The sequence below is a fragment of the Nomascus leucogenys genome, chromosome 19 (assembly GCF_006542625.1).
Source record: "Nomascus leucogenys isolate Asia chromosome 19, Asia_NLE_v1, whole genome shotgun sequence".
NCBI lineage: Eukaryota > Metazoa > Chordata > Mammalia > Primates > Hylobatidae > Nomascus > Nomascus leucogenys.
The window spans coordinates 62,197,042-62,269,130 of record NC_044399.1 but is presented as its reverse complement, the minus strand read 5'-3'; the positions used below and the strand labels follow the sequence as shown (position 1 = coordinate 62,269,130).

Below are 72,089 nucleotides of genomic sequence, written 5' to 3'. Positions count from 1 at the left end.
GTTGTTGTTTTCTTTTTGAGATGGAGTATTGCTCTGTTGCCCAGGCTGGAGTGCAATGGTGCGATCTCGGCTCACTGCAACCTCCACCTCCTGGGTTCAAGTGATTCTCCTGCCTCAGCCTCCCGAGTAGGTGAGACCACAGGCGCATGCCACCACACCCGGCTAATTTTTTGTATTTTTAGTAGAGACAGGGTTTCGCTGTGTTAGCCAGGCTTGTCTCGATCTCCTGACCTCATGACCCACCCGCCTCTGCTTCCCAAAGTGCTGGGATTACAAGCATGAGATGTGTAGGTATTTCTACCAATTCTTATTTAAAAACTTATTATTAGTACAGGTCATCGCCAACTTTGCCCACGCTTTATGCAAGGCATTAATAATTGTATGGTCACCAGACTGGTTCAAAACACCCTACTTTATAGTTCTATCAGTTTTTTCTTGCTTCTCTGTTTTCCAAAATTTGTAAACATAGTATATATAGGCATGGTAATTTATCCCAGCAGTTTTAAACATTAAGAGAGTTTTCAAATCCATCTTTTATAGTTCCTAATGTTCTAGAAATTATTATGACTGTTGTGTTACAGTGGATTTTTTTGAGGTAAAACAGAGCTTTGACTACTTTGGGTTGTTGGGAAAGCCATGGGGAAAAAGACTGGGTCAAGCTTCACATTTAATAATTGGGTAAAAGGCACTGGAAACAACATCATCCTCATCATCTAGAAGTATGTACTTTGGCAGCTTCTAGGCTTTGAGCATCTTTGTTTCATGTGCTCAGCCCTTTGGCAAACCCAAACAGCAGCAACGAGGACGCAGCATGATACGTCTCCACATCTGTAGGGCTGGTCCCCCACCCTGTTTCCATCTTCAGAATTCTGTTAGCAACATGTGCTTCATTGTCACTCTATACAAATTTTAGAACCAGTTTGTCAAAAATAAATACATAAATAAATGTTCAGCATAATCTTGGAATTAGATTAAATCAAAGAAAGCATTTTTTGGAGAGATAGTTTGCATATGCACGGCAGTGGTATCCTATCTCCATGCATTTAGGTCTTAAATTCTAATAAAGTTTTATGATGTCTTTTCCACAGAAATCATGCATATTTTTGTTATATTGATTCCAAGGCACTATACCCTTTATTGCCTTTGCAAATGGGTTTTTATAACATTTTTTTATGGTAACATGTTCTTCACAGGAATCCAGTTATTCTAAGATTCAGCAGCCTTACGAAATTCCCATTAATTTCAGTAATTTCTGTATATTCTCTTGGGCTTTCTTTGTAAACAACCATATTATTTTGTGTTTATGAATAGTGCAATTTATATTTCTTTGTTTTCAATCTTTTGTGTTTTTGAATTGCCTCACATATATTTTTATCTCTTTGTTATTCATTTCTATTCTAATTGCACTGTAATCATAGAAACTGTCCTTACAATAACAACTAGTATAAAACTTTGTGACTTTTGCTTTATGGAATATTGGATAACCAGTTTTGTTTTTTGAGACAGAGTCTCACTCTGTCGCCCAGGCTGGAGTGCAGTGGCATGATCTCGGCTCGCTGCAACCTCTGCCCTCTGAGTTCAAGCGATTCTCCTGCCTCAGCCTCCCAAGTAGCTGGAATTACAGGCACCTGCCACTGCGCCTGGCTAATTTTTTGTATTTTTAGTAGAGACGGGGTTTCACCATCTTGGCCAGGCTTGTCTTGAACTCCTGACCTCGTGATCCACCCACCTCGGCCTCCCAAAGTGCAGGGATTACAGACGTGAGCCATGGCACCCAGCCTCAAGCCGGGGTTTTTAACCAGCTTAGTGCCCAGAACAGAGTAGAAGCTGAAGAATATTTGGGTTTGTTTGTTTCTTTGTTTGTTCGTTTGTTTGTTTTTTGAGATACAGTATCGCTCTGTCACCCAAGCTGGAGTGCATTGGTGCAATAATGGCTCACTGCAGCCTCAACTTCTTAGGCTCAAGTGATCCTCCCACTTCAGCCTCTCAAGTAGCTGGGACCACAGGCATGCACCATTATGCTTGGCTGATTTTTTGTTTTCTTTGTTTTTTGTAGAGATGGGGTTTCACCATGTTTCGCAGGCCGGTCTCAAACTCCTGGTCTCAAGTGATCCACCTGCCCCAGCCTCCCAAAGTGCTGAGATTACAGGCATTGGCCACCACTCCCAGCCAGGAATATTTGTTGAGAAATTGAGTAAATACAGGATTCAGGGTTGACATTGACATCGACATCTTCTGCAGGTTACAAAAGAAGGATCTGAGGCTCAGAGAGATCAATTGCCTTTGGTCACACAGGAGAGAGAATTGGACAAAGAACCAAAGATGGCTAGACTTCCAGACAGAGATCGTTTCATCACCATAACTTCTCTGACCAGAATTTTTCCTGTACATTTAATTAAATGCAGTAATTTAGATTAGTACATGTAGATACTTTCAATTTCTTCTAAAGTTAAAGAAAATATTTTATATTCAGAGAATTCTTGATAATAGAAAGTAAATATTTAAATTTTCGCTTAAAAGAAACGTGGTCACTTTGAAAAGGAATTTGGTTACTGTAAGCTAGATACATTTCTGTTAAAAAATAATTTTAAAAAAATAATGCTCAAAGAGCAGTGGTCATGGCATTTATTCCAGAGAGAAGTTTATCCTGTTCTGCCTTTAATAACAAAAGTATATGGATCAAGATTATTCTATAGGGACATAGATTAAAAGATAGCATAAAATTTTATTTTAAAAATGGAGATAGGCCGGGTGCGGTGGCTCACGCCTGTAATCCTAGCACTTTGGGAGGCCAAGGCAGGTGGATCACCTGAGGTCGGGAGTTCGAGACCAGACTGACCAACATGGAGAAACCCCGTCTCTACTAAAAATACAAAATTAGCCGGGCATGGTGCCACATGCCTGTAATCCCAGCTACTCAGAAGGCTGAGGCAGGAGAATCGCTTGAACCCAGAAGGTGGATGTTGCGGTGAGCCACTACGGTGCCATTGCACTCCAGTCTGGGCAACAAGAGTGAAACTCCATCTCAAAAAAAAAAAAAAGATAACTTTTTGATACATGTATTAAATGTAAGCGAATAGCAAACAACATAAAAAATAAACTTTTGGGGGGATATTATGGGATACAAACAAGTACCGAGAACAGTATGAGGAATGAAATTCTCATCCTGGCTTGGTGTGGGCAGAACCTCACAGTCTGAGAACAGCCCCAGTATGTGGTGGTGTTAGGGTCCCTCTGTGTAAAAACTGTTCTCATTTACTGAGAATTGAAGTCTCAGTAAAAAAAGAAAATACTACCAACCTCAACACAAAATGATTGGTTCATCATTAGATATACCCTGTGACTATAAAACATGTACAATTCTGTTATCATTCTATAAGATTTATCATTTGTTAAATTTAAAACTAGAATAGTTTCAAACTTGAAGTGAAATACGCCCCTTAGAGAACTAAATTTCAAAATGTAACCCCATATCTATCTATATCTCTATCATCTATATCTGTGTTAGGCGATTTTTTGTATTGCAAAAACAAAAGCATCCTTCTAGGCCTTCTAAATTTTAAGGGATCAGACAAATATTGACACAATGGTGATAGAAAAAGGTAGATGTTAATATTATTTGGAAAACAGTTTCATTTATAGTATTATGAACAAATTCCTAGAATTGGACTAGAGAAGTATGAAGTCACCAAGGGACTGATTGTACACGCAGTGCTTTTCACTGAGGAAGCCGTCGCATAATTTCTGTTGTATATTTTTACTACACTGATAAATTTTGGTTTGAGTTTCGATGTGTTCATTAAATATAGGTTAATGTTACTGTGTTTTGCCAGGTTATATAAATTGTTTCCATTTTACATTTGTTTTGTTTCTCACATTCATTGTTCTAATAGGAATTTATTTTAGGTAAACACAAGCATTTCATTAGAGAAATTTTGACATATCTCAGGTTTTTTTTTTTTTTGAAATGGAGTTTCACTCTTGTCCCCTAGGCTAGAGTGCAATGGTGTGATCTCGGCTCACTGCAACTTCCACCTCCCAGGTTCAAGCCATTCTCCTGCCTCAGCCTCCCGAATAGCTGGGATTACAGGCATGAGCCACTGTGCTCAGCTGACATGTCCCAGGTTTATCTGATCTACCAAATATACACATAAAATCAGAGGAAAGAAAATGTGCAATTGATGTCAAACATCAGCGATACCAATAAGAGTCACAGTGACATATTTTACCTCCAATTTGTGAGCAAAGGTGCCAGTAAATTCTGATAGGCAGCAATACTTTGCCTAAATTCCTATGAAAAATCGTTAAGTTATTTTAAAAGCTGGGAAGTGGCATGGTTGGGGGGATGTGTAATACAAAACTGTAACTCATGAAAATTAGCTATAAATCTAGGCTATGACAGGAGCAGCAAGAGTAGATGTAGCTTTTCTTAAAACTGTACTTGAAAATTATTTCATCATCATTTATAAATCCTTTAAAATAATATTTAATTAGCATATACCCTAAAAAAGGGCAGAAGTACAGTCAAAATAATTTTTATATAAGGTAACATGTGTTAATACATATGGTTTATTCTTGCTCATTTTGTTTCAGGCTGTCTCAGAATTGTGAAATAGGTAAGTGAATGATAGAAATATTCTCATAGTTAAAACTTAGAATGATTATCCCTTTAAAAGGTAGAATATTACCTGAATTTTAGTTTCAAAGGAAAAGGTAATATATCCATATCCGCCTGAATTTTACTTTGAAGAGTAGGGACCAATATGTCTCCACACATATTTTATTAATCATGGGCGTTTTGTCAGACTGATGGGATTCATCTGGTAAATTCACTATGTGTGTGTGTGTGTGTGTGTGTCACTGATTTACCACATGTAATGATTAAATGATACATTTAATTACATTATTTATTTACGGTATTTAAAGAGAAAGTACTACTAAGGTAATTATTGACTTTCCTAATATCAGACCACTTATGCTCAGAGCAGGACACAGAACTTACAGAACAATGCCTATTTTGTAACCCAGTATTTCCTTCTCAAATTTTGAATAACAATTTGAATAATTTAAATGATATTTTAAATCATGTCATTTTAGTGTAACCCTTTAATAATCAAAAAGGTAATGAAAGGCTGGGCAGGGTGGCTTACACCTGTAAACCCAGCACTTTGGGAGGCCAAGGCGGGCAGATCACCTGAGGTTACCAGTTTGAGACCAGCCTGGCCAATATGGCAAAACCCCGTCTTTACTAAAAATAACAAAAATTAGGTAGCCGTGATGGTGGGTCCCTGTAATCCCAGCTACTCGGGAGGCTGAAGCAGGAGAATCGCTTGAACCCAGAAGGTGGAGGTTGCAGTGAGCTGAGATCGTGCCATTGCTCTCCAACCCGGTGACAGAGCGAGACTGTGTCTAAAAAATAAATAAATAAATAAAAGTGATGATATAAATATTTTGTATTATTTAAAATAGATCTTTAAAATTTCCCCTTCACATTAAATGCAAACATAAACATTTTTGTAAAAATGAAAACATTGCAAATAATTCAAAGACCATTTTATCCTCTATTCCATGTGTTGTTCTTCTTACCAAAAGTAACTGTTTCCAGCATGGTTTCACCTAAGTTCATGCTCTTAACCACCTTATTATCCTGAATTTATGCTTTATAAAACATGATATGGTATGATGTATGCATTACTTCAGTTGTCTAATTTAAAATTATAGAGAGCAAGGAGTGGTGTCTCACATTTGTAATCCCAGCACTTTTGGAGGCCAAGGTGGGCAGATCTCTTGAGCTCAGGAATTGGAGATCAGCCTGGACACCATGGCGAAACCCTGTCTCTATAAAACAATCTAAAAATTAGCCGGGCTTGATGGCACCCACCTGTAGTCCCAGCTACTTGGGAGGCTGAGGTGGGAGTATCACTGGAACCTGAAAGGTTGAGGCTGCAGAGAGCTGTGTTAGCACCAATGCACTCCAGCCTGGGTGCCAGTGTGGGACCCTGTCTCAAAAAAATGAAATAATATGAAGTAGGTCTTCCTAGTGTTATCATTTTAAAGATAATAAAATCAACATATAGAGATCATACTAAAAACACAAGATTATGTAATCCCAGCTACTCGGGAGGCTGAGGCAGGAGAATGACTTGAACCCGGGAGGCAGAGGTTGCAGTGAGCCCAGATCACACCATTGCACTCCAGCCTGGGTGACAGAGCCAGACTCCATCAAAAAGAAAAAACAAAACAAACAAACAAAAAACCCCACAAGATTATTTATTGAATCACATTGAAGAGTTCAAGGAAAACTGCTAAGTTACTGATTTTGTCACTAGTTTTCGTTTTTCTTTATTTTTTAATTTTTGAGACAGAGTCTTACTCTTTCATCCAGGCTGGAGTGCAGTGGCGTGATCTCAGCTCACTGTAACCTCTGCCTCCCAGGTTCAAGTGATTCTCCTGCCTCAGCCTCCAGAGTAGCTGTAATTACAGGTGGACATCATCATGCCTGGCTAATTTTTGTATTGTTAGTAGAAACGGGGTTTCACCATGTTGGTCAGGCGAGTCTCGAACTCCTGAGCTCATTATCCACCCCCGCCCTCCACAGCCTCCTAAAGTGCTGGGATTACAGTCACCGGGCCTAGCCTGTCAATAGTTTTCTATAATTTTTGGCATACTATCTACCTTGACTTATATTAGGGTAAAAAATGAGTGATAACTCAAAAGTGTAGAGAGATGAAGTAGCAGGCCCCATGCTTTGACATTAAGAAGAATGGGGTTAAGTGTGAGGCTTCTGTGAATTATCTGAACTATCTAGATACCAATGATAATGACCTAGAGGCACGTTGTCCAATAGCCACACATGGCTACTACATTAAATTTAAATTAATTACAATAATATAAAAATTTGGCTAGTCACACTAGCCACCTTTCAAGTTCTCAAAAGCCACATGTGGGTAGTGGTTAGCATATTTCGTAGCATAGATAGAGAACATTTCCAGCATCAGAAAAATTGTTGGAGAATGCTTGTCTGGACACTTAAACACACACAGAAATATCAAATTGGGTTAAGATGCTATCAAAAGCTACTGCTCGGACTTGCCCTTAGACAAATACACATTATCAATGCCCTGCTGATAAGAGAACTGAGAATAAAATGTGTGTTCCGGGTGGACTCTAATTAAACAGTTGAATGCCTGACTACAAACATTTGAATGTATTTGGTGATTTGGACCTGGAATGTATCCTTAGTTTGGTTAAACACGGAAATATTCTTCTCTTTCTGACCTACTTATTAAAATGTTTGAATGATAGCATTACATATATTATGCAAAATCTATCTTTCTCAAATATTGCAAGATATACATAGTATAGGAAGAAACTACTATATGATTTTATTAGCATTTTTACTGCTTAATAAATGCATTTTGTATTACAAAATTAATAAGTACCCATAGTATAATTAGGGTATTCCTCCAAAATATTATAAATAATAACATTAAACAACTTCGGAAACAGAAAGAAAGGGTCAGCAGTGTGTGTTATGGCATGAACATTTGTTTCCCCCAGAATTTATATGCTGAAGATCTAACTCTCAGTGTGATGGGATTTGGAAATAGGGCCTTTGAAGGTAATTAGGTTTACATGAGGTCATGAAAGTGGGGTCCTTATGCTGGAATTAATGCCCTTATAAGAAGAGGCCAGAAAGCTTGCTCAAGAACTAAATCAGCCATTGTCTTGGTCACAGACTTCCCCGCTTCCAGGGCTGTGAAAAATAAATGTCTGTTCTTGAAAGCACCGTTCATAGTATTTTGTTATAACAGCTTAAGCAGACTAATACAGCATGTAAATATTATATAATGACAACAGAATAAACAATGTGGCTAAAAAACAGATAACAAAAGAATCTGGGGCCATTACATCCTAAAGTCTGTTACAACTAAATAAAAAAATTTAAAAATTAAAAATGCACTTTCACTATGTCAAAAGCAGGTAGAAAAAATATAATAATTATTTAAGAGTGTTTGTGTCCAAGCACATAGTATAAAATATCTACACAATATATCATTAAATCTTCCTAATGAAGTCGTTTTATGCTCATGTGTCATAAATAAATGAATAAATTATAAACAGTTCAAGCTTAGGGAAAATTATCAGCATTCCAGTTAATAATTAGTGGGTCCAGAATCAGGAAAATAAACCTAAATGCGGTATAAGTGACTAAAGTATATTTAATAGAAAAATACATTAAAATACTGAAGACAAAGAATGTTGCTCCATAAGCTTGTAACGCAGCAATAATCAATTTATATAAATTATTCCCAATATTAATGAACGTGGAGAAATCAGTGAATAACACATTGAAAAATGAATGCCTAGGAGATGAAGTAAAACTTCGGTCTTTTCGTAATATGTAATAAATTCCTACTTTAAACTGATGAAGAAAATGAAGACAATTCCAAATATGACAAACGAAAAGAGACATACAAAGAGATATACGAGACATTTTTTTATTTCACAAAACGGTACATGTTAACTCTACTTTGGAAAACACGGATCATCACTAAGTGATTTTGCGAAACAAACAACAAAATCATTAACACAGAAATTATACCAAAAATGCAAAGGAGTCTTCCCACCTCCGCACAAAACAACAAAAGCACAAAAGTTGTTAGGCTGAGACACTTCAAAGTGAATTATTTTATTACCTCAAGAAAAAGATCATATAAAAGCTATTTATCAGTTCCAGGAAAGTTTCCAAAATGTTTAATCAAGTCAGCATAAAAATGATACCAAAATCTAGGAGAAAACGCATAATAAAATAAAATGCTGCAAAACACAGTTCATCCTCAGTTATATCAGTAAAATATCCTAAGTAAAATACTTGCCAATAGAATGCAAAAACAGAGACAGAGTAAGCAAGGACACCGAGCAGGAGTCCATGAGGTTCACAGTAAGAAAACAAGTGGCGGAGCAGCCGGAGAGAAAGCAGCCCCGGGATTCGGCCACGTGACGTGCGGTGGACCCTGCTGCAGGGACCCGCCAAGCTGCCCACCCCTCAGCCCCTCAGCCCCTCAGCCCCTCAGCCCCTCAGCCCCTCAGCCGCCTCAGCCCCTCAGCCCCTCAGCCCCTCAGCCGCCTCAGCCCCTCAGCCCTCAGCCGCCTCAGCCCCTCAGCCGCCTCAGCCCCTCAGCCGCCTCAGCCCCTCAGCCCCTCAGCCCTCAGCCCCTCAGCCGCCTCAGCCCCTCAGCCCCTCAGCCCCTCAGCCCCTCAGCCCCTCAGCCGCCTCAGCCCCTCAGCCGCCTCAGCCCCTCAGCCCCTCAGCCGCCTCAGCCCCTCAGCCCCTCCCCTCAGCCCCTCAGCCCCTCAGCCCTCAGCCCTCAGCCCCTCAGCCCCTCAGCCCTCAGCCCTCAGCCCCTCAGCCCCTCAGCCCCTCAGCCCTCAGCCCCTCAGCCCCTCAGCCCCTCAGCCCCTCAGCCCCTCAGCCCTCAGCCCCTCAGCCGCCTCAGCCCCTCAGCCCCTCAGCCCCTCAGCCCCTCAGCCCCTCAGCCCCTCAGCCGCCTCAGCCCCTCAGCCTCTCAGCCGCCCGCGCCGCCGCTAGCTCACCTGCCCGGCTGCCTTAGGGGTTGGCGCTGCCCAGCTGGCTCCAGCGCAGCCTCCTGCCGGTCTTCCCATTGGCGACTCCCGCCGCTGGCTCCTGGCCTCCGGCTACTACCCGCGCGCCGTGGGCAGGGCCAGTCCGGGGGAGCGGACCTCAAGAGGCGCGGCGGGATGGCGGGCGGTGTCCAAAAGCCTCTGAAAGTCGCAGCCGGGCGCGACGGGGAGGCCCGGATCTGTCCCATCCAAGGCCTCCAGGCGCCATCACCCAGGAAGAGTCCCGGGCGGGGGCACCGCTCCCTCCACGCTGTCGCGGGCTTTGGCCAGGCGGTGATCCGTGCCCAACGCCACCAAAGGGAAGCTTGTGCCCGAGAGTGGGGAAAAATGCATCCTTCACGGGGATCTGAAAACTCCAGGTCCTCCTGCCAGGAGCCCACGGCCTCGGATGGGGCCCAGACGCGCCGGCGCTGGGGAAGCGCCCCCTGCACCTGAGCCCAAAATTGTCCCCAACAAACCCCACACCCGCAGGGCTGAAGTTTGGGCTCCGGGGTGCGGTGTCGATGAAATGGGCACCGCGTGCTTTCCATGCAAAAGACACTAAGTCTGGAGTTTATGAAATTATTGAAGGAAAGCCGCACCAGTGCCAAGAGATCATGGCCCAGAGCTGGCACAACTGATCAGACCAATGCTGAGCGAAAGGCCTGAAGAAGACCATCTGGAGAAGCATCCCCAAAGCACCAGATCGCCTTCCTTTCCGAGGCCACAAAGGCGAGAACCTCCAGAAATAGCATGAAACACGGTGACTTGGTGACACCCAAGCCTGCTGCCACCGTGGTTTCCAGCAAGGCAGAATCAAGGCATGAAGTAATTCACCCCAACCATGCTCCTCTGAGGGCTGAGCAAGACATAGATAGTGGGTGAAGGCAAGTGTTTGTCCCAGGAAAGGCCCAGAGTGGTTGCCCCCTTGAGGTCACCCGCCAGTCTGAAGGCCCAGGGGACTTGAGCAATACCAAGAACTGGCCACGGTCAGTAGGATAAATATTGACATCTTAGCTGCAGAAGGGAGGGATGCAGCGAGCGAGGGCAGAGGCTGCAGTGAGCTGAGATCGCACCACTGCACTCCAGCCTGGGCCCAAGAGCGAGACTCCGTCTCAAAAAAAGAAAATGAAAGAAAAAGAAAAGAGGAAGAAAGCAAATTTATTGTCTTCAGTGGTTTGAAATAACAAAAGCTGATTGCCAAATACAGTATGTGAAATAACTCCTGCTTAAATTGTTTAAGAAAGAAATGACATAGGACAAACACAATAAATTAGTCTTGTGTGACATTTTTTGAGTACCTTAAAATTCTTCTATTTAAAAAAGGAAATTTAAAAAAGGAAAAGGAGTTTTGATTCATCTTGGCCAGCATTTAAAACACGGGCATGGCACACATGGTCCTGAAGCCTCTTCCCAGTGAGGGTCTTCAATGGCATTTACCGCAGTTGTCAGCTGATGCTGTGTCTCTCCTGGGCCTGGGTAACTTCAGGGACCTCCACTGACAGCTTCTCCTCTCCTCAGGCTGCCAGAAAAGTAACGGCCAACCAGGGAAATAGAAATTATCGTTTTAAACAATCTTGACAAATTGTAGAAGTTTTATTGGTACTACTCACATCTCTAGGTTTTTGAGCATTTTTTTTCCATGGAGATTAGATTATAAACATTGCGTCTATGCTTCTACATGTGTTCATGACCCAACTGGCCTCTTTGATACTTGAGTAGTAACACTATTCGGAGGAAGTGAAACTGTTAAAATATATTATAAATACATATATTCTTATCTATAATTTATTAACATACACGTTCAACAATCTGAAATCTTTAAATTTTGGCAAACTTCAATGCTGACCAGTATAACATTCAATGAAATAGCTTCTTTAATTTTTAATTACTTTCTATTTAGGGCTTGTTTGTTAATTTTTATGTTTTCATGCTGTTTTAGTATGTGAACATATTGTATATATACATATTTTTTGAGACATAGCTTTACTCTTGTTGCCCAGGCTGGAGTGCAATGGCGCGATCTTGGCTCACTGCAACCTCTGCCTCCCGAGTTCAAGCAATTCTCCTGCCTCAGCCTCCCAAGTAGCTGGGATTACAGGCATCCGCCACCATGCCCAGCTAATTTTGTATTTTTAGTAGAGATGGGGTTTCTCCATGTTGGTCAGGCTAGTCTCGAACTCCTGACCTCAGGTGATCCACCCGCCTCGGCCTCCCAAAGTGCTGGGATTACAGGCATGAGCCAACGTGCCCAGCCTCCGCCACCTATCTTTATCCAGATGCATGTAACTGTTATCCTCTGCCTGTCCACTAATGTATATTAGGATTGTTGGAGAAAATAACTTGTTTCTTTAGCATCACAGGTCCACAAATTGAAAGTGTGCCCCCAGGAGCTGCACTAAATGATTTGTACCCATCTGCACCCGATTTAGAACATTTAGAAGGTAAGATTCTAAACTTCAAGTTTGTGATGTTTAGGGGCCATTTTGGACTTTGAGCTGATGAGATGATACGATTTAGATAATAATACTTTGGATTTGAGCTGATGATGAGATGAAATCTTTGGGAGGGAGTAAATGTATTTTGCCTTTAGGGAGAATATGAACATTTGAAATTTAGAGGGAACTGTATGGTAGGTGATATGAAGATTTCTTCTAAGATTTTCTCCCACAGTAAACAATTACCATGCTGTAGGGAAGGCTGCATGCCATAAAATGGTGGGCCATCTCTAGGATTTGAGAACAACTCTCCATTGACAGGCAAAAAGAAACCAGAGTCTTCAGTCCTCTGACTATAGGAACTGAATTCTGACAAAAACCAATGAGCTTGGAAAATGGCCTGAAATAAAATAATAGCCCTGCATCCAACTTGGAAAGGAAAAAGTCCAATTTTCTCTGTTTGCAGATGATACAATCTTCTGCTTGGAGAAACCTAAAGACTCCACCTCACCATCTCACGGGGAAACAGACCATCACAGTGCGACAATAGCCTGCAGGAGGGGTGCACAGAACCCTGGCAGCTCATCCTGGGGACGGTGCTCTAGTCTGGGAAAAGGCTTCTCAGGGAAAGGGGCCTGTTTTGTTTTTATTTCTTCATTGTAGGAAGAACGCACGGTTTAAGTATTCAACTTGATGAACTTTTACCCATGGGTGCACTCAGGCTCAGCCCCCAGACCAAGCTGGACAAGACCAAGTTCATGCCCAGCCCCTAGAGGGCTCTTTTGTCCCCTCCCATCCAATACTTCCCCCCAGAAGTAACCACTCTTCTCAACCCTTTTGCTGTAGATTAATTCTGCTTCTTTTTGCCTTCTATAGAGGCTTGCGGAAGGTGCTCTTTTGAGTCCGGCTTCTTCACTCAACAATGACATCTGTGAGATCCTCTCATATTGTTATATGTGGTCATAGGTCATTCTTTTTCATTGCTGTATAATATTTCGTTGCATGAATACACTGTCATTTGTTGATGTGTTCTGTTTATGGATACTTAGGTTGTGCTAGACAGTGATAGTTTTGGCTCAGTAGAAGTTACCTTGCTATCCAGAGGCAGAGGGGATAGGGAGGAACAATTGAGAAGGCAGGAACAACATGCACAAAGGCATTTGGCAGGAGGGAGCCTGCCTGGGGCCCTGAAGGCTGGTGTGGCTTCCTGGCACCCCACTTCTAGGCCGCTGTGTTCTGAGCACCTGCTGCCCTGGCCTGGTGTGTGGCCCTCCACACCCATTCCCACCTCCTCCTCCTGTGCCTTCCTGACCTGCAGGGGCTGGGAAGCTGAAGGGGAGTGATGTAGCCACAGAAGAAACATGTGGAACCACAGCAGCTGGAGGTGGTGAGAAACGGCATCCCCCTAGACCCTTTGTAGGAAGCAGGGCCCTGCCAACACTTTGATTGCAGATTTCTCACCTCTAGAACTGTGAGAAAATTAATTTCTATTGTTTTAAGCCACCAAGTTTTTGGTCATTTGTCACAGATGCACAGGAAACGCATGTGTCTCATGCATTAATAAGCAGCATGGTATTCTGGATCTACTGGAACCGTCTTGCAATGAGTTCAGACAAGAATTACTAAAGGCAATTGGTGAAATTACACATCTTTCCAGCCTGCTGGCCAAGGTGAGGAGAGACAGCTTTTTACTGGTATTTGCCCGTCCTTGTTCACATTTCTGCCCTTAACCTCTAAATTCACAGAGCACAGAGAAGCATTTGCTCATCTATTTCACTCATGAAGCCAGCATTCCAGCTTGAAGGCCTGTTAGATTGCAGACAGATTGGCACTGGGATTCAAAAAGGAAACACCCAAATTTCTGGTGGTAGATGGTTCAAAGTGTAGTTGAGATGTAGAGAATCAAAGCAGAGAGTACAATGCAGTGATAAAGAATATCAGCCAGGCACAGTGGCTCACACCTGTAATCCCAGGACTTTGGGAGGCCGAGGTAGGCAGATCACCTGAGGTCAGGAGTTCGAGACCAGCCTGGCCAACATGGCAAAATCCTATCTCTACTAAAAATACAAAAATTATCTGGGAGTGGTGGCAGGTGCCTGTAATCCCAGCTACTTGGGAGGCTGAGGCAGGAGAATTGGTTGAACCTGGGAGGCACAGGTTGCAGTGAGCTGAGAAGATCATGCCACTGCACTTCAGCCTGGGTGACACAATGAGATTCCATCAAGAAAAGAGAGAGAAAGGGAGAAAGGGAGAAAGGCAGAAAGGAAGGAAGGAAGGAAGGAAGGAAGGAAGGAAGGAAGGAAGGAAGGAAGGAAGGAAGAAGACAAGACAGAAGGAAGGAAGGAAGGAAGGAAGGAAGGAAGGAAGGAAGGAAGGAAGGAAGGAAAGAATATCATAGAGTTATGCCCAGACTCTAGTCTAGTGCAAAGCAGAACACCTAGTGTCATATGGTAGTGAGTAGTACAGGAGGACTTCCTGGAAGAAGTGACAACTGAGCTGAATTCTGAAGACTGAGTGGGAGGTTGCCAGGTCTATTGGCATGCTTTTAGCTGCTAGTAACAGACAATTAAAATCACTCCCAATTTTCCCTCCAAAACATTGCCACTATTTTGGAGTTTTCTTCCAGATATATGTGTGTGTATGTGTATCTCGTAAGTTTAAAAAGTTTTAGAATAGACCAGGTGCGGTGGCTCACGCCTGTAATCCCAGCAATTTGGGAGGCCATGGAGGTTGGATCACCTCAGGTCAGGAGTTCGAGACCAGCCTGACCAACATAGTGAAACCCCGGGTCTACTAAAAATGCAAAAATTTGCCAGGCGTGATGGCAGGTGCCTGTAATCTCAGCTACTTGGGAGGCTGAGGCAGGAGAACTGCTGGAACCTGGGAGGTGGAGGTTGCAGTGAGCCGAGATCACTCCATTGCACTCCAGCCCAGGCAACAATAGCGAGACTCCATCTCAAATAACAACAAAAAAATTTAGAATAATCTTGTACATATTATTAACTTTCATTTTGCATTTAACTTTTTAAAAATGATTAAACTTGTCTCAGCATATTCTCATCATTAAATATTATTTAAAACGTTATTTTAAGGTTAGATAGTATTTTATCATATAAATAATTCATATTTACTAGTCCCCTGTTGTTGAACATATATGTATTATTGAACATTTATGTTCTTTACAGTCTTTCAATATTGTAAATACTTTTTTTCATCTCTCTCTTATTACTGATTTAGGAAAAATTCCTAGATATTGAATTACTGAGTCAGAGCATAAACATTTTTTTTTTTTTTTTAATTGAGACGGAGTCTCACTCTGTCGCCCAGGCTGGAGTGCAGTGGCGCAATCTCGGCTCACTGCAAGCTCCGCCTCCCGGGTTCACGCCATTCTCCTGCCTCAGCCTCGCATAAACATTTTAAAGACTTCTAACATATCCAGCCAGATTGCCCTTCAGAAATATTACACCAATTTGTTCCAGCAGTCACAAGAACACTCACTTCCCTGAGCTCTTGCCAGCACTTGATATTACATTGTTATTGCATTTCAATCTGTTAATCATTTCTTTTTCTTTCTTTTTACCCTTTTTGCTTGGAAATATCTTTCCTAGCCCAAGATTCAATAAACAATAACTTTTCTCATTTAAAAAAAAATTAATCGGTCTAGAATTTTGGTTTTTGATATAAGAATCGTGATGATTGTATGATATTCTGCCCACCAACCAGAGCAGTGCTGGAAAGGCGCAGAGATGGCCTCCTGTTTCCTGTTTCCTCCAAGTTCTGGGTCTGTGATTTAGGGATCTGCTGCTGAGAGAGGTTCAAAACATCTTCCCACCTTATTTCATGGACTGTCATTGTTTCAAGAAGCAAATTATACCATCAGCTCCAGGAAGGTTTTTCTCCACTGCTTTATCTGTCTTAAGATCAGTCCATTGCAACCTGATTCTGCATTCTGCCATCTGATGGGCTTCGTGGTGGGTCATGTGAGGAGTTTCTATCTTTGTCTGTGTTCTAAATTTGCAGGTATTTTATTTAAAGTATGGAAGCAATTTTATTAGAAGTTACTAGCCAAGCTTTGTATTACGTTTTAATATCTTGTAGAATAAGATTACTTTCCGTTTTTTTGCTTTAAGATTCCTCATTACTCTTTTGCATAATGTTTAATTTTCCATGTGGCCCTTTTTGAAGTTCTTCCCCAGTCCCTCATCTGTCTCTCTGGTATTTTGATTGGCATTTGCATTATACATATTAATGAAAAGTAATTTGGTATTTTTAAAATGTCTTATTTTTTCCTGATCATAAAATTATATGTTCTTTACAGAAGATTTAGAAAATACGGAAAAGTATAAAAAAGAAAAGTATTACCTTTAATCTCCCCACTTAAAGGAAAAAAACTGCAAACATTTTGCTGTATGTCCTTTCAGACTTTTTCTTAGTTTATACATGTTTGAGCATGCATAAAACTTGCATTGATATGATTATGATATTTCATCTTCCTATCCAGAAGAATAGAGTATGTCTTTCCACATTCTATTACAAAGAACCAGTTAGATTCATTTATTTATTCCACTGCTAATCTGTTTTTATTAATTCTTGTATTCTACTTTTTGGACATTTCTTTGATTTCTCACTAGTTTCTTGAGTAAAATTCTTTGTTCATTTCACTTTCTTGATTGATAATGAAAGCATTTAAAGATATGAATTTGACCTTTCTTGTAGCTTTGGCTAAATAGAGACAATAAAATCTAGAAACTTCGGAAATAAATTAAACCTAATTTAGAGAAAAAAGGAAAGTGTGCATTTTCTGTAGAGTACAAGGCACAACATATATATTTAAAATTAGGCTGTTATTAATATTATAAAATCAAGTTATACTTATATTCCATATATTATTGTATGCTACCTAGAATTATCAAATACTAACAGCAGGACAAAAAAATCCTCACTAGTAATTTTAGGTGAGAGTTTGAGGTAAAGATGTGGACATATCACATAGGGTTGCTTTCATATCTGTCAAGACCCTAGGTCTGTGATTTTGTGCTTTCTTATATCTACAGAGACTGATTTGTAATTGCAGTGAACTTTTAACATACTAATCTTCCTGCCCTTTTACATTACCATAGAAAAAGCAAAACCCAGACCTAATCAAACTGATAGCTTATTGTATCTCTACCTCAGAATATCAACTAATCCACCAGCAACCATGATGATATGGTTTGACTCTGTGTTTCCACCCAAATCTCATCTCAAATTGTAATCCCCATGTGTCAAAGGAGGAACCTGGTGGGAGGTGACTGCATCATGGGGGCAGTTTCGCCTATGCTGTTCTTGTGATAGTGAGCGAGTTCTCACAAGATCTGTTGGTTTTATAAGTGGCAGTTTCCCCTGCTCTCCCCTCTCCTCATGCCTTGTGAAGAAGTTGCTGCTTCCCGTTTGCCTTCCACCATGATTGTAAGTTTCCTGAGGCCTCCCCAGGCATGCAGCATTGTAAGTCGATTAAGCCTCTTTTGTTTACAAATTACTCAGTCTCAGGTATTCTTTATAGCAGTGTGAAAATGTACTAATACAGGAAATTGGTACCAAGAGTTTGGGGCACTGCTATAAAGATACTTGAAAATGTGGAAGCAACTTTGGAACTGGGTAATGGGCAGAGGTTGGAACAGTTTGGACGGCTCAGAAAAAGACAGGAAGATGTGGGAATATCTGGAGCTTGCTAGAGACTTGTTGAATGGTTTTGACCAAAATGCTGATAGTGATGTGGACAGTGAAGTTCAGGCTTAGGTGGTCTCAGATGGAGATGAGGAACTTATTGGGAACTAGAGCAAAGATCACTCTTGCTATGCTTTAGCAAAGAGACTAGTGGCATTTTGCTCCTGACCTAGAGATCTGGGTGAACTTGACAGAGATGATTTAGGGTATCTGGCAGAATAAATTTCTAAGCAGTAAAGTGTTCAAGAAGTGACAGCATGAAAGTTTGGAAAATTTGCAGCCTGACCATGTGGTAGAAAAAGAAAACGCTTTTCTGGAAAGAAATTCAAGCCCGCTGCAGAAACTTGCATAAGTAACAAGGAGTCAAATGTTAATTGCCAAGACAATGGGGAAATGTCTCCAGGGCATGTCAGAGATCTTCACAGCAACACCTCCCATCACCCAGAGGCTTAGCAGGGAAACATGGTTTTGTGGACCAGGCCCAGGGCTGCTCCTCTGTGCAGCCTTGGGACATGGTACCCTGCATCCCAGCTGCTGCAGCTCCGGTCGTGGTTAAAGAGGCCAAGGACAACTTGGGCTGTTGCTTCAGAGGGTGCAAGCCCCAAGCCTTGGCAGCTTCCATGTGGTGTTGGGTCTGCAGGTGCACAGAAGAGTTGAGTTTTGGGAGCCTCTGCCTAGATTACAGAGGATGTATGGAAGCACCTAGATGTCCAGGGAGAAGTCTGCTGCAGGGGCAGAGTCCTCATGGAGAACCTCTGCTAGGGCAGCACAGAAGTGAAATGTGGGGTTGGAGCCCCCATACAGGGTCCCCGCTGGGGGATGGCCTAGTGGAGCTGTGAGAAGAGGGCCACCATCCTCCAGACTCCCGAATGGTAGATCCATCAACAGCTGTACCATGTGCCTGGAAAAGCTGCAGGCACTCAATGCCAGCCTGTAAAAACAGCCAAAGGGGCTATACCCAGCAGTGCCACAGGGGCGGAGCTGCCCAAGGCCTTGGGAGCCCACATCAGAATGCCCTGGATGTGAGATATGTTGTCAAAGAAGATCATGTTGGAGCTTTAAGATTTAATGACTCCCCTACCAGATTTTGGACTTGCATGAGGCCTGTTGGTCCCTTTGTTTTGGCCAATTTTTCCCGTTTGGAATGGGAACATTTACCCAATGCCTGTACCCACATTGTATCTTGGAAGTCACTAACTTGCTTTTGATTTTACAGGCTCATAGGTGGAAGGGACATGCCTTGTCTCAAATGAGACTTTGAACTTGGATTTTGGGTTAATGCTGGAATGAGTTAAGACTTTGGGGGACTGTTGGGAAGGCATAATTGGTTTTGAAATGTGAAAAGGGCTTGAGATTTAGGAGGGGCCAGTGGCAGAATGATATGGTTTGGCTCTGTGTCCCCACCCAAATCTCATCTTGAATTTTAATCCCCATGTGTCGAGGGAGGGACCTGGTGGGAGGTGATTGGATCATGGGGGTGGTTTGCTCCATGCTGTTCTCATGATAGTGAGTTTTCATGAGATCTGATGATTTTATAAGTGGCAGTTTCCCCTGCTCTCCCCTCTCTCCGGCTGCCTTGTGAATAAATTACCCGCTTCCCCTTTGCCTTCCATCATGATTGTAAGTTTCCTGAGGCCTTCCCAGCCATGCAAAACTGTGAGCCAATTAAACCTCTTTTGTTTATAAATCACCCAGTCTCAGGCATTCTTTAGCACAGTGTGAAAATGAACTAATATACATGAATTCAAATGATAATACTCAAGAGACTACAGGAGCAGTTTTAGAACAAAACTAAAATGAAGGATCTAAAGTGCTGTACTGGGTTCTCTTGACTTAGCCAGTGAGCAATGTTATGATCTTGGGCAGGCCCCTTTACAGTCTGCAATGTGGAAATGAAATGTGATGGTGGATGGAAACTCATCTTGAACCTAATTCCATGGGAAGCATTTAACATTTAACATTTCATCATGACATATGTTTGTTGTAGGCATTTGGTACATACCTTTTATTACCTCATGCAGGTATTTTGCTAAAAGGGGTTTGGTTTGTTCATGGTTTTTGGTTTGTTTGTTTGCTTGTTTTTTAGAGAGACAGGGTCTCGTTCTGTCACCTAGGCTGGAATTCAGTGTTGCAATCCTCACCCACTGCAGCCTTGAACTCCTGGGTTCAAGTGATCCTCCCACCTCAGCCTCCTGAGTAGCTGGGACTACAGGCACATACCACCATGCCTGGTAAATTTTTAAATTTTTTTTTTAAGAGATGGGGTCTCACTATATTGCTCAAGCTGGTCTCAAACTGTTGGCCTCTAGCAATCCTCCCACCTTGGGCTCCCAAAGCACTCGGATTACAGGTGTGAGCCACTGTACCCAGGCAAAAGATAACTTTTGAACACCAACTGAGGATGTTACTTACAATGAATCTTATCCTCATTCTCATTTACTTATTTGGATGGAGTTTCCTGAAATTTGTCTCACTATCATCTAGGATCCGTTTTCTTTCTCTAACTGGGAGATTGTGTCTGGTTTGGAAACTGCAAGCCCTGTTTAGGAAAAGGGAAATAGAACTTCACTATGTTGGTGACAAAAAGCCATTCCAGAGTTCTATGTGGACATAATCTTTTGGAAGGCATGATCAATATAGGGAGTTCCATATGATTACAAAAGTAGTTGGGAGGGGTCAAATATGTGCTCCCAAGAATGGTAAAATATGCTGCATCACAGAACCAATATAAGTTAGCCAAAAATATATATATTTTTAATTTTTTTAAAAAGGCAGAATTGAAGTGCCTGAAAAGAGACTTTAAGAGAGACAGTCCTAGGTCTGGGGGATTGTCCTCAGGTGGAGTTTTCAAGATAGGCCGATGAAAATATAAATTTTTCTCTTTACAAAGAACAGAGTTTTTACTTGGAAATGGAGATATAACTACTCCATAAGGGTTCATAAGATATCATAAATCCCTGAATCCTAAGGTCCATTTGGTCCAACAGAAAAATAGCAAGTCACAACAAAACTCTTCTTACCCAGAGAGACCAGGTTCCTGTAGTTTCCCAATATCACACCCTTGTGCAGATTCCTTTTGAGGAATCCATTAAGTTCCACACTTCCCGGATGAAGTCATCCCTAAATGTCACTGATTCCTAAGTATTCCATAACACATTGTGATGATACAAATCTATTCATTACCTGGCCCAATGGCAGGAAAAATAAATGTAATGAAAGGAATATTCATGTAAACACAAAATGCTCATGTGGAAGAGAGCTTACAGGTCATGCAATCAAATTCCCAAGAGGACATTTAAAAATTCTAAGCAAGGATTCATCTAATCTCTGCCTGAACTTCTCCAAAGAATTCAAATTCATTATTTCACAAGGTAGCCTACTCTATTTTCTAAAGCTGTTCATTGTTAGCATAAAGTTTTACAATCTGAATCAAAATCTATCTTCAAGTAACTTTTAACTATTGGTTTATTACTTGAAGCCAAAAAGCATTAGTTTATTCCTTAACAGAAGAGTTCTTTAAGAGTTTAAAAATTATTAAATATAAAATGCACACAAAATTGCCTATAACAAATATCACTACAAATTGAACAACAGTGTACTCCTACCAAAATTAAGAAATAAAACATTACCAATACTTTTGAAGTCACCTGTGTGTCTGTCTTTCCTGGACTTTATCCCTGTAGAAGTAATAATCTACCCTAAATATTGTGTTAAACATTTTCTTTTTTTTTTTTTATAGTCTAACGAAATGTGTGTGTTCTCTAAACTTTCCTGGTGGCTTATTTTACATTCTGTTGTTTGTTGATAATGTTTTTAATTCCATCATGTCTTTAAACATTTTGAATATAATAATTTAAAATTTTTAATCAAATGAGCTCTGCCTCTGAAGTTTTGGGGGATATATTTCTGCTGTTTATTGTTTGTGCTGATTTTCATTCACAGTGTCTTATTTTATTATTTGTTTTGTAATGTTTAAGTTTTGGACTTCTGTTTGGCTCATCTTCATCTGTGGGGAATGTGAGGGAACTGGGATCTCCAAAAGACATGTGCTCAGTTTCTAATTTCAGAGTGTATTGAATAAATATTTTGAGTAATCTTTTTCACTGGAAATTTCTTTTTATTCCAGGCCTCCTGTGAATATCCTGTTGTTTTGATTACTCTTCAATGCTACTCTCCTTAGAAGATGTACCTCATTCCGTGTGCATTTCGATATGCGGAAGTGTGTTGGGAGGTAGGGTCCCAGATTATTCATTCATTCTTCCTTCGTTTCATTCATTATGCAAGCAGTCTCCTAAGTAGGCACTCTGAGTGATAAACTCCATGAGACGTAGTTTCTGTCCTCAAAAAATACCGCCTTTGGTAGGGATAAAGTAAATAGACCTTAATATAGCTCTTGGACGAGCAGCCCTTGAATAAGTGCTCAAATAAATTTGTTGCAAATAAATACTTTCAGTCATTGTGTTTTAAGAATTATCATTTGTATGCATTGAGGAGAACTTCTACAGCTATTTGTCTTCAGAAAGGTTTTTTCTTTGTATTTCGAAGAATTTTGGCCTTAAAATTGCCAGCTTATTTTCAGGCATTCATATCCATTCTACTTAATTGGCATTATAGTCATCAATTGTTGTCTCTTCCAACTCTGAGGGAATTGTCATAAAGGGAATTGTTCAGAAATATGTGTTTCCAAGCACTTGTTCACATATTTGTCTGGATCACATCTATCTGTTCTCTCAACGGCTTTCTTTAGTCGCACCTAAATGTTCCAAGACAAGGGTTCTGTCATTATTTGTATCTCTAGTGCTATTGCTTTTGACACATAGTCAAGGCTTCTCAACAGAAGTGTATCCAATTGGAATTTTTTCTCACCCTCGAAGAGCCAATTCCTTCACAAACGCAGACAAAAGGGGCGGGGGGCTCAGGCGCTGAGGATTCTGGGCACTGTAGTTCCGACGCTCCGGCTGCGCAGGCGCAATGCCCTGCCTGGAGGCCGGCCCCGCCGAGCCGCCGCCATTGCTGGAAGTGTTCCCGCCCTGCTCTGCGAGTGCCCTCAGTTGTCCTCAGTTCGGCCGCCAGGTACTCGTCGTCCCGGGCGCCTGGCCTCGGTTGCCCGCCGCCCCTCCCTTGGCGCTTGGCTCCCGGCTCCCGGCGGCGTCCGGGGCGTGGCCGTTCCCTCTAGAGCTCCTGTCCCTGAGCGGACCCGCCCACTCTTGAGGCCATTGGGGATGGGCCTCCTTCCCGAGTGTGGGTTCAGTCTCCAGCTGGCCTCCCTCACAGGTCGGCCGCGTGCCCTCTGCGGCCCCCTAGCCCGGGTCCAAACCCGGGAACCCCCTCCCTGCGGGCCTGGCGGCGCTGGGGTTAAAAAAAGCCGGGCGCAGGGCGTGAGCAGGGAGTCGAGTAGGGCGGGCGGTCCCCTGACCCGACTTTCCCTGTCTTCCCAGCCCCGCACCTTGCAGGCCCTGAGGAGGGCATACCTGAAGTGGGTAGAGGACAGCAGTTAGGGAAAGAGGGCGAGGTTGGCAGGAGCATGTCCGCTCTGGCTTCTGAACTGGCAGGGATGGAACTAGGTTCCACATCGGGGGACCTGCGCTGCTCAGTAACCGAGGCAGCTTTTCCTGAAATGTAGCATTTCAAATACTGTAATCACCTTTTAATCACTTGTCACTCCCTGACATGACAATGATATTATTGCATTGGTTGGGAAATGCTGGACTGGTACATGGCGCTGAGATTCTCAGCAACAACATGGACCCTTCATTATTTCTAAATAACTACACTGGCCAAGGAAGCAAAACAAGTAAAGTTTCTCCTTAAGTCTCTGGATACGTTTGCAATAGTTGGAAAGACAGAGCTTATAAATATCTAGGGAAATTATAACTGGGGAATATTGGCCTAGATATCTCCTGCATAATGACAAAGGGGACAGTAGAAACATATAAGGTGGCTACTGTCGTGTACTAATAGCTGATTCGTTGTGCTCAAGTGACTTGCCTGTAGTCACAGTTCTACTGTAGCCAAACCAAGGTTAGAACCTGGGGATGTGGCCAGCCACTCTGGGATTTTTTTCTATTCCAGCCTCCTATGTATATGTAGATACTTCTTCTTGTCTGCTTGGAAAGTACAGAAAAGCAGAAAGAAGGGTAAACACAGCCCCAGGTCTCAGAGGTCTCAGTAGAGTTTTGTGTTACTCGCAGTCTTTTTTTCTATGCATTATATTTGCACAATTGAGATCAAGCTGAATATATTAAATGTTAAATATTGTTTATTCTAATTATAAAATAAAACAAGGTATTTATTGCAGTTTGGTTGTTAAACATATGTTACTAGCATAATTTACATAATCTACATAAAGTATTGTCAAGGAGTTTATTAATATTTACAAATATTTTAAAAATGATGACTCAGCTCACTCTTGATAAATGTTAAAGATGCAGAAAACCATTACTCTAGACCTTCGGAATTGAAAATGCCTTATGTTGCTCTTCGTAGGTCTGCTTTAGTGTTCGGGGGTTGCGGGGGGGGGGGCAGTATTCTTGGCTCATTTTTTTTCTTTGCAACCTTGTAAAACTTGGGGGTCAGTGTATGGGCTTGGGAGGGAGAGTCAGTTTTCAAGCTCTCTGAAGTAATATGCAACATCATATAGGCATGTGCATTATTTTGTGGACAAGGTCAGATTCTCAGATGGGTCCATACCCCCCAAAAAGTTAAGATTTACTGGTATGCATAGATTGTGTAGTGGTGAGATGAGGGCTTTCAGGGTATCCGTCCCTAGAATAACATACATTATACCCATTAAGTAATTCCTCATTCACCCCCCTCCCACTCCTTCACCCTTCAGAATCTCTATTGTGTAACAGGCAATATTTCTTAAAATACTACACTAAAACTAAAACATTATATAATTTAACATATTATATAATTAACATGTTAACATTATATTAAACTAAATATTTCTTAAGGTGTACTTGTTCAAGCTGTGTATTTCTGTGCCTCACATCTAGAGATCCTGATTTTGATCTTGGATGGGGCCAAATAATTTCCTTTTTAATAAGCATATCCAGTGAGTTTTTTGCATTCTCAGATTTGAGACTCCTCTAATTATACATGCGGCGTTTTCATTAGAAAACAGGAGAGGAGTCATAATTTTCATTAGATTTGCAAAAGGCTCTATGACAGAAAAATCTAGAGAAACACTGGTATAAGGCAAAACCACTTACTGGTTACCTTGAGGCTTCAATACAGGAATCCCCTCAGACTATTCTTTCTTTACCTCTTTTATCTCCACACTGCACTGCTTTCCTCCCTCAACTTCTCATTGTTTCTCTTCCACCAAAACCTTTTCATTGTGCCTAGGAAAGCCCCAGTGTCATGAAACAGACCACTCTACATTTTTAAGATACTCACTTTTTTTTTTTTTTTTGAGATGGAGTCTTGCTGTGTCGCCCAGGCAGGAGTGCAGTGACGCAATCTCTGCTCACTGCAACGTCCACCTCCCAAGTTCAAGCAATTCTAGTGCCTCAGCCTCCCGAGTAGCTGGGACTACAGGCATGCACCACCACAGCTGGCTGATCGTTTTGTATTTTTTAGTAGAGACAGGGTTTCACCGTGTCAGCCAGGCTGGTCTCGAACTCTGACCTCAGGTGCTCCGCCTGCCTCGGCCTCCCAAAGTGCTGGGATTACAGGTATGAGCCACCATGCCCAGCCAAGATATTTACATATTTTCTTGATTTAACTAACCCTGATCTCCTCTTTGAGTTAATACATTAATCTGGCAGTATACGTTTCAGTATACCCATATCTAGTTAATTTTTGTATCTCTAATATTCTTTGCATTCTTGATAACCTTGCTTTACATATTAATATTCTTGTTTTTCAGAGAATAATGGTTAAGTACTTCAAATATCTTTTCAGATGAGCTTCTGGTTGTTAGACACTGTAAGGTTAGATTAAGTTCTGTGTTTATTGAGCAAAGCAACTGAACGTTATGAGAAGCAAGCTGCACATTCAGGGAAGGAGCAGATTCCACATGTTTAAGCATAACAGAGGCCCTAATTGCAGGACCATATAATTGCTTATAACGCTTTTTGCACAAGGTAGAGTTTCTCAAAAACTTAATACTTATTATGTCACTGCTGTCATGAATAAAGATTCATGAGGCTAGTATTACCATCCTAGAAGAATTTATATTAACAATCTGTACTGTTTGATATCCTACATCAGGCACTCCTGGTTCTTGAACCAAACTCAGCTTCAGCAAGGCCATACATATCATTAGCCAAAGGTAGAAAAGCAGGGCCCAAGCATCCCTGGAAAAGATCTCTGCCACCCTATTCCTCCATAGGATAAAACTTTTATTAGGTGTATACTTTTTTTCAATATAAAAAGACTATAGCTTAATGCTTTGTGCACTGAATTTCATGTCTCTTCTATTATTACTAATTATTATTATTATTATACCTGCTTCCTTTTTAAGTTTGCCTGATATAGAAATGATAAAGATCTATTTGAATATCAGATTGGGAGGGGTAAATCAAGATTTCCAATATCATTTAAATTTTGAAGTCGTAGTGTTCTCTTACATGAAACAGATCTCTGAAAATGTTAGGAAATAGACTCTTCGTGGGAAAGGCAAGAAAAGGAGATTCTTAGAATATTTAATTGTTAGATGAGTAAGTGATTGTGGCAAAGAAAGATTGAAGTATTATTTTCTTGTACTTCACACACATGTTGATTCAGTGGAAAAGGTATGGGCTTTGGAATTAGATTGATTTGGGGTCATGTATCTGCATGGCCTTGGGTACTTTAATTTTTTTAGGCTCAGTTTCCTCATCTATGGAATGGGAATATTATTCCTACTAGGTTGATGTGAAAATAAAATGAGAAAGTATTTTAAAACCTCCTTGTACAATGGCTAGCCTGTTAGTTGTGACTATAGTTAACAGTGCTAAAATCTTGAGCTCTGCCAGAGCAAGGGTCTTTGTCCCTCACTGATCTTAAGGGTTACTCTTGTGCTTCCTTAGGGGGGTCATGCTCACTTGTACGTCAGGATTCCAACTTGGTGAGTCGGAAATTCCCCAGGCAGGATTGGTTTCCATGGCTTATTTCTCTTCCTTAGGTATGTCTTTGCAAGACTCCACTCTTTCCAGAGAGGGGAAACCAGAGGGAGAGATTATGGCTGCTGTGTTTTTCTCAGTTGGACGCCTGGTAAGTTGGGATTCCCTGTTTTTGACCTACTATCTTGGTTTGAGAGCATGTTTACTTTTCCTGAAGGCTTGTGACTTCTCTACTTCCCCAACACCCCTTCTGGGAACTCAACTAAATAGACCCATGAAAATTGGGTTCACAGTAAAGGTAGTAAACTATGGGACGATTCACTATACTTAACCAAATATCAGGACACATGATCTTTCAAAAAATATCTGAGCTGTCGTTAGTTATGACAGGCATCTTTAATTTTGATATTAAATTTGTATTCTTCCCAGGAAATTTCAGTTATTTATGGGACAGCAGAATGGAATATTTTTCAATTGGAAAATTTTATTTAGGAAATTTTGGGGAAAATATATGTACACAAACACATACCCCAGCCCTGATTCATAGGAACCATTCCCCTTGTGCCACTCTCAGTGATCTCTTTTCTACTCATTAAGAAGTGATCAGATTTAATAGATTACATCGACAGAATATGTTTAAGACAGTGCTTGGCTGTAGGGAATTTGCAGTTTCATTGAGGTAAAATGTACAAAAGTAATAATTACATTATTTAGGTGAGTAGTAGTTGCTTATCAGTATGATAAAGATGAGTGCTATGTAAAGAAAGAAATGGGATGATAGTGTGGGCTAAACTGGTCATAGAAAGTTCATGAGGATAGTTAGATTTAAGCTGGTACTGAATTACAGGTGGGATTTTAATTGTCATAAAGTATTTATGAAGATAGTTCAGGTGAGAAAGGGGTTTAAGGGCGGCAAGGCTTCAGAGGCAGAGAACAGTGGGTGAGCTTGTGATTCAAGTTGGAAAGTTGTGACAGATAGGGCTGGAAATTAGATATTTAAGATGAATCTTTTAATGTTTCCCTGAAGACATTTAAATGTGTGTGTGTGTGTGTTTGAGTGTCCTTGGGATTAGTATTAATGTGATAAAAGCTGTGTTTTAGCAGTGACTTTAAAATAGATTCAGAAGAAAGAGAATACCAACAAATATAATTTGTAATAGTAATGATCTGTAATAACCCGTGATTGTGGTCTTTTATTCTTTGTAGCCAGAATATGTAACATGTAAATAGTCCTTAAAACATACCCTTGAAAAGATAAATAAAACCAAAATGTTGCCCTTGATCACCAGGTATAACCATATTTGTCTAATTGTGTATCACGGGATCAACCCGTTTCTATCAGAGATTGAAGATTCACTTCATCATTAATTTTCTGGAATCTGAATATTTGTGCATTTTTAGACAAGATGTTGTTGAGGGAGAGTTAGCATAACATTTTTTCATAATGATCTTTAAGTATGTAGTTTTATTATCCATAATTTTTTTAAATGGCACAAAATCTGAAATGGATAACTACTACTAGAAGGTAAAGTAAAATTTCATTTCATTCATAAAATCAGGCCCTCATGGGCTGAGCGCAGTGGCTCATGCCTGCAATCCTAGCACTTTGGGAGGCTGAGATGGGCGGATTATCTTAGCCCAGGAGTTCAAGACCAGCCTGGGCAACATGGTGAAACTCTGTCTCTACAAAAAAAAGAGTACAAAAAATTAGCCGGACATGGTGGTGCGTGCCTATAGTCCCAGCTACTCAGGAGGCTAAGACAGGAAAATCACCTGAACCTGGGAGGCAGAGGTTGCAGTGAGCCAAGATCGCCCCACTGCACTCCAGCCTGGGCAGTGACAGAGTGAGACTCTGTCTCAAAAAAATAAAAAAAAAAAAATAATAATAAATAAATAAATAAGGCCCTCATGGAGATACAGTTTCTAACTTTTGGAAGAAAACAATGTTATGAGAGGTTGCTGAAATATTTCCTGAGTGACTGTTGAGCCACATCCCCCCACCAAACACTGTAATGATTTTTCAGTTGTAGAAAACAGATAGTGTTAGTAGGTTTTGAATATTATTCTTGAGCAAGATACTTTCTGAGAAATAGATTTCATCCCAATATGAAAAAGTAGAATTATGTAGTGTCTGAAGGCACTTTGTTATAAGTTTATTTTTGTTTTGATAGGTTCTTTTTTAAAAGCAGTTATATCTTTTTCAATCTTAACGTGTGTTTGTCATTGTCCCAAACAAAGTGAAAGATTATGATTGCATGTTACAATGGGACTTTGATTTCAGCCCTAAGTAAAACAGTAGATGAGGTCATCCCATACACACTGCATCCACAGTGGATCGGTGGTGCTTGTTGAGGCTCTGCTGTAAGTCATAGGCAGCCTGTCACTGAGTGATCTTATCCTGTATCCCATTAGAGCCCTGAAGTTACCCAGCCAGATGAAGATCTTCACCTTCAGGTAGAAGAAACACAATTGGTAAAGGTAATACCTACCGTTGTACATATAATGAATAAAGAGAAAATGCCTATTTTACTGCCTCTGATTCTCAATGTTCCCAGTTAATTGCAAGTTCACAATGATTATTTTATTGGTGTGGTAGCCCCAGGGCTGGTGGCATCAATTTAACAGATTTCATTTCTCTTAGAGGTGGCAGCCGTAATCTAGCCAGATAGTCACATCATGATTACTAGTGGTAAAATATCCTATCATTATGTAGTCTGAAGCTTGTGCTGCATTCTAAGACCCAATACCGTGCCATTAAAAAATACCAAGAGTACATCAACATTGTGGAAATAGTGTTAAGATGAGTTTAAATTGGTTTAGATATTTTATTTCTTAAGGCTTTCTTATTTGTGAGTAGTGAATCCACTTCATTTTTCCAGAAAAAATAAAACTCAGAAATTTGTTGTGATAATAAAAATTATCCAAAACAAAAGATAAATGTAGGCCATTTCAGAGTCATATTAGACCATTGTCTTAACAAGCCTAAGGGTTATCTGACATAGCAGGGGAGGGTTATGTTGTTTGACTTACCATTTACTATTAATTCATATTTAGATCCTAAGAGTTAGATATTAACTTGTAGAAGATTGAAACATTGCAATTATTTTTGCTAGGATAAAAGATAATCCCCAAAGTTATGGTATTACTGTCCTGTAGGACATTAACCAGGTTTGTATCCAATTTTGCAGTCTTATTCCAGCATTCTTTTTTCCACTATCTGTACATCGGTTTCTTGCATCTCCTTTAAACCTGTCTTGTCAAGCTTCTGATCCCTCATTAATGACTTATATAAATCTTTGACAAGTATTCACTATGCTTTTAGAAGAATTATGTTTTTAAGTTTTTTAAAATTATCCTTTGAAAGTTGGTTTTATTCCAGAGATGTTTTTTGTAAAATGTGGTTTTTACTTTTACTTCTATGAGAAAATACATTCTGAGATTCAGTTTTATACGTAGTATTTTTGAAATGATTTTTAAAATTCTTTTTAACATAACGATAGCTTAGATTCTTAAAAACTTAGAGTAGAAATATTCATAGTTTTAGACTTTGAACCATGAACCTTAGAAAATGCCATACTTTTTGACATGGTATACAATTCATGTGGTTTATTTTTGTTCTGACAAAGGGAGTCCCTGGTAGAAGATTAATTCTGTCTGGCTCTTCCCTAAATTCTGCATCCTTTTTATTATGCATACTAAACATAGCTTAGTTTAATTTTACTTTCAATAGAACCAGTGATTTGATAATAACTATCAATAAGTTATTAATTTAATTGGTTTTGTATTTGCTTGATTTTCTTATAACTATTGCTGACATTTTCTTTTTTTTTTTTGAGATGAAGTCTCGCTCTGTCACCCAGGCACAGTGGCACAATCTCTGCTCACTGCAACCTCTGCCTCCTGGGTACAAGCGATTCTCCTGCCTCAGCCTCCCGAGTAGCCGGGATTATAGGCACCTACTACCACGCCTGGCTAATTTTTGTATTTTCAGTAGAGTTGGGGTTTTACCATGTCAGTCAGACTGGTCTTGAACTCCTGACCTCAGGTGACCTGCCTGCCTCAGCCTCCCAAAGTGCTGGGATTACAGGTATGAGCCACTGCGCCCGGCTGACATTTTCAATTAGTGTTTTTTTTTTTGTTTTGTTTTGTTTTTTTGTAGCATAGTCCTTTAAAAGAAGAAATTCCAGTGCTAAATGTCTTTTATTTTACAGGTACATGTTTTTTAGTACAAACGTCTAACAAAGAAACTATAGAAGATTGATGAAGAACTCTTATTGCATGATTATTATAATCAGACCAAAAGGAATGCATCAAGACAAAGAGTCTTGATATTTTTGACATATGTAAGATTAAGACACTTACGTGCTAGTGAAGTCACAAACTAAAACCAGTGAGGTCATGGACAGTGAGTATCATAGTGCCAGTATATATGTTGTAACTTTTGGTAAACAACTTAATTTCCCAACAACAAACAACTAGATAAGCATAGCCTCAAGATGAAGAGGAGATAATAATAAGAAGCCTTTAAAAGCCTCGCAGTAACTGGGACTAGGCACCCACCACCATGTCCGGCTAATTTTTGTATTTTTAGTGGAGACGGGGTTTCACCGTGTTTGCCAGGCTGGTCTTCAACTCCTGACCTCAAGTGATCCGCCCACCTTGGCCTCTCAAAGTGCTGGGATTACAGGCATGAGCCATGGCACCCAGCTGGGTTATTATATAATCTTGACGAAGGAGGGAATTCTGATGAAATTTTAATGAGATCAGGGATGTGATAGGCTTAAAGCAAAATAGGCTCTGTATAAAAGAGTCAATACCATGTCCAGACTGCATAATGGACCTGGGGTCCTATTTCCTTGGAAAATACAAAGTTAAATGTAAAATGACATATTCAGAAATCCCTCATGTGAAAGTCTGCATCTGGGTTGCAAATAACTGCTTCTCAGCATCAAAGTCACTTTCATTCTTTCTGATGTGATTTCAGACTACACAATTTCTGACAGTCTATGACTTTAAAAGATGAGGTATCATAATGAGTAAGAAAGCAGTAGTTGCTCAAAACGGGTAATTATGACATTTTACAGTTGCAGAATGACCTTGTCAGTTGGTTTTATCTGTGTCTTCTATTCTAGCTTGAGGTGTGGAAGGGCAGAATTTTACTTTCTCAGTATGAGCTAATTTTTACTTTCTCGAACTCTATCAAAAAGAAACTTTTACATCAGTCTGGCTTAATGTTATTTGCCCAGTGTCTTTGAGGTAAAGAATATGAGGCTTATGATTTCTGGTTTCCGTTGTATGCATCAGTGTATTATCTTAGAATCAATAATTTTTGGGTATTATATATTAGGTTTCCAATTTTATTTGTCTAAATTATGAATAGAGTTGGTCTGGGATAGTGAAATTGAAATAAATGGGTACTCTTAGCTCCCTAGGAACTTTTTGCGGTAAAAATAAAACTTTAGTTATAGTAATAGTTTCTTCAGTTTGACAAAGTTCAGTTTCTGAATAAAGGATACTTAAGTGAATTTACTTTCACAAGATCAAAATGCCCTCAACATTCTTAGAAGTTGTTTTAGTGTGTTTGTTGCCATATAAAGGCATACCCAAGAGTGGGTAATTTATAAAGAAAACGGGTTTATTTGGCTCACAGTTCTGCAGTTTGTACAAGAAGCATACTGCCAGTATCTGCATCTTGTGAGGGCCTCAGGCTGCCTCCATTCACAGTGAAAAGGAAAGAGAGCCAGTGTGTAGAGACTACATAGCAAGAGAGGGAGAGGGGAGGGGCCATGCTCTTTTTAACAGCCAGCTCTCATGGGAACTACTAATAATAGAGGGAGAACTCACTCATTACCATGAGGATGGCACCAAGCCATTCATGAGGGATCCAGCCCCATGACACAAACACCTCCCATTAGGCCCCATCTCCAACATGGGGATCAGTTTTGAACATGAGGTTTGGGGGGAAGGCATCCAAACTATAGCAGCAGTTTTATGTTTCAAAGTTAATTCACACTTCTACATTCTACAATCAGTATTTCATTCATTCTTCACACAACACAAACCTTTGATTTTTTATGATTATTTATTTACCTGATTTTCCCCTGGGAGGGAAGAAAAAGATTGTCTTTCTGGCAGTATTTTTAATGACAGCTTTACTAAGGTGTAATTAATATACCATAAAATTCATAAAGTATACATTTGAGTGGTTTTTAAATATATTCACAGAGTTTGTAACCATCCCTGTGTGGAATTACAGAACATTCCATCACCCTGAAAAAGAAACCCCATACCCACTAGCAGTACTCTTCATTCCCCCTCCTTACAGCCTCTGACAACCACTAATCTTTTCATCTCTATAGATTTGCCTATTCTGGACATTTCATATAAATGAAATGATATAATATGTCGTCCTTGGTGACTGCTTTCATTTTAGCATAATATTTTCAAGGTTTATGTGTGTTGTAGCATGTGTCAGTATTTTATTCCTTTTTATGGCCAAATAATATTCCAGTTGTATGGATATAGCACATATTGCTTATCCATTTGTCAGTTGATGAGTATTTGAGTTGTTTCCACTTTGGGGCAATTAATAATGATGCTAATACATTTGTGTATACGTTTTTGTGTGAGCATATATTTTCATTTCTCTTGGTATATACCTAGGGTTGGAATTTTGCTGGATCATATGATAATTCTATGTTAAACCATTTAGGGAACTGTTTTACAAAGCAGCTGCCCCATATTACATTCCCCCAGCAATGTATGAGTGTTGCAGTTGCTCTACTTCTTCAACAACGCTTGTCATTGTCTGGCTTTTTTGATTATACATATCTTATTGGGTGTGAAGTGGTAGCTTACTGTATCTTAGGGACTTTATTTCCCTAATTACTAAGAACTTTCAGCATCTTCTCTTGAGCATACTTATTGGCCATTTGTATATCTCCTTTGGAGAAATGTCTATTCAAGTCCTTTGCCCATTTTTTTATTGGGTTATTTGTCTTTTTATGTTTGACTTGTAAGGGTTCTTTATATGTTCTAAATACAAATCCCTTTTCAGATAAATGGTTTGTAAATATTTTCTCACATTCTTTGGTTGGCTTTTTGAGTTTTTGATGATGTCTTTTGAAGCACAGAAGTTTTTAATTTTAATAAAGTCCTAATGATCTCTTCTTGTCTTTTGTCTAGTGTGCTTTTGGTGTCATATCTAATAATTCATAATTGGAGGTCAGGAAGATGTTCCTCTGTCTTTCCTTCTAACAGTTTTATAGTTTAGTTCTTACATTTAGGTCTATAGTCCATTTTGAGTTAAGTTTTGTTTATGGTCTGAGGTAGCGATTCAACTTCATTCTTTGGCATGTGAATATTCAGTTGTCTCAGCACTGTTTGTTGAAAAGACTATTCTCTACTCATTGTCTTAGTACCCTTATTGAAAATCAACTGACCATTAATGTAGGGATTTATTCCTAGACTGTCAGTTCTATTCCATTGATGTAAATGTCTATCCTAATGTCAGTACCATACTGTCTTGAGCACTGTAGCTTTGAACTAAGTTTTGAAAATACCTTTGAAGTACGTTTTGAAATTAGGAGGTATGAGTGCCTCACCTTTCTTCTTTTTCAGTATTGTTTTAAAAAACAAATTCATTTCCAAATGGATTTTAGGATCAGCTTCTCCATTTCAGGAAAAAAAAAAGCCAGATGGAATTTTTATAAGTCTTGTGTTGAATCTGTTGATCAATTTGGAGAGTAATGCTATATTCGCAAGATTAAGTCTTCCATACTTGAACATCGCTTGTCCTCCCATTTATTTATGTATTCTTTAGTTTTTTTCAGTTTTGTAGTTTTATAGTTTTCAGTGTGCATGTTTTACACATCTTTTGTTAAAACTTCATTCCTGTGTTTTCTTATTTTTGCTATTATAAATGAATTTTTTCTTAATTTCTTTTTGAAATAGTTATTGATAGTGTATACAGATAATTGACTTACACACACACATATAGATCTTGTATCCTGAACCTTGCTGAACTAGGTTATTCTAATAGAACTAAATTGTTTGTGTATGTGTGGATTTTTTAGGGTTTTATATGCAAGATAACATTAACTGTATAGAGAGATTATATCATTTGCAAATCAAAAATTGCTTTCTCCTTTCCTGTCTGGGTACCTTGTATTTCTTTTCCTTTTCTAATTTCCCTTGCAAAATGTACAATATAATGTTGAATAGAAGTGAGAAGGAATGTCTGGGCATGGTGGCCCATGCCTATAATCCCAGCACTTTAAGAGGCTGAGGTGGGTGGATCACTTGAGGCCAGGAGTTCGAGACCAGCCTGGCCAACATGGTGAAACCCCGTCTCTACTAAAAAATACAAAAATTAGCCAGGCATGGTGGCACACACCTGTAATCCCAGCTACTTGGGATGCTGAGACGGGAGGATCCCTTGAACTGGGGAGGTGGAGGTTGCAGTGAGCCAAAATTGCACCACTGCACTCCAGCCTGGGCAATGAGCAAGATCCTGTATCCAAAAAAAAAAAGAGAGAGAGAGAAAGAAAAAGAAAAGTGAGCAGGGACATTGTTGTCTTTGTGATCTCAGGGGGAATGCATTCAGCTGTTTACCATTAAGTATGAGGCTAGATGTAGGTTTTCATAGAGAGTCTTTATCAGGTTGATGATGTTTGCTTCTATTTTTAGTTTGTTGAATTTTGTCAAATACATATTTGAATCTATTAAGATGATGTGCAGTTGTTGTTCTTTATTCTATTGATTGATTTTTTTGATATTACATAAACCTTGTATTCCTAAGATAATTCCCATTTGGCTGTAGTATATGCTGCATTTTAATTGTTGCTGAATCCACTATGTTAGTATTTTGTTGAGAATTTTGTGTCCATATTCATAAGGATACTGGTCTGTAGTGTTCTTCTGATGTCTTTGTCTAGTTTTGGTAATATTGGTCTCATAAAGTAGGTTTGGAATTTTTCCTTTCCATTTTTTGGAAGAGTTAGTGAAGCATTGGTATTAATTCTTCTTGAAATGTTTGGTATAATTCACATGAAGCCATTTGAACCTAGGCTTTTCTTTGTGGGAAGTGTACTTGTTATAGATCTATCCAGATTTTCTGTACACTGAGTCAGTTTTGGTAGTTAATGCCTTTCTACGAATTTGTCCATTTCATCTAAGTTCGCATACCATTGTTCATAGTGTTCCTTTATAATCCTCTTATTTCTTTAAGGTCAGTAGGAATGTCTTCTTTTTCATTCTGATTTTAGTAATTTGTGTATTCTCTCTTTTTTTTTCTTAGTCACTCTAGCTAAGGGTTTGCCATTTTTTATTCTTTCCAAATAACCAATTTTTGCCTTTTTTATTTCCTCTGCTGTTTTTCTGTTCTCTATTTTATTTCCATTCTAATATTTATTATTTCCTTCCTTCTGCTTTCTAAAAAATTTAGTTCACTCTTCCTTCTCTAGTTCCTTAAGGTATAAATTTAGGTTATTGATTTCTTCTTTTTAAATTATAGGCATTTTATAGCTATAAATTTCCCTCTGAGCACTGTTTTCACTTTGTCCAGCTACTACCGTTGAATTATCTCTTTGCCCCTTCAATTTTATAAATTTTTGTTTCCTGTCTTATGGGACTCTTTTGTTAGGTGAGTATATGTTTAAATTTGTTATGTCTCACTGGTACATTTATTTCAGTTATTATACTTTTCAACTCCAAAATTTCTATTTAGTGAAATATCATTCTCACAGTTTCTTCTAAATCGTTATACATGGTTTTCTTTAGGTCTTTGAACATATTTATAATAGCTGCCTTAATGTCTTTGTTTAATAAGTACAATGTCTTGACTTCCTTGGAGGTAGTTGCTATTGATGCTTTATTTTTTACTGTGTATGGATCCATGCTTTCGTGTTTCTTTGTGTGTCTTATAATTTTTTGTTGACAACCAGCTAGTTATTTTAAATAATATAATGTGGCAACTCTGGAAATCAGATTCTCCCCTCTCTAGGGTTTGTTGTTGCTGGTGCTGCTGCTTTGTTTAGAAACTTTCCTGGACCAATCTGTAAAGTCTGTATTCTTCATCATGTATAGCCACTAAAATATCTGCTTGGTTAACATGGTGATAGTTAATGATTAGACAGATTTCTTTTTGCCTTAAACCAGTAAGTCTTCAGCGACTGCCAAAGGAGCCTTTGTATGTGTTGGGCATATATTTCCCTCTTAGGCAGGCAGGTTGCAACTCTGCCTTAGTCATTTCTTGCTTGTACAGAGCCTCAAGGTAAGCTATAGATGAGAGATGAGGACCTTCTCAGGTGTTTTCCTGGGGCTGAGTTCTTGGTGAAAAAAGAAAACAAAACCCAGTACATTGGTTACAGACACATGTCAAGTGATTAACAATAAAGTTTATGAACTCATCATCTCCTACATTCGCCATGTCTTATTATTAGCAGAATTATCTAAAACATGCTTCAAAAACCTAAAGGTTCAAAACTACAAAGGGATATATATATACATAAGACATGTATATATATATACAAGCATACATATCTAAATGGTAGAAAAGCACCCCAGAGGAAATCTTTCTTCTGATCTAGAACAGACCTTAGCCAAATATGACCCAAGTTGACTTCTTTGCCTGAGTAGTCAGCTAATCAGGGCTCTTAGTTTACTAGATCATGGATCAGAATGATTACAAGGTTACAAGCTGGAATTCTCAATATAGACTGCTTGGGTTTGAATCTAAACTCTTCTGCTTCTTTGACCTTGGGCAAGACACCTAACATCTCTGTGCCTCACTTTCCTTATTTGTAAATAGCACCTTCCTTATTGTGATGATTCACTCAATACATTATAAGCCCTTAGAGCAGTCTCTGATACATAATAAGCATTATACTCACAGAAGTGGGGAGAGTAGTTTGAATCCCTTAAACCTGTTGCCCCTCTTAAATAGTTATCAACCCATGAACAATCACATTTCATCTGTAATCCTTCCCTCACTAATTATTTCGATACAAATACAAAACATTTATTATTTAATCTATATTTTATTATATATCTCTAATTGACTATTTTTAAAATTCTTAGTGCTATATGATATTACTATTATTATAGCTGAAAAATGAACACTGAGCCTTTGTTTCATCAAATACTCATTTGGTATTTGTTTCCCCAGTTAATTCATATGGCGTAATTGGTTAATATGTCTCTTAGGTCACTTTTAATGTAGAAGTTTCCCCCTCTTACTGCTTTGTAACTGTTTATTAAATAAACCAGGTTATTGGTACTTTAGAGCTATGCTGTCCAACACAGAAGCCACTAGCCACATGTGACAATTGACCACCTGAAATATGACTAGTCTGAATTGAGACGGGCTGTCAATTTAAAATACACACCAGACTTCAAAGACAGTATGGTAAGATAATGTAAACTATCTCATTAATAATTTTTATATTGATGCATGTTGAAATGATAACATTTTATATATTTGGATTAAATAAAAATTATTAAAACTAACTTTACTTGTTTCTTTTTATTTTTAATGGGCTACTAGATATAAAATCACCTATCTTGCTTGAATTATATTTTTATTGGACAGCATTAATTTAGAATTTCACACAGTATGGATTTTACTGATCACATCCCCATGGAATTATTTAACATGCCCCTCTGCCCCGTCAATATTGCCTTTAAATCATTAGTTAGATCCTTGATCAGATTGAGTTTGATGTGTTTTTTTTTTTGAAATAGGGTCTCACTTTGTTGACCTCCTGGGCTCAAGGGATCTTCCCACATCAGCTTGCCAAGTAGCTAGGACCACAGGCATGCACCACGACGTCTAGCAAATTTATTCTATTTTATTTTTTGTAGCGATGGGGTCTTCCTATGTTGCCTAGACTGGTCTTGAACTCCTGGGCTCAAATGATGCCCCTGTCTTGGCCTCCCAAAGTGCTGGAATTACAGGCATGAGCCACTGCACCCGGCTGAGATTTTGTTTTTTTTTTTTTTTTTTGTAAGGCGGAGTCTTGCTTTGTGTCCCAGGCTGGAGTGCAGTGGCGCAATCTCGGCTCACTGCAAGCTCCGCCTCCCGGGTTCATGCCATTCTCCTGCCTCAGCCTCCCGAGTAGCTGGGACTACAGGCACCCGCCACCACGCCCGGCTAATTTTTTGTATTTTTAGTTGAGATGGGGTTTCACCATGTTAGCCAGGATGATCTCGATCTGACCTCGTGATCCGCCCACCTTGGCCTCCTAAAGTGCTGGGATTACAGGCATGAGCCACCGTGCCTGGCCCTGAGATTTTGATTTTTAAAATATTTTCAGCAATGTCATTTCATATTGCTGGTATATACCACCAGAAGACATATACTTGCTAACTGAGGCCTTTCTTTTATGTTAGCAGCTGCTGATGATTCTTTAATTCATTAGAAGTTGCAAATTGTGATATTCTAATTCTTTTGTTCCTTCTTCATTCATTAGCTAAAATACTTCCATAAAGAGAAAGCTTCCCTCCCTCAACTATTTAATTACGTTTGATTACAATACAAACTATGTGTACTTTGCATAGGTAAGAAAGGACAAAAGTTTGATTCTTTCTCTTTACTTACCAGTTTCCAGGTACTCTCCAAAGATGATATATGAGATTTTTATTTTTATTTTTATTTTTTTTTTTGAGACGGAGTTTCGCTCTGTCACCCAGGCTGGAGTGCAGTGGCGCGATCTCGGCTCACTGCAAACTCTGCCTCCCGGGTTCACTCCATTCCCCTGCCTCAGCCTCTCCGAGTAGCTGGGACTACAGGCACCCGCCACCACGCCTGGCTAATTTTTTTTTTTGTATTTTTAGTAGAGACGGGGTTTCACCGTGGTCTCAGTCTCCTGACCTCATGATCCGCCCGCCTCGGCCTCCCAAAGTGCTGGGATTACAAGCGTGAGCCACCGTGCCCGGCCGATAGATGAGATTTTTAAAATAATGTATCATGAATGTAGCTGTATTAGATATTTTTGAAATCCATTGCAGTTATTATCCTTATTGATGCTCAAATTGTCACATCATTGGCCAGTGGAAGCCTCTTCAAGTTGTCTCCTGTGTCTTAGATATGACCCTAGTAGTCTTTGATAGCTTCCTTGCTTTTTAATGTGTCAGGGTGTTCTAGGCCCTGGTTCCTTTTAGGGGGAAGTAATATTTAGAGCCCACAGTCTGGCTTGCATAGTGCCACCTTATTAGTTATGGTTTCTGGGCCTTCTCAGTGGCTGAAGCTAGGAAATGTGTTTTTTTTTTTTTCCCTTAAAATGCTTCATGAATCTCTAGTGATACTTCCTATTCTAACTCAGAACTATGGAGTTTTTAACCTAATCTCATCAATATTACATTTCTATCTTCTTTCTCCCATGCCAAATGTATTAGTTATCAGTGACGTCAGTATGCTAATTTGCTTTATCAAGCACTACACACACAGCAGTTACACAATAGTGTGTCTGTCACTGTAATTAATATGATTATTTACTGAAAACATTTTGGTTTTGTTTTTATTTTGCAATTATTTTTCTCAGGGTATACCTTGTGCAGTATATACAGAAAAATTACTGTTTCAAAGTCACTCAAAATAGTTCCTCTCTAATGAGTGAGTATGCTACCAGCTGGTTTCATGTTACTCTTAATTTTTAGAGATTGCTTTTTTTAATTTTTTATTTCATTTATAATATATTTACATGGTTCAAAAGTCAAGTCTACAAAACAAATATTCAAAGGAGTCTAGCTGTCTTTCCAGTCTGCTCTACTCCCTCTTTTCTCCGATAGGTAACATTGAAAATGTTTATGGCCTGTTCTTCCATTTTTTAATGCATATACATATCCAGACCAAAGAACTTACCCAAAGTTCCTCGATTTTTTTTTATTTTTATTTTTCAAAGAGAAAGCTTATAATATTCTATTTCCACAATACAAATGATAAAATGTATCTTTTAGTAAGTCACAGTCTATAGATTAGAACTGAAAGAAAATTGATATTTTAGTTAAGCCAGGGTTTTAAGGAAGAAAGATGATTTCGATGGAAACTGCTGGCTGTTATCAAGTATTTTAAATACTTTCTAGGGAAGGAGGAAACCATGCTGTTCAACTCCAGATAATATAGTGGAGCCAATATTTATAATTTATAGGAAGCCAGACTTGGTCTGAAAAGAAATTCTGCTATCAGATGAAACTCTGAAGATGATATAGGCAGCATATTATGGTTTCAAGTTCTTGTCACTGGAGAGATTTATACATCCTATAAGGGATGAACTGGTTGACCTATATAATCATTTGGTGATTCTGGTTTCTGGGGCTCTTCCCCAGTTTTTTATGTATAATTCTGCCTAACAAGTCTAATTGTATAGTTTCTAAGTGATCACAATGTAATTGTTTTAGGAATCGGTGACATTTAAGGATGTGGCTATAGACTTCACATTGGAGGAGTGGAGGTTGATGGACCCTACACAGAGGAACCTGCACAAGGATGTGATGCTAGAGAATTACAGGAATCTGGTCTCCCTGGGTAAGGATAGCTTCTCTTCTGTGTTGATTGACCTGCCCATTTGACCAGGTTTGCCAAAGATAAAGGGCCTCTAAAGTACTTAACTGAAGTACTTGATCTTAGGGGCACATTGTTGGGTTATGCTATTCCTCACTCTTAACTACATGATCTGCCCATTGTAGAGTAAGAAACAAACATTTCACTGGAATCTTGGAGATTGTTGACAACCCCACAGATTTTGGACCAAAGTTTTTTCTAGTCACTTCCTTAAATGGAAGTTATCAGTACCTCTAGAAGAAAGAAACAAATGTATTCAATTTCTTTCTAAACTCAGTTTATTCCCACAATCTATTATCCCACCAAACCAGAATCATAGCGTTGAGTTCCTTTGAGATGTCTTTGTAATTGTCTGAAACATCACTGTACAATATGGCAGGTACTAGTCACCTGTGGCTTTTGAGCACTTGAAATTTGGCTAGTCCATCTGAAGAACTGAATTTTAGATTTTACTTAATTTTATTTAAATTCAAATTTAAATAGCCATATGTGACAATTGGCAACTGTATCGGACAGTGTGGCTCTAGAACTTCCTGTAATGGTCATTCTGCCCAGAAGATTAAGAACCGAGACTGAATTTGGCAGGAGTTCTTGCCCATAGCTCCAATCAAATCCTATTTATTTTTCTCTGGACAGGGCTTGCAGTTTCCAAACCAGACATGATATCTCATTTGGAGAATGGGAAAGGACCATGGGTGACGGTGAGAGAAATTTCAAGAATTCCCTGTCCTGGTGAGTTAAACAGAACCAAGAAGATGGGATTTATTTGAAGTAACAGACTACAGGGGGATGTTCACCAGAACATCTGAAATAATTTTGAAGATGTATTTGTTCAAAGCTGTCTCAGAGGAAGAGATCCCTCATCTCACTGCCTGTCCGTCTCACCCTCATCTTCTCTCTCCCTCTCTCTCTGTCCTCCACTTTTGGGAACCATCTCATCCTATTCTGCTTTCCTGGGGACATGCTTTTCATAATTATTATTTTATTTCTTCTTCATTCAAACTTGCATAAAATATCCCTTTCAGGTCTGTCTTCTCCAGGTAACTTCATATTGCTCATTTGTCTCACCATTGTCTGACATTTCTTCCTTCATTTACCGGAAAACGCTTCCATAAGGGTCCCCACTGATTTCTCTTAAGGCAAACTTATTTACTCATTATTTAGTTTTTTTCACCTGCAAGGCTACAGAAACTTTGGAGGAACCCACCACCTCTCTTCCAGGTTCTTAACTAATTGAGAATACAAACAAGGAAGCAGTTGAGAATCAAAATATAGTATTGATGTATTTAATCAATATTATACATCTATATACTGTGAACTGGCTTAGGTACAAGGGCTATAGCAGCTAATAAAATGGACCAGGTCCCTGCCTTCATGAAGATTAAATTTTGAGAAATAGATAATTTGGCAAACAAATAAAAACAAACTAAATGGTGGTTGCCGTACCTCCCAGCTATGAGATAAATTGGAGGATAAGAAAGAGTAACTGGGGTGGGATGAGGACACCTGCTTCAAACAGGGTGGTCAGGGGAGCTTCTGAAGAGGTGACATTTAAGCCGAGACCTGAAGGGTCAGAAGAAGAAAACAGTAAGGGGAAGAGGAAAAGAGAAGTATTCCAGTCTAAGGGAACAACAATGCAAAGGATCTGATACAGCAAAGAATGCCATGTGTTCTGGAAATCAAAAGGAAGCTGCTGTGACTAAAGTGAGGGGAAACTGGTACAGAATAAGATTAGAGATGTAGCAGCCTGCCTGTGCAGGGCTTTGTAGATGATCTAAGTGAGTTCCAAAGCATGGAGAGATTCTACTGCAGGGTTTTTAGAAAATAACCGTGTTTATAGAGATTGAACTTGAGGCATAAAGCAGGCAGTAAGTTAAAAGGTTGTTAGAATAGTCTATCCAGGAGATGATAGTAACTTTGATTAGGGTGATGGTAGTGGAGATGGAAAGAAATAAATAGATTCTGGTTCATTTAAGCATTCATTTTATTTTGATGCCATGAACAATCCACACATGAATTACATATTTTTATATATCAGATATTATTTATACTTAAAAGAGTGAGTGAAAAGTAGACATTAGAGATAGTTTTAGGTAACTTTTTAGAGAGGGAATTTTTTTCCCCTACGAAGAGGGAAAGAGAAATGGAGCAGTGGCTAAAGGAAAGAATGGAGTCAAGAAAAAATACTTGTTTTATTTTTGAGATGGGAGCTGCTATGACATGTTTGAGTGCTGATAGGATTGCCTTAATGGAGAGAGAGACATTGATGTTGCAAGACAAAGACGAAGGACTAAAGTGTTTGACAGGGTTAAAGGAGATAAAATCTAGAACGGAAAGGGGGATTTACCTTGAATAGGTACAGAGGTCACCTCCTGTGTTGTAATACTGAGAAAGGTAGAGAAGATGGGTGCACCTGCATGTCAGTTGAGGGCAGGAAGATTGAGGCCACTATTATGATAGCTGCCATAGTTTCTAAAATATGAGGCAAGATCATTAGCTTATGGTGAGGGAAGAAAAAGTTGTGAGAGAGGGAAAGTTATTTTTTATGGTAGTGGAATTCACCAGGGAAGCCATCTTGGCCTGTAGCTTTTATTGGGAAAAGTGTTTAATTATAGCTTCTATGCCTTTGGTACTTAGGACTGTTCATATTTCCTATTTCTTTTTGTTTCAGTTTAGCAAATTATGTTTAGGGATTGTTCCGTTTAATCTAATTTTAAAATTTATTGGCGTACTATCCTGTTTATCATTTAAATGTTTATATGGATCTGAAGTGATGTGCCACTTCTTATTCCTGATACTGGTTTTTTGTGTTTTCTTTATTTTGTCTTACTCAATCTTGCTAGAGTTTATCAATCTTACTTGACTTTTTTTTTTCTTTGAGACAGGGTCTCATTCTATCACCCAGGCTGGAATGCAGTGGTGTGATCATAGCTCACTGCAGCCTCAAACTCCTGGGCTCAAGTGATTCTCCTGCCTCATCCTCCTACATAGCTGGGATTAGAGGCACACACCACCACACCTAAGATTTTTATTTTTTGTAGAGAAAGGGGTCTCACTATGTTGACCAAGCTGTTCTCGAACTCCTGGGCTCAAGCTATCCTCCCACCTCGTCCTCCCAAATTGCTGGGATTTCAGGTGTGAGCTACCATGCCTGACATTACTTGGCTTTTAAAAACATTACTGTTTTTAGTCCTTTTTCTTGTATGTTTGAGTTTTATTACTTTCTGTTCTTTATTATTTTATTCCATTCTTAGAGCTTAGTTTTTGGATCTTTTCTAACCTCTTAAATTAGATACTTACATCATTGATTTTCAGCTGTTCTTTTCTAATTGTTTAGGGCTATCAGAACTGTATCACACTTTTTTATGTAGCATCTTCATAATTTTTGAGTGGAAAATATTTTATAATTTCTATTGTAATATCTTTTATCCTTGGGTTATTTTTAAATGTTTTTCTTAATTTTGTGCCATTTGGGAATTTTCTAGCAATCTTGTTGACTTTAATTCTGCTATGGTCAGATGCTCTGAATTATGTCAGTCTTTGCAGAATTTTTTAAACATTTTGTGCTCTTGAAAAAATGTATAGCCTATAGGTATTGAGTACAATTTCTAGATGTGTCAGGAGATTAAGTTTGTTAATTATGTTAAAATCTGTGTACTTACAGCTTATTCTATCAATTGCGAAAGATTTTTTAAAGTCTGCTAGTGAGACTATACATTTGCTTCCTATTTAGTTCATTTACTTTTTTTCTTTCTGTATTTGAAGCTGTGTTAGTATGTAAATACAAAGTTATAATTGTTATCTGTATGGTAAATTGGCTTTTTGTCATTATGAAGTATCTCATTTCTTAAAGGTTTTTGCGTTAAAGTCTGTTTTGTCTGATACTAATATTACTACAGCATCTTTCTTTTGGTTGTTGTTTGTATAGTATATCTTTTTTCATCTGCTCACTTTCACTTTCTGTGTATTCTTGTACTTTTTGTCTTTATTTTAAAAGTAGTATATTGTTAATTTTTTTTTTTTTTTTTTTTTTTTTTTTTTTTTGAGACTGAGTTTCACTCTTGTCGCCCAGGCTGGAGTGCAATGGCGCGATCTCAGCTCACTGCAAACTCTGCCTCTCAGGTTGAAACGATTCTACTCCCTCAGCCTCCTCAGTAGCTGGGATTACAGGCATGCACCACCATGCCCAGCTAATTTTTGTATTTTTAGTAGAGATGGGGTTTCACCATGTTGGCTAGGTTGGTCTGGATCTCTTGATCTCAGGTGATCCACCCCCCTCGGCCTCCCAAAGTGCTGGGATTACAAGCAATAGCCACCATGCCCAGCCTCTTCTCTTTTTTTTTCTAAAAGTATCTTCATTTGGCCTTCATTTTGGGAGGATATTTTGGTAAGTTTGAAATTTTAGATTGGCAGTTATATTCTGTCAACATTTCAAAGGTATCATTTATTGTTTTCTGTCCTATGTACAGTCTGTTGAGAAGTGAACCATCTGTCTAAACTTTTATATAAAAGGCAAGGCAGCAATATTGTCGGCTTTGTTGGATCATAAGGACTCTCTGCTGCAACTATTCCCCTCTGCCATTGTAGCACCGAGGAATCCATAGGCAACATATTAACCAAGTAATGTGGTTGTGCTCCACTAAAACTTCACTTATGGACTCTGAAATTTGAATGTCATACATTTTTAATGTCTCACATTCTTTTGATATATTTTTCAACCATTTTAAGCGTAAAAATTGGCCAGGCGTGGTGACTCATGCTTGTAATCCCAGCACTTTGGGAGGCCAAGGCAGGCAGATCACTTGAGGCCAGGAGTTTGAGACCAGCCTGGGCAACGTGGTGAAACCCTGTCTCTACTAAAAATACAAATTTTAGCTAGGCATGGTGGCACTGGCCTGTAATCCCAGCTACTCAGAAGGCAGAGGCACAAGAATCACTTGAACCCAGGAGGCGGAGGTTGCAATGAGCTGAGATTGCCCACTGCACTCCAGCCTGGGTAACAGAGCGAAACTTGGTCTCAAAATAAGTAAGTAAATCAATCAATAAATAAAAAAAATATAAATATCATTCTTATCTTGCTGGCTATACAGAAACAGATGATGGGCCAAATTGGTTATAATTTGTAACCTTTGATCTAATTGTTGCTCATTAAAGGTCATCTATCTGTCTTTGGCCAGGTGTTGGGAGGCTGAGGTAGGTGGATCATTTGGGGTCAGGCGTTCAAGACCAGCATGGGAAACATGGCAAAACCCCATCTCTACTAAAAATACAAAAATTAGCCGGGCGTTGTGGCACAGACGTAATCCTATCCACTGCACTCCAACCTGGGTGACAGAGCAAGACGCTGTTTAAAAAAAAAAAAGACAGATTTTTTTTTTTGAGATGGAGTCTTGCTCCGTCGCCCAGGCTGGAGTGCAGTGGCGTGATCTTGGCTCACTGCAACCTCTGCCTCCCGGTTTCAGGTAATTCTCCTGCCTCAGCCTCCTGAGTAGCTGCGACTACAGGCCCCTGCCACCACGCTCAGCTAATTTTTGTATTTTTAGTAGAGATGGGGTCTCGCCACACTGGCCAGGCTGGTCTCGAACTCTGACATCAGGGATCTGCCCATCTTGGCTTCCCAAAGTGCTGGGATTACAGGTGTGAGCCACTGTGCCCTTCCCTGTCTCTTTTTGGCTGCTTTTAAGAGTTTAGTTTTCAACGGTTTTACTACTGTGTACTTTAGTATAGTTTTCTTCATATTTCTCATGCTGAAGATTCATTTGGCTTCTAAGACTTGTGACTTGTTCTTTTTTATCTCTTGTGGAAAATTCTAAGACATTATTTCTTTGACTTAGCTTCTGTCCATTCTCTCTCACTTCTCTTTTTAACCTTCTAGGACTCTGGTTACATCTGTGATAGACCTTTTCACCCTATCCTGGACGTCTCTTCTGCTTTTCTAACGTTTGCAAGTTTTTCATCATTTTGTGTTTCAGTATGGATACTTTGTACTGACCTATCTTCCATTTTGCTAACTCTCTCATGTGCTGTCTCTATTGTGCTCTTAGCCCATACTTTGAGTTAAGTTACTATATTTATTTTTCAGTTCTAGAATTTTCATTTGGTTCTTATTTTATACTTTACAAATCTTTGTGAGATTGTTAATCTTATATTCTTAAATATAGTTATCCTAGTTATTTTAAAGTTTATGTCTGAGACCTCAATTATTTGGATTCATTTTAGATCTGTTTCTGTATATTTGTTTTGTCTCTTGATTTTTTTCCCATGTGACTTTTGATTTTTGTCTCCTTTTTTTTGGGGGTGGGTGGTGTCAGACAGAGTCTCGCTCTTTTACCCAGGCTGGAGTGCAGTGGCGCAATCTCATTTCACTGCAACCTCCACCTCCCAAGTTCAAGTGATTCTCCTGCTTCAGCCTCCTGAGTAGCTGGGACTACAGGCATGCACCACCATGCCTGGCCAATTTTTTTGTATTTTTTAGTAGAGATGGGGTTTTGCCATGTTGCCCAGTCTGGTCTTGAACTCCTGGCCTCAGGTGATCCGCCGTTGTTGGCCTTTCAAAGTGCTGAGATTACAGATGTGAGCCACCATGCCCAGCCTTGTCTCCTTTTATGCCTGTTATTTTTGATTGGGTATCAGGCATTGACTATGAAAATCTATAGTAATAATAGGAGGTTCTAGATTATGTAATCTTTCCCACAGAGGATTAATGTTTGCTTTTGTCAGACTGCTAGGCTAGGGACTATAACAATCTTCATTCACTTTAATTCAATGAGAAATTTAAAGGAGGTGGGTTTTAGTCCTTGAACCAGCTGATCTATTTCTTAGTTGTTCTATTTGTAGGGCTTATCACCTTAAGGTTCCAGCCAAACCCTAGTTGTTCCAGAATTGTCCTCCTTAATGGACCTAAATCCGTCCCTGTCTTTCTTGCCCTATGAGTTTATTAAGAGTTCTGCTTACTTATTCAGCCTCTCAGTCATTTCTTAGAGAATTAACAGGCATTTGAAGGGGAAAACGGCACCAAATACCAGGATTGTTTTTCTGGGTTTAATTTTTCTCCTTGTAATTTGTTAAGTCTTTTTAGCTTTCAGATGCTTTCAAACAGACTGTTCTTTTGTCCAACATTTCAAATTGTTCTCAGCAATAAAGTTGGTCCAAATGACTTCCTCTGACATCCCCAAAGTGCAGACCTCTCAAATATAAAAGTTTTTATTCTGTTTTTTATTCTTGTTGTCTGGGAGTAACATTTTACTTTCACTCAAGAAAGATGAGAATTTAGTGCATATAAATTAAGTTTCTACAAATAAATTTATTGAGGAAAATTTCTAATTACTAATATAACAACAACCTTTTTGTACTCTAAGCTTTTATAGTTTGAGTGCATTTTGCAGCAAATTTTTCTGCTTTCCAACTTCATATTCTTTTGACCTTTTTAATTTAATATTAGTTTCTGAATTCCAAATTGGTGCTATAGATACGTTTTCTGTAGCTTTTCTTATTATTTATTTATTTATTTGAGATGGAGTCTCACTCTGTCTCCCAGGCTGGAGTGCAGTGGCATGATCTCGGCTCACTACAACCTCCGCCTCCTGGGTTCAAGCAATTCTCCTGCCTCAGCCTCCTGAGTAGCTGGGATTACAAGCGTGTGCCACCACACCCAGCTAATTTTTGTGTTTAGTTGAGACGGGGTTTCACCATGTTGGCCAGGCTGGTCTAGAACTCCTGACCTCAGGTAATCTGCCCACCTCGGTTTCCCAGAGTGCTGGGATTACAGGCGTGAGCCGCTGTGTCTGGCCTTTATTTATTTATTTATTTATTTATTTATTTATTATTTATTTGAGACAGGGTTTCACTTTGTCACCCAGGCTGTAGTGCAGTGATGCAATCATAGCTCACTGCAGCCTCAACTTCCTGGGCTCAGGGGATCCTCCAGCTTCAGCCTTCCAAGTACTTAGTACTACAAGTGTGTGCCACTATGCCCAGCTCATTTTTAATTTTTTATAGAGATGGGGTCTCACCGTGTTGCCCAAGCTGGTCTTAAACTCCTGAGCTCAAGCAGTCTTCCTGTCTCATCCTTCCAAAGTGCTGGGATTATAGGCATGAGCCACCACACCCAGGCTTATAGCTTTTTTTCTGACAGCAAACTTTTTTTTTATCAGATATTGGCAATATAATATCCTATGACAGCAAAAAATATGCTCAAACTAATTAAAACTATTTAAAAGTAAAAGAATGATAAATAACAACAGCATGACAAAGTATTAATTTAAATTTTATAAAAGTAAAATAACATAGACAAATCATACTGCTTAAAAGTGGGTTTTAAAATCATAAAATTGGCTGGGCACAGTGGCTCACGCCTGTAACCCCAGCACTTTGGAAGGCTGAGGAGGGTGGATCACTTGAGGCCAGGAGATGGAGACCAGCCTGGCCAACATAGCAAAACGCCTTCTCTACTAAAAATAAGAAAAATTAGCTGGATGTGGTGGCGCATGCCTGTAATCCCAACTACTTTGGAAGCTGAAGCACAAGAATCACTTGAACCCAGGAGGTGGAGGTTGCAGTGAGCTGAGATCGTGCCATTGTACTCCAGCCTGAGCAACAGGGCGAGACACTGCCTCAAAAATTAAAAAAAAAAAAGTCATAAAACCATTCTACCATGGACAAGAGTTTTTATTGAACTTATATTTAAACATTGAGGCATAATTACCTGAAAATGATTTACAAGTTTTAAAAAGCATTAAAGTGTCTTAAAAATAAAATATTAAATTGCATACACAAACACATCGTAAGACCAGTATCCCACAGTGTAATTTTTTTAATGAATTTTTGACAAACTATCAGAAATGTTCTTAGGGCCATAAAAAAAGTTGCAAAATCTACCCTTAATTAAACAATAATTACCACTATTTGAAATATCAGTAAGTATAAATATTAACTTTTGACTAGTTTGTTGTTCAGTTCTTTTTGAAAATCAAAGTGTTTTTTTCCATAAAAGTTTTATTAAAAGGTGTGTACAAAGACTTGAATAAACTATTCTGCCAGTGAATTTGAGAAAGCCCTCACAACAAAGCTAGTCAATCAAGAATGAGAACAAATAGAGGCCAGGCACGGCATGGTGGCTCAGGCCTGTAATCCCAGCACTCTGGGAGGCTGAGGTGGGTGGATCACCTGAGGTCAGGAGTTCAAGACCAGCCTGGCCAACATGGCAAAACCCCGTCTCTACTAAAAATACAAAAATTAGCCGGGTGTGGTGGCACACGCCTGTAGTCCCGACTACTCGGAAGGCTGAGACAGGAGAATTGCCTGAACCCAGGAGGTGGAGGTTGCAGTGAGCCGAGATCACACCACTGCACTCTAGCCTGGGTGGCACAGCAAGACTCTGTCTCAACAAACAAGCAAAAAAAGAACAAATAGAAAGTATGGTTGGGGACTAATGTCTGGTTTGTGTAGTAAATAGAAAGCAAGGAAGTATGACAGTTTTTGAGGTTGTCAAAAGTTGAAGAATACCATCTAAAGTAGTTGGCTCTAAACTATGAATGGACTTTTTTTTTTTTTTTTTTTGAGACAGTCACGCTCTGTCACCCAGGATAGAGTGCAGTGGCACAATCTTGGCTCACTGCAACCTCCACCTCCTAGAATCAAACAGTCCTCCCACCTCAGCCTCACAAGTAACTGGGACTACAGGTGCACACCATCATGCCTGGCTAATTTTTGTATTTTTTTTTTTTTGTAGAGATAGGGTTTTGCTATATTGCTCAGACTGGTCTCAAACTCCTAAGCTCAAGCAGTTCTCTCACCTTGGCCTCCCAAAGTACTGAGATTATAGGCATGAGCCACTGTGCCCAGCTGAATAGACTTTTTTAACAGGAAAGTTTCATTGAATTTGCTACTTTAGTTTTTGCTAAACCAGCCTCCCTTAACCCTACCTTCTTCTCACTAGAAAACAAGTCAGTGTGAAAGCAATTAAAACCATATATTCATTATCCATGTATTTATTACTTTTATTATTCTGTTTAGTGAGATTGCCTCAGCTTAGGAAAGGAATTACTTGACTTTTCTCTTTTTTACCCCAGACATGGAGCCCAAACCTGCAACTAAGAATGCTACACGAACAAAGGCTATTTCTGAAGATTTATCACAGGAGGCCATACTAGAGAAACTTACAGAGAATGGTCTGTGGGATTCCAGAATGGAAGGGTTATGGAAATGGAATGATAGGATATTGAGATTACAAAATAATCAGGAGAATCATTTGAGTCAAAGAATAATTCCACTCAAGAAGACCCCCACTAGTCAAAGAGGCTTTAGATTTGAATCTATTCTTATTCCAGAACCAGGCATTGCCACAGAAGAGCTTCACAGCAGATGCCAAACACAAGAGGAAAATTTCACAGCGAATTTAAATTTGATTACAGATACCCGTTTGGGGAAGGTAATTTGCAAGGAGATGAAAGGCAGCAAAGCCATAAGGCAGACTTCAGAACTTACTTTGGGGAAAAAATCCAATAATAAGGAAAAACACTACAAATGTAGTACATGCGAAAAGGCCTTTCGTTATAGATCATTGCTCATTCAACATCAAAGAACTCATACTAAAGAAAAACCTTATGAATGTAATGAATGTGGGAAAACATTCAGCCAGCCTTCATATCTCAGTCAGCACAAAAAAATCCACACTGGAGAAAAACCCTATAAATGTAATGAATGTGGAAAGGCCTTCATTGCTTCTTCATCACTTATGGTACATCAGAGAATTCACACTAAAGAGAAACCTTATCAGTGTAATGTGTGTGGGAAATCTTTTAGCCAGTGTGCCCGTCTTAATCAGCACCAGAGAATTCAAACTGGAGAGAAACCCTATAAATGTAGTGAATGCGGGAAAGCTTTTAGTGATAAATCAAAACTTGGAAGACATCAGGAAACTCACAATGGTGAGAAACCCTACAAATGTGATGATTGTGGGAAAGCCTTTAGGAACAAGTCATATCTTAGTGTACATCAGAAGACCCACACTGAAGAGAAACCATATCAGTGCAACGAGTGTGGGAAGTCTTTTAAGAATACCACAATTTTTAATGTGCATCAGAGGATTCATACTGGAGAGAAACCTTTTAGATGTAACGAATGTGGAAAAGCCTATAGAAGTAATTCAAGCCTTATCGTACATATAAGAACTCACACTGGGGAAAAACCCTATGAATGTAATGAATGTGGGAAAGCATTCAACCGCATCGCAAATTTCACAGAACATCAGCGAATTCACACAGGAGAAAAACCCTATAAATGTAATGAATGTGGGAAAGCATTCATTAATTATTCATGCCTTACTGTACACCACAGAATGCATACAGGAGAGAAACCTTATAAATGTACCGAATGTGGAAAGGCCTTCATGCGTTCTTCTTCTCTAATTATACATCAGCGTATTCATACTGAAGAGAAACCTTATCTGTGCAATGAATGTGGGGAGTCTTTCAGAATAAAATCACACTTAACTGTACATCAGAGAATTCACACTGGAGAGAAACCATATAAATGTACTGACTGCGAGAGGGCATTCACCAAAATGGTAAATCTCAAGGAGCATCAGAAAATTCATACTGGAGTGAAACCCTATAAATGTTATGACTGTGGAAAGTCCTTTAGGACTAAATCATACCTTATTGTACATCAAAGGACCCATACTGGAGAAAAACCATATAAATGTAATGAATGTGAGAAAGCCTTCACTAATACATCACAGCTTACCGTGCACCAACGAAGGCATACTGGAGAGAAGCCCTATAAATGCAATGAATGTGGAAAGGTTTTCACAAGTAACTCAGGCTTTAATACACATCAAAGAACACATACTGGAGAGAAACCATTTAAATGTAATGACTGTGGGAAAGCATTTAGCCAGATGGTACATGTCACAGAACATCAGAAAATCCATAGTGGAGAGAAGCCCTATAAGTGTGATGTCTGTGGAAAAGCCTTCAGGAGGGGTTCTTACCTTACAGTGCATTGGAGAACACACACTGGAGAAAAACCCTACACCTGTAAGGAATGTGGAAAGGGTTGTATTACTCTATCACAGCTAACCCTACATCAGAGAATTCATACTGGGGAGAGGCCCTATAAATGTGAAGAATGTGGAAAAGCCTTCAGAACTAACTCAGACTTTACTGTACACTTGAGGATGCATACTGGAGAAAAACCCTATAAATGTAATGAATGTGGAAAAGCCTTCAGGAGTAGTTCAAGCCTTACTGTACATCAAAGAATACATCAGAGAGAAACTCAGTTAATATAAAGAACAATAAGTCATTCACCTAGATGTCAACTCCACAAGATGAATCTTATAAACTATATTTTATGAAAATAGGAAAATCTTCATTAGGAATTCATCAGAAAGTATACAGAGAAACTATAAACAATTATGTGGGAAATCATTTAATGATATTAAATCTTAGAAGTTATAAGGAAACTCTCACTAGAGGAAAATAATGAACAAATGAAAGCGTTCATCCAGATTTCATACTTTACTCATTTAGCAAATTATCTTTAGTTAATTGCTTATATATGTATTTGCCTATTTTTCTATTCATTTATCTGTCTTATAAACCTGGAGGTGCTTTTTATATATTTTAGATATTAATCCTTTGTCATTATGTAGCAGATGTTTTTCTTAATCTAGCATTTGTCTTTATACTTTATAGTAATGGCACAACATTTTTATAGGAAAATATATCATTTCCTTTTTAGATTTTTTTATTTACTCATTTTACTTAAAAGAGATCTCCTTAATCCCTAGGTTATACATAGTATCCTAAATTTGTTTTTAAGATTTTTATGATTTTATTTTTTACACTTAAGTCTTTAATCCTTCTGGACTGGATGGTTCTTCATAGGAGAGCAACTGTAGGTGATCATTATCCTGTGAAAATATTTTGAACCTAAAAAGCACTCAGGGAAATGCAAATTGAAATGCTCAGTGAGATGAAACTTCCCCTTCATGGATTTGGCAAAAATTAAGAGATCTTTTGCTATTGGGGTTTGGGAAACCATGTACCATTACTTAAAGGTTGTATAACATACTTCCACCAGCAGTCCAACAATATATGTTTAAAAGTTTAAAACATAAATACTCTTAGACCCAGCAGTCTCACTTTTGGAATCTGTCCCATAGAAATAAAAGCAGCATCAATGCATAAGAACATAAATAAACATGTTTGTTGAAGTATTGTTTGTAGAGGGGGGCAAAGCCCCAACTGCAAACGAAGTGAATGCCCATTAATAGGGAACTGGTTAGATAAATTGTGACATACCCATATTGTGGAACAGTGTGAGAGTAATTTTAAAAATGACTTTATACTAGCTGATTTCAATGTATTTCCACAATGTATTGATAAATAATTGCTTTACAACAAATGTATATATACAATATATCATTTTTGTTAAAATAATCACACCCATTTATTTTGTATTTATGTGTGTGTGTGTGGTTAGATGCACATGGAGACAGGTATGGAAGAATATACACCAGGCTGTTAATATTGATTACCTTGAGGGGAGTGAGAAAAGGAGAAGTAGAGATAAGGGAAGGGGAGACTGTAAAAACAAAAATGTAAATGCTGCCTTTATGGTATAAAACTGTAAATGTAATATTATGTATTTATGTGAACTTTTGAGAGAGATTAAAGGATGGTCTCCAAAAAATTAATGATGGTTATTTCTGTTTTAGTGGAGTATCAGATTTTTTGTTTTTTACTTTCTTTTCTGTGTTTTTAATTTTTTCTTTGCAATGAACCTGTAATATTTACATAAAAAGGAAAAATATTTTTGTTGTGCATTTTATTTATTGGACACCTTCAGTGTGCCAGGACCTACCTTCAGTGCTGGATATACAATGAGGGGGAGAGGTGCTCATGCATCTTAGAGCATGGAAATTGGTTCTGATGTTACCTAAATTCCAAAAAAAGTTACTTAGCATCTTATTCCTACCACCCACTGAGTTTCATTTGTAGGAGGTGATAGAAATTCCAGATGGATGAAAAATGTGCCCAAGAATATCTGGAACTTGTGCCCAGGCTGTAGACCAGAAGACGTCAAGCCTCAGAAAGAAGTTCCACTTTCAACATGCCACCAAAGAAAAGGTCACAATGGCAACAACAGGTATCTTTATGGAAGAGGCTGTGTAAAGCCTCTGAACTTTGCATGATGAAGTGTAGCGAGAGAAAAATAGCGAATAACTCCCAAGTCTATAAATGAGGGCTTGGAAGTTCTGGGAACACTGTGAAATACTTCTGCTAGAGGGGCCTAGAGTAACGATGGGAATCCAGAAGCTGTGTCCCTGATACCAGAAGGCCCTAACAGACCAAAGACCTGACATCCAAAAAGAACAAGGCATGATGAGTTACTTCAGGGAAGCTAAGAGGATCAAATACCCATTTCATAATGCCGGGGTAAATATGTATTTAACATTGGGAAGGAGATTGATGTGAATTATCTTCCATCATAAATGAACAATTTGACATTCTGGTTAAAATGACCATTTTTGATTGAAGTTTAATAGTGAAACTTATTAACTATTACTAAGAGACCAATCCTCATTGAGGATAGTTAATGTGCCACTTTCTGAATGAAAGGTTTGAGAGTCAGACCTTTAAGAAGCCCTGCTGTCACAGAGTTGACATGGCATGATGCCAACTTTGTTGGTCCCTCCATTCTGCCTCCGAATCCTCACTACATCTAACCCCTCCCTCCCATTCCTGCCTTAGAGGCAAGCGCTTCAAGAAGAGGAATGTGGTCAGCAGGTTCAAATGACAAAAGAACTGAAAAGTATCCATTGGGTAAGGGGCTGGGGATGACCCACACCAACCTGACTAGAGCAGTTTCAGTGGCACGGTGAGCTCCCAGGGCCTGGTTCTTGTGCATGCCGCTATTCCATTATGGGTTTAATTTGCACTTCCTCAGTGGATAATGCTGTTGAGCCCCTCCTTTCGATAGGTGTTGGCTTTTTAAATATCTTCTTTGGGAAGTACCTGTTCAAGACTTTTGCCATTTTTTAGTTGGGAACTGATTTTTGCTCATTTGTAGGATTCTTTATATATTCTGGAGACGGGTTTTTTTTTAGATGTTTGTATTACACGTATCTCATCTGCAGCTTACCTTTTCACTCTCTAAATGATGTCCTTTGATGAACAGAAGTTCTTTACTTTTCTTTATGATTAGTGCTTTTTTGCCCAGTTTAAGAAATATTTTCCTAACTCAAGGTCATAAAGATATTTTTCTACATTCTCTTCCACATATCTACTATTTTATGTGTATGATCCATCTGAAATTAATATTTATGGTATGGAGTAGAGGTCAAAATATTTTTCATACAAATAAGCAATTTGTTCAACATCATTTATTGAAAAGGCCATCTTCCTCTCCCTTGTTTTGCAGTTGAACATTTATGATAAATCCGATGATCATGCATGTTAGGGTCTTTTGGACTATGTTTCATTGTTGTATGCTTTTATTATTGTAACAATACCAAATAATTTAAATGAAAACTGATAGTACAGTTGACCTTTGAATAATTCGGGGGTTAGGGGAACTGACCCCTCACACAATAATCATTGTATAACTTTTGACCTCAAAAACTTTACTAATAATCTACATTTGACTAGGAGCCTTGCCAATAACAGTCAATTAATACATATTTTGTATATATATTAGATACTGTACTCCTACATAAGCTAGAGAAAAAATATGATTAAGAAAATAAGGGAGAGAAAATACATTTATTATTCATTAGGTAGAAGTGGATCATCATCAAGATCTTTATCCTCATCGTCTTCACGTTGAGCAGGCTAAGGTGGAGGAAGAAGAGGAGGGGTTGGTCTTGCTGTCTCAAGTGGCAGAGGTAGAAGTAAATCCATGTATAAGTGGTCCCACACAGTTAAAACCTGTGCTCAAGGGTAAACTATGTTTTCTAATTTTGTTCTTGTTCAAAATTTTCACTTTTAGGTCCTTGGCATTTTCATATACATTGTTGAATGATTTTTTTTTTTCAGTTACTCCATACCAAAAAGGATTTTGTTGGCATTACATCAAATACATAGATTAATTCTAGAAAAGTGAAGGTATGAACATGAATATTGAGACATTTAATCTATGAGTATTCCAAAACATTTCATTTATATAGATACTTTAAACATTTTGGGATTTGTTTTTTTTGTTGTTGTTGTTTGTTTTTTTTTTTGAGTTGGAGCCTTGCTTTGTCACCCAGGTTGGAGTGCAGTGGCACAATCTCGGCTCACTGCAACTTCAGCCTCCCGAGTAGCTGGGATTACAGGCGCCTGCCACCACACCCGGCTAATTTTTTGTATTTTTTTTTAGTAGAGGGGATTTCCCCATTTGGCTAGGCTGGTCTTGAACACTTGACTTCAAGTGATCCACCTGAGGCACGTGGATCCTGAGGAACTAACCTCAAAATTTCAGCAATTTTTATATTTTTGCAACAATTTTTTCAGTTATAGAAGTTACTAACCATTGTGTGGCTGGACTCGGCCGCCGCTGTGGTGTGAGGCGCGTTTTCCGGCTTTTGCCGTCCCCGCACCCGCACCGCGGCTACTGGCTTGCGGTCAGCCGTTCCACAACCAGCCCTTGGGCCCCCGCCCGCCACGGACATGCCGCGCCTCTACATAGGACGCCTGAGCTACGACGTCCAGGAGAAAGCCATCCAGCGCTTTTTCAGTGGCTATGGCCTCCTCGAAGTAGACCTCAAAAATGGCTACGGCTTCGTGGAGTTCGAGGACTCCCGCGACGCCAACGACGCCGTTTACGAGCTGAACTGCAAGGAGCTCTGCAGCGAGCGCATAATCATAGAGCACGCCGGGGGCCTGCGTCGCCATCGCGACGGCTACAGCTAGGGAAGCCGCAGTGGTGGAGGTGGATACAGCAATTGGAGAACATCTGGCAAAGACAAATACGGACCACCTGTTCGTACAGAATACAGGCTTACTGTAGAAAATCTTTCTAGTCTGTGCAGTTGGCAAGATTTAAAGGATTTTATGCAACAAGCAGGTGAAGTAACCTATGCGGATGCCCACAAGGAAGGAACAGATGAGGGTGTAATTGAGTTTCGCTCCTACTCTGACATGAAGCGTGCTTTGGACAAACTGGATGGCACAGAAATAAATGGCAGAAGTATTAGGCTTATTGAAGATAAGCCACGCACAAGCCATAGGCGATCTTACTCTGGAAGCAGATCCAGATCTCGATCTAGAAGATGGTCATGAAGTAAGAGTCGCAGGAGCAGCCTCAGCAGATCTCGAAGTATCTCAAAAAGTCGCTCCCGTTCCAGGTCGCGGAGCAAAGGTCGATCACCTTCTCGATCAAAAGGCAGGAAATATAGATCAAAGAGCAAATCTAACCCAAGTCTGATCGGGGCTCCCATTCACATTCTCGAAGCAGATCTAAGGATGAGTATGAGAAATCTCGAAGCAGGTCTCGGTCCCGATCCCCCAAAGAAAATGGAAAGGGTCATATAAAGTCAAAATCCAGATCAAGGAGCCAGTCCCGTTCCAATTCGCCGCTACCTGGTCACCCTCAAAGGCCCGTTCTGTGTCCCCTCCACCAAAAAGAGCCACTTCAAGATCCCGTTCTAGATCTCGCTCAAAGTCAAGATCAAGGTCCAGGTCGAGTTCCAGAGATTAACTCAGAACTCTCTTGTTGTCTGCACACTATTATGGAACACTTTCCTACTTAGGCAGTTACTCTTCCATGTTTATACTTGGCCTCTTCTGCAAGAGGAATCTCTTGAAAACAGGGGCACACAGAAATTTGATTTGTGGCCAAATTGGATGAAAAAGATGAGGTTTTTCAAGGAAATGGTGGCATGAAGACCCTCTCCCTTCTTTGTAGAATTAAGATAACTTTGATTTTGTAGCTTTTGAGCTAACATAACTTTTGTAAAGATTAAGCTCATTTAGTTGTTTTTTTTTTTGTAGGTATTTCAGCAGGATCTGCTGGCAGGGTTTTTTTGTTGTTTTATTTGTTTGCTTATTTTTAAATTAACTGTTTTGAGCTTTGAATACTTACGGCTTTAGAGGGAGAACCCAATTTTCAATTATGTTGGCTTTTTATAAAGCTTGAGTTATGTAAGATTTAAATAGAAGTTTGCTACCAAGATGATTGCCTTATTGAATAGGTCACTATTAAATTCCTTTAAATGTTGATATCTGCCATTTGGGGAAACAACGTAAATTCTACTTTAGTGTAAACAAGACAAGCCTCAGACCAGCAATAAATTATTCAGTTTGGATAACATTATTTTGTGCTGTTAATCAAATTTGCCAAAGTCTTTATCTGCCCCTTTAACAAGTTGAGTAAAAATAAAAGGTATTTAAAAAAAAAAAAAGGGAAGTTACTGTATTTTTTCAATTGTAGAAGTTTTGTTAGATTAGTACTATGCATTTGATGTTTTTGATGCTATAAATGCTGTTATTTTAATTTCATTTTCTGATTGTTGCCACAATATAGGTATATGGTATATCTCATTCATATATATATATGTATATCGAATAGATTTTTTAAAGTTGATCTTATATCCAGTGACCTTGCTAAATTCACTAATTTATAATTGTTCATTCTTTTTGACTTTCTGTGTACACAGTATGTCATCTGTGGTAAAGTCAGTTTTACATCATTATAATCTTCATACCACTTTTTTCTTGCTTTATTGCACTGGCTAGGACCTCCAGAAATAGGATTTGTAGACATCCTTGCCTTTTTCCCAGAATCTAAAGGAAAACAAAACATTTTACCATTTGGTATGACTTGAGGTGTAAATTTTAGATAGTCTCTATCACTCAAATTAGTTTTCTGAGGTTTGTTATCAGGATGGGTGTTGAATTTCATCAAAGACATTTTTTGCCACTATTGAGATGATTATAGTTTTTCATTCTGTTAATGTGTTTAAATTATGTGGTTTGATTTTAAATTTAAAAAATTGTCATAAAATACACACAAAATTTATAATCCTAGCCATTATGTGTATAGTTCAGTGCTATTAAGTCATATTGTGTAATTATCCATCTCCAGAATGTGTTTCATCTTAGAAAGCTGAAACTGAGGCCAGGCGCAGTGGCTCATGCCTGTAATCCTAGCCCTTTGGGAGGCCGAGGCGGGCAGATCACGAGGTCAGGAGATGGAGACCATCCTGGCTAACACGGTGAAACCCCATCTCTGCTAAAAATACAAAAAATTAGCCGGGCGTGGTGGTGGGCACCTGTATTCCCAGCTACTCAGGAGGCTGAGGCAGGAGAATGGCATGAACCCGGGAGGTGGAGCTTGCAGTGAGCCCAGATTGCACCACTGCATTCCAGCCTGGGGGACAGAGCGAAACTCCATCTCCAAAATAAAAAAGAAAGCTGAAACTGAATACCCATTAAACAATGACTCTCCATTCCCCATTTCACCCCCTAAACCCTGGAAACCACCATCCTATTTTCTGTCTCTATGAATTTGACTGCTCTAGATAACCTCATATAAGTAGAATCATACAGTATTTGTCCTTTAGTAACTGGCTTATTTCCCTTAGCATAATGTCCTCAAGATTCATCTATACAAATTGATTTTTAGATATTAAAGCAATTTGCATTCCTGGAATCGATTTCATTTGGTTATTGTGGGTAATATTTTTAATATATTATTGAATTAAATTTGTCAAAATTTTGTATAGGATTTTATGTCTATGTCCATATTGTCTTCTGTGTTTTCTTTCTTGTAATAGCCTTGTTTGACTTTGTATCAGAATTATGGACTCATAACATGAGTTGAGCATTCCCTTTATTTTGTTTTTGGTTTTTTGTTTGTTTGTTTTTGGTCCTCTGGAAGAGTGTGGGTAAGATGTGTAAGATTGGTATTATTGGTTTTGGTATTATTTTGCCATATTTTTGTGTGTAAAAATTACCAGAGTAGCACCTGGAAAAATTTTTGTTGGAAAATTTTTAGCTATGTATTCAATGATTTGATAGACATAGGATTAATCAAATTTTATATCTCGTGTACATTTTGGTAAATTCTTTTAAAAATTATGTCCATATAATTTCACAATATCTAATTACTGGTTTTAAATAGTTTATAATATCTGTTCTATTTTTAATATCTTTAGGATCTAAAGTGATGTTCCCTTCTTCAGTCCTGGCGTTGGTAATGTCTGTACTCTCTGTTTGTTTTCTTGATTAGGTTTTCTAGGACTTAACATTTAATTTTTTTAAAAAACCCACCTACTTTTATAGAGCTAATTTCTTTTTCACTAATTTATGCTCCTTTATTTTCTTCTATGTATTTTATTTGGATATGATTTTCTGGGGTTTTTTTCTAGCTTCTTGGAATGAAATCTTAGATAAGCAATGTTCAAGAATTCTTTTTTGCTAATAATTGTATTTAACACTATACATTTCTTTAAAGTACCTGTTTAGCTGTATCAAATAGATTTTTATCACCTTTATAGGGACATAAATGATATATAACAATCTGTACCCAATTTAACTTTACATTTTGATAAGTTTTGGCAAACTTATACACCTGTATAGCCACCACCACAATCAAACAACATTTTTCTCACCCCCAAAATTTTCTGTATTCTTTCCCAGACAATGCTTCCCACTCTGTCTCCAAGAAATCATAAATCTACTTTTTGTCAGTATAGATTAGAATTATCTTTTCTAGACTTTCATACAAATGGAATGATACAGCATACTACTCTTCTGTGTCTGCCTTCTTTCTCTTAGCATAACGTTTTGAGATCCGTTAATATGGTGTGTATCAGTGTTTCATTCTCTTATTGCTGAGTAGCATACCGTTATGTTAACATATGACCACAATTGATTAACTCACTCGATGATGGACAGTTGTTCCCCGTTTGGGGTTATGATGAATAAATCTGCTATGAACAGTCATATACAACTTTTGGTGTAGATATATATTTTTTCATTTATATTGCATCAATTTCTAGGTTTGGAGTTGCTAGTTCATACGATAAATATATATAAAGCATTTGTGGATTTTCTATTTATCTATTTATCTATTATAGATATCTAGTTTAATTCCAATGTGATCAAAGAACACACTATATTATTATTATTATTATTATTATTATTATTATTTTGAGACAGAGCCTCAGTCTGTCGCCCAGGTTGGAGTGCAGTGGCACAATATTGGCTCACTGCAACCTCTGCTTCCCGGGCTCAAGTGAGTCTTGTACCTCAGCCTCCCGGATAGCTGGGATTATGGGCGTGTGCCACCACGACCAGTTAATTTTTTTGTATTTGTAGTAGAGATGAGGTTTCACCATGTTGGTCAGGCTGATCTCGAATGACCTCAAGTGATCCACCTGCCTCGGCCTCCCAATGTACATTGCTGGGATTACAGGTGATGAGCTGCCGTGCCTGGCCTCATACTATATTATTTTAATCCTTAGAAGTTTGTTGAGACTTACTTTATGGCGCAGCCTCTATTTTTTGGTTAATGCTCCATATTCACTTGAAAATAACACGAAAGTAAGAATTTTCACTTGAAAATTCTGCAATTACATGTTAATGTTCTATAAATATTAATTAGATCAAGTTGGTTAATAGTTTTCTTCAAATCTTCCACATTCCTAGTGATTTTTTTTTTCTTTGTGATGGAGTTTCGCTCTTGTCATCCAGGCTGGAGTGCAATGGTGCAATCTCGGCTCACTGCAACCTCTGCCTCCCAGGTTCAAGGAATTCTCCTGCCTTAGCCTCCCAAGTAGCTGGGAGGTGCATCCCACCACATCTGGCTAATTTTTGGTATTTTTATAGAGACGGGGTTTCACTGTGTTAGCCAGGATGGTCTCGATCTCCTGACCTCGTGATCCACCTGCCTCGGCCTCCCAAAGTGCTGGGATTACAGGCATGAGCCACTGCACCTGCCCAGTTTTTTAAATAAATATTTTTAACTTTTCCCATTTTAATTTCAAGTACAGTAAATATCAATAGATATAATCTATATAAAACTCTTTGGGTTCCTCAATAATTTTTAAAAGTGTAAAGCAGACCGAGTGTGGTGGCTCACGCCTGTAATCTCAGCACTTTGGGAGGCTGAGGTGGGCGGATCACCCAAGGTCAGGAGTTCGAGATCAGCCTGACCAACATGGAGAAACCCCATCTCTACTAAAAATACAAAATTAGCCGGGCGTGGTGGAACATGCCTGTAATCCCAGCTACTCGGGAGGCTGAGGCAGGAGAATCGCTTGAACCCAGGGGCAGAGAGGTTGCAGTGAGCTGAGATCATACCATTGCACTTCAGCCTGGGCAACAAGAGCAAAATTCCGCCTCAAAAAAAAAAAAAAAAAAATGTAAAGCAGTCCTGAGACTGAAATGTTTGAAGATAATAGCCCTTTAAATTCCCTATGAATTTTTGACTCATTGGAACACTCTTGAAATTAATATTTTGCCATTTCAAAGCAATGAAAAAAACTGATAATTTAATTTCATTTACTCCTTGCCTTTTGTTCCATTGTTGTCATAGATCTTTATTTCTATATTTATTTTAAACTCCCAAAGATATTATTACTGTTTTTAAGCAATGTCTGCTTATATTTACTCACATATTTAGCTATTTTCATGCTGTTAATTCTCTCCTGTAGCTCCTTGTTCCAGTTGCTGTCATTTTCCTTCTGCCTGATTAACTCTTCTGGCATTTTATCATAGTCTTCCAGTGGATTCTCTCAGCTTTTCAGATATATATTACATTCATTTAGGAGGATAATTTCTCTTGAAATAGAGTTCTAGGCTGCCATTTGTTTGTTTGTTTTTGTTTGTTGGTTTTTGTGGGTTTTTTGAGACGGAGTCTTGCTCTGTCGCCCAAGCTGGAGTGCAGTGGCGCAATCTCGGCTCATTGCAAGCTCCGCCTCCCGGGTTCATGTCATTCTCCTGCCTCAGTCTCCCAAGTAGCTGGGACTACAGGCACCCGCCACCACTCTCGGCTAATTTTTTGTATTTTTAGTAGAGACGGGGTTTCCCCGTGTCAGCCAGGATGGTCTCGATCTCCTGACCTCGTGATCCACCCGCCTCGGCCTCCCAAAGTGCTGGGATTACAGGTGTGAGCCACCGCACCTGGCTGGGTTTTCTTTTTTTTAAGCATCTAAAATAAAATGACATCCCATTGTCTTCAGCTTCCAGAGTTTCTACTAAAAGGTCTATTGTGAATTGTGAGTCCCATTGTTTTCTCTCTATCTGCTTGTCAGATTTTCTCTTCGCTGTTAGCTGTCATAGGTTTTACTGCAATGTGCCTGGGTGTGCAGGGGTTTTCTTTGCTTTTGAATCATACTTGGGGTTTGTAGAGTTTTTTGAGACTGTGTTATGATGTCTTTCATCAGTGTAGGGAAATTCTCACCCAGGTTTCTTCAAATATTGCTTTACCTCGTTTTCTCTCTAATTCTAGGTTTCCAGTTGTAGATAGCTTAGGACTCTTCACCATGTTCCAGATGGCTCTTATGGTTTTCTGTGTCTCCCATTCTTCTCTATCTATCTGCGTCAACCTGGATACTTTCCACTTACCTGTATTTCTGTTATTATCCTGTTTTTAATCTATTAAAACCATATTTTGAATTACTCATTTTACTCAGATGTTTTATTTCTGGAATCTTAGTCTTCTTTTTATATGGATTCTATTTATTTGCTAAAATTCTTCACTCTTTTTTCTCTTTTGAATATATTATTTATTTTAAATAATATTTATTTAAAAATCCTTGGGTGTTAACTGCAATAGATGAATTGCTTCTGGGTCTGTTGCTATCTGCCAATTGATTCTTTTCCCCTGCATGACTTCTAATATTTCATTTGATGGCAAACATTATACTTGAAAAAATTATAGATATTCCTGACTTATCTTCCTCTAAATAGAGCTGTCTTATTTTAGCAGACAATTAGAATACCAGTAGATCACGCTGATCGACTACAGATGGTCCCCAACTAATGATGGTTTGACTCACAATTTTTTGACTTTACGATGGTTTATTGAGGTACTAAATGTATTTTTGACTTATTTTCGACTTAAGGCGGGTTTATTGGAATGTAACTGCATCGTAAGTCAAGGGACATCTGTGCCTTTATATTGTTGTGTTCCTGCAAGCAGCATCTACAGCCTGGGAACCAAGGAGTGGGAACAGGAGAGTCCTTGCCCACCATCACTCCCAGCCACCCAGCTGAGGGTTATGTGCTTCCCTATCCCACGAACCTCCGTTCTGTAGGTTTAGAGGTCGAAACAATTCCCTTGGGAAACACATCAGGAGTTCTTTTGAGCTGTAAACTACAGCTGCTGCCAAGGAGCTAGCCAGCAAGCAGAGGAGTCACCATCCCGACAGGGGTATTTGATCCTGATTATTAGAAGGAAGTAGGGCGATTAACACACAGTGTTAATCACAGTGGGGGAAGGGAGAAATATGTTTGGCACCCAGGTAATGCACTTTAATACTGGAAAGCTCCCTGTACTACCTTGCCCCATTTTCATAGTAAATAGATAAGTGCAGCAGCCATAGCCTGAGAGGCACATGGTGACCAGGGGCTCAGGGATGAATGTCTGGATCATGCCACTGGGAAGCCACCAAGACCAGCAGAGGTGCCAGCGGAGGTTGAGGGGCACCTGGAATGGATAGCAGAGGAGAGCAGCAATTACTGTCAGCTGCAGGGTTAAGACTAGCTGCAGTGGGGACGGAGGCTGCAGTCCATCCCTTGGCCTGTTACAAGTTTCTTCCTGGAAAAAGAGACCCACCAGGATCCTAGAGTTGTTTCTCCCAAAACTTATACGAAGAAGTGAATCCAAGTGGTGGAAGGTGTGGCCTGCAGTGGCTGTCAGGTGGTGCCACCCACGACCCCCTTTCAGAACTGAGGAATTTGTTCTCCAGCTGCTGGGAGTACAGCTTGCAGACAGCCCTCAGCTGAAGAGCATCCCGTCGCCCTGGAACACACGTTATTCCTGGGACAGCCACAGCCAATGACTAGTTGACATATGGGCAAAGTTCTGGCCCTTCCACTCAAAGTTGGGGTAATTTTGAAGGGCTGTCTCAGTTCTGCAGCTCTTCCTGGGGTCAACTGGCACCCTTACTGAGACTGCATAGCAGCCTAACTTCTCCCTCTACCCAATCCCACTTTCTTCTCTTCTGCAAGTTGTGATATGAAAGCCTCCATACAAATCTCCATCTCACAACTTTCTGGGGCACCCAACCTGAGTGTCCTTCTCCACCTGTCATACCTCAAAAATCTAGACTTTATTTATGGAACCAAGAGCTAAAATTGCTTCTAATTTTTCACTATTATAAATACCATTTTGATAACCCTGCAGGAAAGTCTTTGCAAACAACCTTAATTGTTTCCATGGGATCATAAAAAAATGGAATTTCTTAGGCAAAGTAACACATATTGATAAGGCTTTTTAATTCACATGCCCAAAGCTTCCAAAGCTTTGCACACTCACCAGCTGCATGTGGGAGCGCCTCCTGCTCCTGCATCTGTTGCCTGCCTTGGGCAATCACATCCTTGCAATTTTGACATTTCCTTCTCTATATTTGAGAATTTTTGCATCCCATAGAAATCAGAGAAGGAGGCTTTTTCGATTGGCTCCTTTAACTTACTAATAGGCATTTAGGGTCTCTCCATGTGTTTCCATGTCTTTGTGATAACTCATTTTCTTCTTAGTACTGAATACCATGCCATCATTTCTTTCAGCATCTCCTCCTGAAGGATCTTGCTCAATCACTTACTGGCTCTCCCACGTCTTCAATATTATCTCCAGGGATTCTCTTCCGCAGCCTAGAAACATGTACAAATCTCTCTAGGGTAAAGAATCCCTGTCTTAGTTCATTTGTGCTGCTATAATAAAATATCTGAATAATTTATTTTAAAAAGAGGAATTTATTTCTCTCAGATCTGGAGCCTGGTAAGCCCTAGATCAAGGCGCTGGCAGATTTGGTGCCTGTTGACGGCTTGGTCTCTGCTTCAAGATGACACCTTGTTGCTGCATCCTCACATGGAGGAAGAGATGGAAGGGCAAAAGGGCCAGGCAGGTCTCTGAAGCCTCTATTATAAGGGCATTAATCCTGTCCATCAGGACAAGTCCTCATGGCCTAATCACCTCCCAAAGGTCCCACCTCTTAGTACCATCACTGTGGGATTTAAGTTACAACATATGAATTTTGGAGGAACACATGCATCCAAACCATAGCAATCCCTTTTTACTCTAGCTCAAGCTGCCATTTTTTTTCTTACTATCTTTTTGTCATGTCCATGTCAGAATCCCTGGAAGTATGAATAAGGGTTCTACAGACAAGGGGTGTGTGTGTGTGTGTGTGTTCCTGCTTTCTGTTCACTTGAGTGAGGGTCAAATCCCTTCTCAGATCAATTAGCCGGAGAATAGGTTGCAGGCCCAGCTCTGATCCCTGTCTCCAGTGTCAAGGAGGCTTTCCCCTAGGTTAAGTCAGTTCTATTGCAGTGGTATTTACCCACCCCACCCCTGGTGGTTCCCTTGATGTTGCGAACCAGTGAAATACAGTGAACAACAACCATTAAATCAGAACCAAACATCAGGGATGGCACACTTCATCATGAGTTGTAATTTGAATGTTTTCAATGGATCATGCCTCCCTAGCTAGGACAGAAAACAACACCTTCTTATTAATTCAAATCCCTTATAATTAACCTTTTAATTTAATGCCAAAGAAAAGCTTGGAAATCCTTTAGATTCTTCCACCTTTCAAGAATTTTACATTCAAAATATTTTTGTAGAAATTAGATCTATGCGCATTTATGCAGCCAACAGACACATGAAAAAATGCTCATCATTACTGGCCATCAGAGAAACGCAAATCAAAACCACAATGAGATACCATCTCACATCAGTTAGAATGGCGATCATTAAAAGTCAGGAAACAACAGGTGCTGGAGAGGATGTGGAGAAATAGGAACACTTTTACACTGTTGGTGGGACTGTAAACTAGGTCAACCATTGTGGAAGACAGTGTGGCACTTCCTCAAGGATCTAGAACTAGAAATACCATTTGACCCAGCCATCCCATTACTGGGTATATACCCAAAGGATTATAAATCATGCTGTTATAAAGACACATGCACACGTATGTTTATTGCGGCACTATTCACAATAGCAAAGACTTGGAACCAACCCAAATGTCCATCAATGATAGACTGGATTAAGAAAATGTGGCACATATACAACATGGAATACTATGCAGCCATAAAAAATGATGAGTTCATGTCCTTTGTAGGGATATGGATGAAGTTGGAAACCATCATTCTGAGCAAACTATCACAAGGACAGAAAACCAAACACCACATGTTCTCACTCATAGGTGGGAATTGAACGATGAGAACACTCGGACACAGGATGGGGAACACCACACACCGGGGCCTGTCATGGGGTGGGGGGAGCGAGGAGGGATAGTATTAGGAGATATACCTAATGTAAATGACGAGTTAATGGGTGCAGCACACCAACATGGCACATGTATACATATGTAACAAACCTGCACATTGTGCATATGTACCCTAGAACTTAAAGCATAATAAAAAAAAAAAAGAAAGAAATTAGGTCTATGAGAACTTTTTTTTCAAACAGAGTCTCACTCTGTCTCTCAAGGTGGAGTGCAGTGGCGCAATCTTGGCTCACTGCAACCTCTGCCTCCCGGGTTCAAAAGATTCTCCTGCCTAAGCCTCCTGAGTAGCTGGGATTACAGGCGCCTGCCACCACACCCAGCTAATTTTTGTATTTTTAGTAAAGGCAAGGTTTCACCATGTTGGCCAAGCTGGTCTCAAACTCCTGACCTCAAGTGACCCACCCGCCTCGGCCTCCCAAAGTCCTGGGGTTATAGGCGTGAGCTACCGCGTCCAGCTAGTCTATGCAAACTTTTTTTATTTTAAAATGTTAATAATGTCCTTCAAGTTTATGTGTACTGATAAAATTCTCTCATATATTCATAAATCAGATTTTAAAAGGTCTACTTGTCAGATAATATTTTACCATTGTTATCTCCTTTTTACTATAACAGCTGATTTTCAGCAACTAGTTTTAATCCTCAGTTCATCTTATTTCAGATGAAATTTTAATAGGTTTGTTTTGCATAGTGTTATCCTCGAAGGAAGTCTGAAAATGTTTTGATGTGTTGAAGGATTGAGCAAATGGGTAATCTGATGTTGGTAGGAGGCAGAGATCTCACTGAGAAGAAAGTATATTTAAATATGAAGTGAATGAAGGCAAGAACCCTAGAGTGCAAAAAAATCTGGAAGTATTTGTTTGAACTCATGATTTCTTAAAGCGGTATATGTATATGTATGTGCATGTACCTGAGCACATTTATACAAATCTAAACAAATGTATAGTGTGCATGTACATGTGTACATTTATACAAATCATCTTTACATATGCATATGTATATTTGTGCATATGTGCATATACATATACATGTGTATATTTGCCAGCTCTGTCCACAGTAAGAGAAAACAGGCAAAGGTATAGTAGTAGCAATAAAGCACACCTAGTGACCAGATAATGGTGTCTAATAGCAGTCAAGGCTCTTAAACCAAGGTGCCAGGAGGGTTGCTTTCTGGTGAAGCCTCTCTTCCTAGTCTATAGAGACCCACCTCCTCTCTCTGTCCTCGCATGGTTTTGCCCCTGTGTGCATGTGGAAGGAGAGAGAGAGCTCTGTGTGGTGTCTCTTTCTCTTCTGACAAGGACACCAGTCCAGTTGGATTAGGGCCACTCTACCCTTATGACATCATTCAACCATAATGACTTCCTTAAAGGCCCTGTCTCCAAATATCATCACACTGAGGATTAGGGCTTCAACATATGAAATCTGGGGAAACACAAGTCAGTTAATAACATGGAGTGTGGCTAATTTCAGCGCTAGATCACAGTAGTTCCAGATAACCCTGGAACATTTTCTTCAGAGAGAAAGAAACAATTTGAAGACAAATTTTGGTATGTCACAAAGAAGCCAACTAGCTTAAATGGGTGCCTAGTAGCGACAGCTAGGACAGTTTGAACACAAAATGATTAAATACTGATTATCAGACAATAAATAGATAGATGAATAGATAAGAGATGTGTGGTAACTGTTACTTAGAGAAATATACAAGGGCAACTCAAAACGATGCAGAGATTCCTAGTGTTGGAAAATTATCATTTTGCCATCATCATAGTGAAGATAAATCAGGCAAGAATCATTCATAAATGTAAAACATTAGGGAACTAGGGGAAGCTTTTTCTGAGGAGCAGGGTATTTGTATTGTCTTAAAGTTTCTCCCCTTACACTCCTTATTAGTTTCAAGAGAAAAGACCTAATGATATGTTATAGATATGGGATGAAACCTTCACTTGGCAATCAACATTATTACTACCAAGAGGGTATTTTTTTTTTTTTTTTTTTGAGGCGGAGTTTCGCTCTTGTTGCCCAGGCTGGAGTGCAATGGCGGGATTTCGGCTCACTGCAACCTCTGCCTCCTGGGTTCAAGCAATTATCCTGCCTCAGCCTCCCAAGTAGCTGGAATTACAGGCATGTGCCACCACACCCAGCTAATTTTGTATTTTTAGTAGAGACAAGGTTTCTCCATGTTGGTCAGGCTGGTCTCAAACTCCCAACCTCAGGTGATCTGCCTGCCTTGGCCTCCCAAAGGGCTGGGATTACAGGCATGAGCCACTGCGCCTGGCCCATTTTTAAACCAGTTACCACAAAGGACAGATGGACATTGTTTGCCTCTAGTTGTGAAATGCTGAAAAAGACACAGGACCACTCACATAATCTTTTGACTGACAACAAATAAATTGAATCTAATTATGAGCAAACACAAGATGAAGCTAAACCATTTAATATTCTTTTAAAAATGGTGTAGGGATGTGTTTTGTTTTCTTAAAATATGTCAGTGTCATAATCAGCACAGAAAAGTTGTAAAAATATTCCAGACTAAAGAAAATAAAAGATATTTGGTAACTAAATGTAGATTAGATCCTGTACTGTAGGGAGCAAAAAGAGACATTTTTGTCCTTTGACAAAATTACATTTTAGACAGTAGGATATACAAAACTATTTTATGAAATTCAAATATATGGTAGTTGTGATTAATTTTAGGTGTCAACTCAACTGAATCAAGGAATACCTAGAGAGCTGGTTGAGCATTGCTTCTAGTGTGTGCATGAGGCGGTTTCCAGAGGCGAGTGCCATGTGAGTGAGTGGACTGAGTGGGGAGGGTCTGCCCTCAATGTGGGAAGGCAACATCCAATGGCTTGGGGCCTGGATAAAACAAAAAGGAGAGAAAATGGTTTGGGACACTCTGTCTCCTGCCCCTGGACATTAGAACTCCAAGCTCCCTAGCCTTGGGACTCTAGGACTTACACCAACAGCCTCCTGGGTTCTCAGAACTTTAACTTCGGGCTGAGAATTACACCATCAGTTTCCCTGGTTCTGAGGTTTTTGGCTTCTGGCATCCCAGGGGCTCCAGCTTGCAGACAGCCTGTAGTGGGACTTCTCAGCCTCCATAATCACGTGAGCCAATTCCCCTAATAAATCCCCTTTCATGTATCTATATCTACACCTATATCTGTATCTATCTATCCTATGAGTTCTGTCTCTCTGCAAGACCCTAATATAGTAGCTGATAATTGTAAGGTGGCTATGTAGGAGGATATCTCCATTGTTACTAA

At 39.3% G+C, this 72,089-nt stretch overlaps 1 protein-coding gene and 1 pseudogene across 2 annotated transcripts; both read left to right on the top strand.

Moving 5' to 3' along the window:
- The first annotated feature begins 22,757 nt into the window (after nucleotides 1-22,757).
- Nucleotides 22,758-55,198, top strand: ZNF624 (zinc finger protein 624). Of its 2 annotated transcripts, XM_003262607.2 has the most exons (6): nucleotides 22,758-22,841; nucleotides 26,881-26,969; nucleotides 29,231-29,296; nucleotides 41,216-41,342; nucleotides 42,015-42,110; nucleotides 51,449-55,198. In XM_003262607.2, exons 2-6 carry the CDS (start codon nucleotides 26,883-26,885, stop codon nucleotides 53,668-53,670), a joined length of 2,598 nt encoding a protein of 865 aa, XP_003262655.1. In that variant the 5' UTR covers nucleotides 22,758-22,841; nucleotides 26,881-26,882; the 3' UTR covers nucleotides 53,671-55,198. The 2 variants fall into 2 exon arrangements, with proteins under 2 accessions (XP_003262655.1, XP_030656069.1); XM_030800209.1 differs by lacking the exon at nucleotides 29,231-29,296 and having other exon boundaries at nucleotides 22,769-22,841.
- A 2,838-nt stretch (nucleotides 55,199-58,036) lies between these two features.
- LOC100595719 lies at nucleotides 58,037-59,297 on the top strand (annotated as a pseudogene).
- The last annotated feature ends 12,792 nt before the right edge of the window (nucleotides 59,298-72,089 follow it).

Excerpts from the sequence above, each read along its gene's own strand:
- ZNF624 (XM_003262607.2), top strand. The coding sequence starts at position 26,883 with ATGTCTTTGCAAGACTCCACTCTTTCCAGAGAGGGGAAACCAGAGGGA. Across the intron at positions 26,970-29,230 it reads TTTTCTCAGTTGGACGCCTG|AGCCCTGAAGTTACCCAGCC; the intron begins GTAAGTTGGGAT and ends GTATCCCATTAG. Across the intron at positions 29,297-41,215 it reads AAGAAACACAATTGGTAAAG|GAATCGGTGACATTTAAGGA; the intron begins GTAATACCTACC and ends TAATTGTTTTAG.